We start from the raw sequence: 70,855 nt of genomic DNA, 5'->3' as shown, positions 1-70,855 counted from the left end.
TTTCAAAATCTTGAAGGTGTGAGCATTATCAACAATCGCCAAACTGTGGAAAGAGCCTAAGTGTCCATTGGCTGATGAGTGGATAAAGATGTGGTGTCTGTACACAAGGGGATATAACTCAGCCATGAGAAAGAATGAAATCTTGCCGTTTGCAACGACATGGATGGAGCTAGAGTATATTATGCCAAGCAAAGTAAGACAAATGCTATATGATTTCACTCATATGTGGAATTTAGGAAAAAAAACGGATGAACATAGGGTAAGGAGAAAAAAGAGAGAGAAGAGCAAACCATAAGAGACTTTTTAAAAAAATATTTTATTTTTTTATTCATGAGAGATACACAGAGAGAGGCAGAGGGAGAAGCAGGCTCCCTGCAGGGAGCCCGGGATGTGGGACTTGATCCCAGGACCCCAGGATCACACCCTGAGCCGAAGGCAGCTCAACCACTGAGCCACCCAGGCGTCCCTCATAAGAGACTTTTAATGATAGAGAACAAACTGAGGTTGCTGGAGGGAGGGGGGAGGCTGGGCTAGATGCACGATGAGTATTAAGGAAGACACTTGTTATGTTGAGCACTGGGTGTTATATGTAAGTGATGAACCCCCAAATTCTATGCCTGAAGCCACTATTACACTATAGGTTAGCTAACTAGAATTTAAATAAAAATTGGCAAGAAGAAAAGAAAAAGAGAAAAAATAAATCTTGAAGGTGTGAGAGCACGCAGGGGTGGGAGGGAGTGGCCGTCCGGGGTCCGTCGTCGGCTGAAGGCACAGGATGCCGCGGCGCCTCGCCCCTCCCCGGAGCAGCACAGCCTAACTCAGACTCTGGCCTTCTTTCCTCATCTGTAAAATGGGCTCAGAGCGATTGCCTTTCTCCTGCACCTGTCACTCTATAAGCCGAGTCCCTGGAGGGGTTGCTGCTGTGGGTCTCTTCATGCTCAGCTACTGTGGCGGTGGGCCTGGGTGCATGGGGGGGGGGCCCTGGACAGGAGACAGGAGCTGAGAAATGGGGCATGGAGGTGCTTGGATGGGCAGGGCGGTGAGGACGGGGTCACCCATTTCAAGGGCAAGGTCGGCTCAGCTTATTTGAGGATCCTCCCTGAGGGAATTTGGGCTGGCCTGGGGGCCCCGAGTTTCCAGGGGACACAGCATGCCCCTCCCAGACCTGTATGGAAGCCCAGTCCTCACTGGCCATGCGACCCCCGGCAAGCTGCAGCTTCCCGTTCTAGAAGCTGGCAAGAATGTTCCTGCCTCCTCGCCAGCGTGGTGGGAAGGTAAATGGGATGACGTGGACGCACACACACGCGCATGGGGTGGACCCTAACCGCCTGCCTCCTCCCTCTCCCCTCCCACCCTCTGTCTTGCCCTGGACAGCCAGGCTGCGCGCGGGGGCATTTCCCGAGGCCCGACTTGCTGGCCCCCCTTGGGAGACAGTCCCTAAGGCGGGTACTTGGTGGAAGCTGCCCCTCTTCTCGCCGTGCTGGACCGGCAGGCGTTGTTTGTTGCCCCGAAACGGGGTGCTGCGTCTGCACGGAGCCCCGTCTAGCACCTGCCAGCCCGCGGGAGCCTGCCGGGAGGGGTCAGGGCCTCTGCTCTGCTGCCCGGGGCCCCGTGACCGTGACCGGGGCAAGGCTGGCCTAGCCAGGCGGGTGGTCTGGTCGTACCCGGGTTGCTCTGGGTCCCAAGAGCCACACCCTCTGTGGAGGTGACCTGCCCGGCCCGGAGGCCGCGGAGGGGCCTGTGTGGCAGCTCCCCTGGGCTGCGGCTGGAGTGGCTCAGAGCTGGCGTCCCCTGGACCGTCCCAGGCCCTGGCAACTCCGCCAGCGGGGCCTTTCCACCTCCCAGGCTTCTGTTTGATCCATGACGTGCCACTAACAAGTCCAATGTGGGGGTTTCTGACACACAGCCGTGCTTTTCTGCTTCTCCTCCCTGTGGAACAAATGTGAAGAGGCATCATGGGCTAATATGAATGAGGTCTGGGTCCCTGCCCTGTCCCTCCCTAAATGGCTGTGTGACTGCTGAGGAGTCACCGTCTTTCCCAAACCTTAGGTGCCTCACTGGCAAGTCAGGGATGATACTGTCTGCTGAGGGTGGAAGCCTCTCGCTGCCCCTGGCGCAGAGCTAATCCTGGGGGCACGCCAGCCCCCTCTCTGACCGGCTGATAGGCCTGCCCGTTTGTGTTCTTGTCCTGCTCCTGGAAGGGAGGAGGTCAGAAGTAGGAGAGGAAGGGGCACTGGGGTGGCTCAGTGGTTGAGCTTCTGCCTTGGGCTCAGGGGGTGATCCCAGGGTCCTGGGATCGAGTCCCCGCATTGGGGTCCTTGCAGGGAGCCTACTTCTCCCTTTGCCTGGGTCTCTGACTCTCTCTGTATGTCTCTCATGAACAAATAAAACATCTTAAAACAAAAAAAAAAGAGGTCGGAGAGGAAGCTGGGGCCAGGGACAGTCAGGGGAACCCTGTGGCCAGAGATGTGACTGCACCTGTGAGGCCCCAGGCGAGCACATGGACGGGGAGGAAGAAGTCAGGACTGTCTGGAAAATGAGTCCAGTGCAGAGTGAAGTGAGCACTGGAGCAGGACTGGTGGGAGACTGGTCTTCTGGGGCTGGCTCCCCTCCTTCTTGCTCTCTGGCCTTGGAGAAGGGACGGTCACTTAGGTGGTACGCCCTTGTCTGGGAAGTGGTGGCACTTTTAAGGGCTGCCCGCAGGGTGGCAGTGGGGCAAGGGGAGCTGTGAGAAGGTGATGTGTGAGCTTGCAATGCCCAGCGGCCTCTCACATGCAGGGTCTGAGGCCTTCTTAGCTTGGGGTCTCTCAGAGCCAGGTGGGGACTGACAGGACGAGAGCAAGGGTCTGGGCTGAGCAGGTTTGCAGGGCTAAAACCCAGCCCACTTTCTTGGCCATGCTGTACATCCTGCTCCGGGGCTGTGTCTGTTCAGAGGTAGGGGCACCTTTTGCTAAATTACCCTATGACATGTCTGCTCGCCACGCTGTGCACTGGGGGGCCGTGTCTTCCCAGAGGGTTTTCCCCACAGGCACAGAGGCAGATGTGTTAGCAGTGGCGGGAGGCCCGATCCTCCTCTCCCCCCAGCTGCCGGGCCATGGTTTTCTGTGTCCTGCTCTGTCCATCATCTCTTCTTCTGTCATACAGGCTTGCAGGGGACAGCAAATAAGGGATGCGTGGCCGTCACCTTTCAGTGAATGTAAACCTTACAAAAGCATTCTCTTTTCTGATGATAAAACTACAGTGGGTCCTTGAACAATGCAGGGGTTAGGAGGCTGACCCGTTGCATAGCTGGAAATCCACATAGAGCTTTCGACTCCTCAAAAACGTAAATGCTAATAGCCCATCGTTGACTGGAAACCTCACCGATAATATAAAGAATTGGTTACTGTGTGTTTCATAATATGCTATATATATTACACAATGAATTCTTTTTTTTTTTTTAATTTTATTTATTTATGATAGGCACACAGTGAGAGAGAGAGAGAGGCAGAGACACAGGCAGATGGAGAAGCAGGCTCCATGCACCGGGAGCCCGACGTGGGATTCGATCCTGGGTCTCCAGGATCATGCCCTGGGCCAAAGGCAGGCGCTAAACCGCTGCGCCACCCAGGGATCCCTACACAATGAATTCTTAAAGTAAGCAAGGGAAAAGAAAATGCTACTGAGAAAATCATAAGGAAAAAACATTTACGGTACAGCACTGCCTATAATTGGACCCACACAGTTCAAACCTGTGTTGTGTCAACTACAATACATATGTATTGTAGAAAATTATGAAAACACAAGGAAGCATAAAGAAGGAAGTGAAAATCAGGCATGGTCCTGTAACCCAGAGGCACTCCAAAATGTTAAAGAGTGGTTTCTTCTCATTTTTTCCTCTACATATTTGAATATTGGAATCATATTGCATATGGTTTTGTGTTCTGCTTTTTTTAAAGTTAATATTTCATCTCAAACGTTTTCTCATATACCTAAGTATTCTTCTCCATCATGTTTTAGTGATGGCATGGTATCCTGTCATAAGAACGTGTAGAAATTGAATCAGCTGGACCAGATGGGTTCCGTGGTACACATTTTGTTATATTTTTTAAAGGTTTTATTTATTTATTTATTTAGAGAACGGGGGGAGGGGGGGCAAGGAGGAGAGAGAGAGAGCGTGCATCTCTAGCAGACTCTGAGCTGAGCAAGGAGCCCAAATGACTTGGGGCTTGATCTCATGACCCTGAGATCGTGACCTGAGCTGAAATCAAGATTTGGATGCTTAACTGACTGAGCTACTCAGGCACCCCTCAATTGTATACTGTTTTATTTTATTTACAAATTAAAAAAAAATGTTCTTGGTTTATTCATGAGAGACACAGAGAGAAGCAGAGACATAGGCAGAGAGAGAGCAGGCTCCCTGCCAGGAGCCCGATGCGGGACTTGATTCTAAGACTCTGGGATCATGACCTGAGCCAAAGGCAGACGCTCAACCACTAAGCCACCCATGCATCCCTCAGTTGTATACCCTTTTAAGCAGCAGTGTTGGCTGTACAACTTTGTACTTGTCTGATTATTTATTTTAGGATAACTTCCAATAAGTGGAGTTATAGGGCTCAAAGGTATGTAGGCAACCTATAAGTTGGCCCTCAATCAATCCCACTCCTGACATTCCTATGATAACTTCCTTGCCTTGAGTGTGGCCTCAGATTAGTGACTTGCTTCTAATGAATAGAATACAGTGAAAGGGAGGGGATGTCGCTTTCCCAGATTCACGTACAGAAAGACTGTGATCCGTCTTGCCCATGCTCCTTGCTTATTTGCTTTGAGCAAAGCAAGGAGCTGCCCTGTGGTGAGTCCCACGTGGCAAGGAACTGAAGGCCGGACAGCCAGTGAGGAACTGAGACCCTTGGCCCCATGTCTGGTGAGGAAACAGATCCTTCCCACAACCATGCAAGTGAGCTTGGAAAGAGGATTCTCCTGCAGCTGAGCTTTCAGATGAGATTGGGCCTTGGCTGATGCCTTCAATGCCGCCTTGTTGGAGACCCCGGGTCACAGGCATCTACCCAAGCTGTGGCTGGACTCCTGACCCACAGGAGCTGTGAGATGATGTTTGCTGTTTGAGGCTGCTAAGTCTTGGGATGATTGGTTGCAGAGCAGTACGAAGGGCATGCACATCCCTTTTGATGTGTATTTCCATTGTGCCTTCCAGGAAGTTTACTTCAATTCCCACCCTCCACCCCATCAGATAGGAGTATGAACAGATTAATTACCAGGGCCACCGATTGTATTGTTGTTCTGAATAGTCTCTGTCTCTAGAAAAGCCAGTCCAGGGAGTGTGGACAGGTTCCTGATGGGCAGCCTTCTCTCAGGGAATTATGCCAGTGCATGTGCCCTGATATCTCACAGATTCTGGTAGGCTTGGTGAAGGTAAGGAGGTCAAGTGGGGCACCTTTTCCCTCTAATGGACTTCCAGGGCATCTGTGCACATCCCACCAAACCATTTATTTGTCTCCATGGTGCATAGCTTTTATTTTAATTGCAAGAGAACACAGTTTGGTTCTTCAGGTTGAATTGATGTGTCCACATTTTGAATTCCTTTCAGAGCACGGTGTATTTCTCACAGGCTCAATAATTTTGAAGTTTAATGGACATTGAGGAAATTCTATGACCTTCCAGAAACAAACTGTTCCCTTTGGTGATAGAACCAGAACGAACCCGAGCTGTGTGCTTCTTTCCCTTCCTCGCTCCCCTTCCTCGTGCTGTGACATCCCATGGGGACACAGGCAGTCCCCCGCTCCCACCCCCATGCCTCCGGGAAGGGGAGACCACTGGGGGCCAGACCACTCTGAAGGGAACAAATGGCTGTTTCCAGGCCCAGTCCCTTCCTCGGAGGAACCCAGTGTCCTCTCATTGGCCTGGCTGCGGGGAGGATTAATGGTGCTCTGCAAGGCTCTAATGGATCCATAATCGGTTTGCTTCATTAGGGTCTGCTGCCTGCGGAAGTTAATTGTGCACTTAAAGATGCGATAAATGTAGCTGTGCTGTGGGGCTCAGAAATCGGGAGATCTCTTGTGTAGACATCCAGGCTGTCCTAAGAGTCTGACCCATCATTATAAGCCAGAAACTTGGCCATGGGAAGCAAATTAATATTACGTTCTTCATTCATCAGCTTGTCTGAAGACCTGAAGGAAATGGCTCTTAATCTTTTCTGGGTCATGGATCCCACTGAAAATTTAAGAACTGCACATATTTCCACTTGCACACAGTTTTTTATTGGGAGGGGGAAGGGTCAGTATTAGAGGATGTTCATGGATTGACCCCACCCCCGCCCCCATGGGGACATCTTTAAGGTGATCCTTTTGTTTATTTACTCAGTTATTGACTCCCTAATTTATTTAATATATTTTTTTTATTGAGCACCTACTATGTGCCAGGGAGCTTATTTTTCTTTTGCCAAGTTTTGAGCTAGCCCTAAAGCAAAAATAAATGAGAAACATCTTTTGAGGATGCAGCAAGTGTTGTAACTGTACTTTTTTTTTTAATTGGAGTTTAATTTGCCAACATATAGCATAACACCCAGTGCTCATCCCATCAAGTGCCCCCCTCAGTGCCCGTCACCCAGTCACCCCATCCCCCTGCCCACCTCTCCTTCCACTACCCCTTGTTTCTTTCCTAGCTGTAACTGTACTTTTGGAGGTGTTTGTGTCCTCTTCCTCTCTAGGTGAAGTCAGGGAGTGAAGGTTGGGGGTAGATGTTAGTGAACATTTTTACCCCTTCAAACTGTTGTACCTTGGCTGCGTGAGAGGAGCCATTAATAGGGGCACGAGTTCACTCTGAGATCAAGAGACATGGAAACATTACGGGGCATGTTAAGTATCTTCCTTCTATTATGAAGCGATATATACTTATTTCAATCTAAATTCTATGTCTCCAAATTCCATCATCCCACAAGAATGTTATAATAGCTCCCTGGTACTGCCCTGGCAGTAAGGGTCACCTGCTTTCTCCACTTGGACGAAAGGATTAAAAAAGAACAAGTTCTATAATGATTCTTCCAGCTTTAAGCTTTTCAGAATAAAGAATCATGTTCTGACTGCTATGAACTTGCTCTTATAAAATCTCGGTCTGTCATGTCCCAGGAGTCTGCCCATCATCACCTTCCATCACCACTATGAGACCTCAAGGCAGATCTTAGTGAAAATGATGGCTGTGGAGCTGGAGGTGAATGTCCACTAAGGAGAGATGGATAAAAGCAAATACATTGGGGACTTCCATCTCTGGTCTAAAAAGAGCAACCCACAACCAGTAAATTCTACCAAATATTTAAGGAAAAATTTATACCGATTCTAAACAAACTCTCTCAGGAAATTGAAGAGGAGGGCATAATTTTCAACTCTTCCTCTGATGCTAGTATTACCCTCATACCAAACCAAAGACATTTCAAGAAAAGAAAACCACAGACCAATATTCCTCATACTTAACAAAATCTGTTAACAATTTTTTTGTTGAATTAATTCCAACAATGTATTAAAAACATAGTATACCATGACTTAAAGTGGTTTATCCCAGAAGTGCAAGGTTTTTAAAAATCGAAAATCTACAATTATAATTCATTCTTTTTGCTTTTTAAAAAAGATATATCCATTGTTTTAGAGATGGGGGAGGGGTCGCAGGAAAGGGTGGGAGAGAATCCCAAGCAGACTCCCCACTGAGGACAGAGCCCCATGTGGAGCTTGATCTCATGACCCTGAGGTCATGACCTGAGCTGAAATCAAGAGCTGGATGCTCACCTGACTGAGTCATCCAGGCACCCCTGCAATTCATCCTATTGATAGGTTAAATATAACATGGTCATCTCAACGAATTAAGAAAAAACATAATCCGAGATCCTTTGTTCTTGATTAAAACTCAGAAATCTAGGAAAAGAAGGGAAGGGAATTTCCTCACCTGATAAAGTCACCTATAGTAAATCCACAGCTGACATCATATTTAATGGTGAAAGAGAAAATGTTGCCTTCTAATTTCTAGAACAAATTAAGGATGTCCACTCTCACCATTTCCATTTGGCACTGCAGCCAGGTAAGTAGGTGGTTGTAGCCAGTGCAATAAGGCAAGAAAAAAAATAAATGGCATCCTGATTGGAAGGAAAGCTAAACTGTTTTCATTCTTACACAGCATCTTTGTGCCTGTGGAACATCTTGTGGAGTGTACAAAAATAACTACTAGAACTAACAGTTGTATTTAGTAAGATTACAGGATATAAGATCAACACATGGAAATCTTTTATTTTTATATACTAGAAATAAACAAATGGAAATTGAACTCTAAAAGTTTCTGTTTACAATAGGATAAAAATACAAGACATTTAGGGGCTGTATTAGTTTCTTATTGCTGGTATAACAAATTATCATAAACTAGCTTAATGCTTTAACACAAACAAGACAAATTTGTTGTCTTATAGTGGTAGAGCTTAGAAGTTCAAACTTTGTCTCAGTGGGATAAAATTGGGGTATCAGTGGGGCTGTGTTGCTTCTGGAGGCTCTGGAGAAGATTCCATTTCCTTGTCTTTCCATATAGAGGTGGTTCAATTCCTTGGCTCATGGTCTATTGTACACTGACCTCTGCTCCCATCTTCACATCCGTCTTCTTTTTTTTTTTTTTAATTTTTATTTATTTACGATAGTCACACACACAGAGAGAGAGAGAGAGAGAGAGAGAGAGAGAGAGAGAGAGGAAGAGACATAGGCAGAGGGAGAAGCAGGCTCCATGCACTGGGAGCCCGACGTGGGATTCTATCCCGGGTCTCCAGGATCGTGCCCTGAGCCAAAGGCAGGCGCTAAACCACTGCGCCACCCAGGGATCCCAAATCCGTCTTACTTCTTATAAGGATACCTGTGATTACATTGGACCCGTGTGTATAATACAGGATATCTCTTATCTCCACATCTTTAACTAAGATCATAATTGGAGAATCCCATTTACCATGTAAGGTAAGACACAGATTTCAGAGATTAGGACATGGGCATCTTTGGTGACCATTATTTTGCTGTCCACAATCTATTCTTTGGCCCCCAAAGATTCACATTACAACTTCTGGGCTCCGAGCTCTGTTTTCAGTCATTCTTCCTTTTTCTTTTTTTTTTTTTTTTCTTAGCTAGGTATTTGTGGGTTTATTTTTATTTTTTTTTTGAGGTGTTTTTTTTTATTTTTTATTTTATTTTTTATTTTTTTATTGGTGTTCAATTTACTAACATACAGAATAACATTCTTCCTTTTTCATGAAGGACAGCATGTGTTTGAAGCTGGGGACAGGTTTCCCCCATTATACCATTATTTTTTATTTTTTAAAATTATTTATATTTATTCATGAGAGGCACACAGAGAGAGATAGATACAGAGGCAGAGGGAGAAGCAGGCTCCCTGTGGACAGCTCGATGCAGAACTCGATCCCAGGACCCCGGGATCATGCCCTGAGCTGACGGCAGATGCCCAACTGTTGAGCCACCCAAGGGGCCCTCCCCATTATACCATTATAAAGTTTGTGTTACATCACTTTATTTTTATGAAAGACCACACGAGTACCTGTTTTGCTAACCAAAAGAAATCTGAAGAGAACGTTCCTTCTTATGAAATGGCAATCGCTTCTTTGCTTTGCTTTCAGCTTATGAGAGGTGTCATAGGAACACCCACTTTCAGATAGTGGGGGAGACCTGGAGTGGAGTATATTCGCATCCCCAGGAGAGCCACATCCAGTTTTTAGCTCTACCTTCCCTTCTACTTCCCAAGGCAGTTGTTACCGCCTGATTAGGAGCCTTTTGAGGGTTCTGGGGTATAAAATGGGTTTTTCTTGCCTTTTTCTCTGATGGGCTTAGGACTCAGATCTTTTGGATCTGCTAAGTTACTTACTATTCATCCACTTGCTTTCTGGCTTCTAAAATTTTGTGACTGTTTTTTCCCTTGCAAGAGTGAGAACAAGTAAATATGTGTATTTCATTTGCTGCCTCATCTCTGATATTTCTCTACTCCCTTCTGAGCAATTATCCCTCGAGTGTCTGAAAAGAGCTCTCAACTGTGAATAGTCAGAGGCAGGAGGACAGGGAGGAGGTAGGAAGGAGGGAAGGGGAAGGGAATGGAGATGCAGGGTTAGTGGGTGGTAGAGAGTCTTGCAAACCTTGGGAGAGAGACAGGCAGTGTAGATGAACCCACTAGTCCATGTGGTGAGGAGACCTCAGGGTCCCCCATATTCTAATGTGGCTCTTGCAGGGAGCAGTGAGCACAGCTGGGCTGGGCTGAGAGGTCTTCACCTCTGACCAGAGTCTCTTTCCTCATAGATCCCCTGCTACTCTAGGTCTCCAGCACTGGAGAGACCCCAGAAGAGGGAGTTAGTCCTTCTGCTTCCCCTACAACGGAGTCTGCTCTGGAGGAGACAGTCCTGGCTCCTTCAGCTACCACTTGGACGGTCCTCTTGCCATCATGTTGCTGCCTCAACCCAACCACATTCAGGATGGGCGATTCCAGGGCAGCCTTGGGCTGTTCTCACTGCTTGTGCGGCCACAGCAGATATGCCACAGCAGATGCAGCCTCCTCATTCCACCTGATGTACTGTGTGTGCCCAGGTGGGCCCACCATGCACCGACTCTGGCCTCAAAGCTTTTCCAGGGACCAGGAACCAATCATTACATTTTGCAGCTGACCTGACTCCCAGTCTTAGCCCCCTTATGATGGCCTGCCTCCAACATAGAGGATGGAAAATATCCATGCCTGCCTGCCCAGCTTCCCTTGCTGCTAGCATTGGCATATTGGCCACTCTCCTCTTGCTTTGGATGTGCCATTGGTCCCTGGACCTACAAGAGCAGGAGGCTAAGAAGCCATGATGGTTGAACCACTGAACCGATGTTGGGGGCCACTTTCCTTCAGATTTCTTGCTAGTGTGAGAAAGTAAATCCTTGTTTCTTTAAGCCACTAATAGTCCGATTTCCTGTTACTTGCAGCTAGACCGTTCCTAACAGTTAGACTACCTATTAGTTGTGGGTCTTAGCTAGCAATCCCTGGATGATCCCCTTTCCCCAGATGAAACCCACTTGTTCCTCTAGGCTCCCGGGAATGCTCCCATCAGCACGGTTGCTGTGTCAACCTGCTCTGATAGCCCCCAGGACCCTAGGCCTGCCCTAGTGGGAACAGCATAGATGTCTTTGATCCGTGTCCCCAGGAATGACCTCTTTGCGGGGGTGTTAGCCAACCAGTCGTTCAAGGACAAGCAGGGTGTTGCACTTGCCCACCATCATCCATGGTCATAGTCAGGCTCCAGGAACAAAAAGAAGGATCTTGTGGGACACAAATGAACCCCCCAGCTGGGAGGATGATGTAGGCCACAGTGGGTCAGAGGTGGGAGGTCTGCATGATTATGGGGAGGCAGGGTTTTGGCATTCCTGCTTGTAGCTCACAGGGAGGCTGGGTCTCTCATCAGTCTAAGATCCAAGGGGCAGGAATATAAGTCTGCACCATATTTCTTGGAAATCACAGACTCCTCTGTGCTTCCAGGGGTGACTGAGTGGCAACCTTAGAGAGGCCAGGGGGCTCAGGCCCCATGTTGCATGTGCCCAGCACCCCCCCCCCCCGCATGTGCCTAGCCTCCAGTGGGGCAGCCTCCCAGGCAGGGATCCCCCAGGTGAGGCTGCTGGCAGAGTATGCCCCTGGAGGAGGTGACATGTGATGAGTGGGGGTGTTTACGATGCCCTGGGCCCTCTGAGCTGTGGGGAAGCTGCGCTGGAGCATTGCTTAGTGACAACCTGTCTGGGAGCCTGTCCCTGTGTGGGCGGTGGAGTATTGTCCTCTGTGGGGAAGACCCCAGCCCTGGTGTCTCTTTGTGCTTCAGCAGAGAAGGTAGGCTGGGACTTGTTTGGGCAGAGGGTCTGAAAGAGCCAGCTGCGCATTCAGGGCACACACTTTCCGCCTTCCTTCAAGGAACAGCTTCGGTGTCTTAATTTCTCCCATTAGGCAGGTAGTGGGGGTGCAGGCAGGGGGCCTCAAAGATGAAATGCTGCATGTGGAATGATAGGCGGGGGAGGACTATTAGAAAGAAATAGCACACTCGTGTGCTGTTTAATAGGTAGAACCAACAGGCCCTGCACACTGGGCGTGGTAATGTGCAGGGCGATGGGGAGGAGGAGATGCTGTCTGTATTTCTGTCTGTGCAGCTGGGGGATGGTGGTGACCTTCACTTAGCTGGGGACACCTGAGGAGGAGCAGGTTTGAGGCCGGAAAGGCAAGATTTATTCTGGACATGTTGGATTAGACATCTATCTCTATCCCTCTATCCTCCTGGGGTCACAGCTTGGAAAACAAATCACGGAGCCGGGCTGGCTTCCGGAGGTCTTCTCCGGGGCCCTGATTTCATCTTTGGAAAAAGCGAGGCCAGGAGGGAGAAAAGACTTGCTGTCTGAGCACCGGCCAGCTGGATGTGCCTGTTACCTCCACCTCCGGCCACCCTCAGATCAATGACAAATGGCAACAAATAGCCTTTCGAGGTGTCAGGTGTTTCCTTACTTTGTTCCTTCGAGTATTGTTCTGGGTGCAGCATCCGGCGGCACCTGTCTTTCTGTGCCGGGACCTTTGTTATCAGAGTGGAAACTGCTGCCCTGACACCCCAAGGAGACAGGATCCTTAGAGGAACCTTGATAACAGCCAATCGAGTGCTTCGATCATCGGCTCGAAATACGTGCTTTTGAACTAGTGGGTGTCCTTGGAAAACAGTGTCTTGTGGTCACCAGCTAGGGAAACTCTGGGCTTCACGTGATGGACAAGGCTCTGCCCGGCAGGACTCTTCGGGGTCATTCGTAGGTGCCAAGCTGGTTCCCACGAGGGGGCTCCCGTGTGCCAGGCTTCCTGAGGGCACTGGACTGACAAACGTCTCTGTGGGACTCCCCTCTGGTCTCCCAGACCTGCTGTCCTGGGGTGGTGGTTCAGGGAACCATGGCCAGAGCTGGGCTGCCTCTGGGGGACCTCCGTAAGCCCCTCAGCTTTTTATCAGACAGACTGAGCCTGGAGAGAGAAAGGGATCGCGGGGCACAGCTAGCAGGGGACTCTGGCCCCTGGCCCCTGGCTGCGATCCCTTCTCTTCTGCGGCCTTTCTGCTTCCTGCCCAGTGACGCGGAGCTCTGATTTCCTGGGTCCCCACAAGGGCCTACTGTTTTTTTCTAATAGAGCCTTCTAGAAGGGGTTTGGGAGGGTGGCTGTGAGTTGGTTGCCCCCATCAGTGGCCAGCATCTCGTGGGGACCTGTGTGAACATGCCCTTCCCTCCCGCCGGCGTCAGAGAGAGCCGTGTCTGAGCACGGAGTTGGACTCTGGGCAAGAAGCAATAATAGCTCTGACACTTGGTGACATGGGAATATGTCTGTCTGGGTGGTGACGGCGGTAATAGGAGCTCTGTGGGCCCAGAGACAGGCCCAGCCTCCCAGGGGGCTCTGCGGACAGCACGTGGAGGGGGGCCCAGGCTGTGGGCACGGTGGGCTCCGTGGGCTCCGGCGCCTGTGCTTGGCTGAGGTACAGGGAAGGGCCGGCAAGGAGGTCCCGGGGGTCAGGAAACCCAGTTCACACCGTAGTTTCACTGTGTGACCCTTCCGGAAGGTTCTTCACGTCACTGTGCACAAAACAGGTGCATCCTTAACTCATCCTGTGGATATCTATCGGGGGTCTACTCCATACCAAGCCTCGGTGGGCTCCTGGCTGGGGGAGAAGGATGATGCCTTAGCTTGTGTTCTCGGCATGCAGGACCTGAGGTGGGGGCCTGGCTGCCGGGAAGCTCACTGGGAGCTGACCCCAGGAAGCAGGAAGGAGGGGCAGGAGGAAAAGCAAACACAAAGAGCCTGGAGGACACTGCTACAGGCCATGATGCCTGAATGGGCTGGGGCCTCCAGCCATAAGGGGGACCACCCGTGGGAAAGAGGCAGGCAGGCCCAGTCTACCCACTGGTTCATCCCCCACTGCCTGAGCTTTGAGCTGGGGATTAAGCCCTGTACTCCCAGCTGTGTGTGTTGGCCCAGGCAGGCTCCCATGTGCTCGGAGATGGGCACAGAGCAGGTGTAAGGCTGGTGCTCTTGGGGCCGAGTGAGGGTGAGCTCACCTGACACCTGTCCCCAAGGCACAGCGGAGTCAGAGGTGGGTCCAGAGTACCATGCGGAGGGCAACAGGGGTGTCCAGGAGATGATAAGGTTGGATGGTTTCAGGCAGGGGGACAAGAGAAGAGAGTGAACCTGGGCCCTCCCATCCCGTGGTCTTGCTCCATGTGACTTTCTCTGCAGGTTGTTCATTGTCATCTAACAACTGTCATCCCAGCATTCTACTTCTGAAGAAAGAGGTCTAAGGGGGTCACTTTTGGGAAATGTGATCATAGGCCAGGGACGGGGGTGGGGTACTAGATCCCTGCCACCTCCCTTCCTGAGCAGGGAGCCTGTTACATTACTAGAACATTCCTAAGAAGGGCCTGAGTAATGATTTACTCACTGCCCTCAGATTCAGGAAGTCTTATCTGGTTTTTTCAGAAACCACAAGTGAGAAAATCAAGCTGGATTTCTTTTTTCCCCATAGAAACTGAATTAGTAATGCAATTTTTAAAAACGTGGTCATGAAAATGCGAATCTACACCTCAAAGTGAACCCTGCCAAGCCTGCTGAGATAGCTCTTCAAATATTGGGGGTGCCCAGGTGAGTGGGAGGATTTTCTCCCTATTTGGTGCATCTGGATTGTGAGTTTGTGGGCTGCTCCCCGTCTTCGGGGAGCTGTATTGCAGAGTGTATGTCCTCAGAATCAGCAAATTCCCCGTGTCCCGGTGGCCAGCCAAACATCCCTGACCAGGAGTTCCCGTCAGAGCGGCACTAATTCGCAGCCTGTCACGCAGGTCTGCTTCCTGGCTGGAGAAGTTCAGGCCGCCTCCTCAGCAGTGTTTGGTGTCACAATAGTTCAAGTGGAAATGTGTGTCCTTTCTGCCGTGGATGGGCAAACTTCTGGGGCTGCCGGCCAGGATGGGTGGGCTGGGGCCAGAGGGCCCCCTGTTCCTGCAGCTGAAGGATGGGTATCACAGGACATGCAAGAATCAGCTGGAGTTGATGGCTGGACTGGCTGGCCTTGGAGAGAATGTTACCTGCAGGTAGGACCCAGTCCCAAGAAAAGGACGGCCTCTAGCCATAATCATGACCGTATAAAAAAAATCTTCATGGCGGTATAGCACCTAGTCCCAGGGCAGGGACAGCCCCCAAGCCATGACCTTGAAGATGACCATGACCAGTGCCTATGACCATAGAAAACATCTTCATCTGAAGGGCAATACCTGGTGCCAGGGCAGGGACAGCCCAAGCCATGACTGTGAACATGAGCGTATTATAGAATCTGATATGGGCTCTGGGACCTGTGGGGTGTACAGGTGAAGCTTCTGGTCCTGAGATCTTTGGCAAGGATGAAGAGCTCCTCCCAGGGGCAAGCCTGAGAAACCACAGCTGGGCACCATGGTGTTGGATGCCTGTGTTTGCTGACTGCTCTCCTGCTGGGAGGCATCCGTGTCTGAGGGGATCTGGGGGTGTCCTATGGGAGCAGAGCAGGGCCAGTGAGGCTGCTGCAAGGAAAGAAGAGTGTCTCAGGGATGCGGACTGATGCAGTGGGAACAAAACTTGGGGAATCAACAGAGATGGTAATATAGGATTTTAAAGAAATTTTGCATTGACATGTTGAGTCATTTCCTCCTTTACCTCTCCATGAAAATTTCAGTAAAATGTGTGAGACTCGACAATGCTTTTGAATTTTTTAAAAAAGATTTTATTTATTTGATAGAGAGAGAGAGAGAGCACAAGCAGGGGGAGCAGCAGGCAGAGGGAGGAGGGAGAAGCAGGCTCCCAGTCGAGCTCCCAGGGAGCCCAATGTGAGGCTCGATCCCAGGACCCTAAGATCATGACCTGAGCTGAAGGCAGACGCTTAGCAAGTGAGCCACCCAGGTGCCCCTTGACAACGCTTTTGAGGTTGGGCTTCTCAAACTTCTTGGTCTGGTGAGCAGTGGGCCTCCTTTTCATCCACCTCAGTGTGCCCTCCGTCCTTTCCCAGAGAGCTCAGGTCTGAGCCCCTTCATCAAAGCTTATGCCAGAACAGTGCCTCTCGTGCAGATGTCCCTGCCCCTCCTGTCTGCTAACTGGAGATAAAGAAGGGAACCAGGGCATTTAAGAAATGGGGTTACAGTCACGATGGTGTTGCTCCGGGGAGATGGGTTCTAATCCAGGGTACTCTCCATTGGTGGCAGAGGCAGACATCGGCCAGGGAGGCAGCAAGAAGAGAGTGGCGTGGAAATTGTTGCCTGGTGTCCTTCCCAGAAAGTGACTTATGCGGAATTTCTCTGCGGAATCAGCCCATTTACTTAGCTTGGCAAAGTAGACTGGGGCTGTGGCCATTTCTGGGGCAGCTGCAATCCGGCAGCTTTTTGTAATTATCCGTTAGTAATTATCTGCTAAGACTTTGGTAAACAGCAGCCTGTTTAGCCACCCTTGAAGGATTAAATCAGTACGTTTATTGCTCCATCCATTCACTATTAACCTCCTAAGAGGCTTTTCCACCCTGGGCTCAGGGTTTTCATCTGATGAACTCCAGTGAGAACATTCGAGTTGGAAGGCAGTGGGAGTGGGGTGGAGCTCACCAGGATGGCTGCTGGAGGGTCAGCCCGTTGACTCCCACTCCCCATCAGTGCCTCTGTGGTGGGCATCCTCTTGTGACTGGCATCCCCGACAATGCACATGCTCTTCAGGAAGGTAGAAGCTTATCTTAGGGATTGTGGCTTAAGAAGCAAAGGGCCTGGCCTGGCAGGGCCTGGAGACTCCTAGAGAGAGACCTGGGCAGATGGGCAGGCTGGGCCTTTCCTGGGAGGGATGGGTGGATGTGGCTGGCACACTTTGGGGTCACGGTCTGTACGGTCAGGGTAGAGGACTTCATCTCTCTTGGAGTGTGCAGTGAGCTCAACTGACTGGATGAAGGTTAGATTAAGATGAAGAACACATTTTCAGTGAGGATCTGCCCTGACTTACCCATTGGACTAAGGTTGCCTTTTCCTTTCTGGACATTTCAGGGATAGCCCCAAGCCGTGACTATGAAGACAAACCCACTGCAGAATTGATGGCCCCCCAACTGATGGGTGAAGCCTCTGACCCATGGTTCTTGGCAGGGATGGAATATTCCTCCCAGGGGCAAGCTTGAGAAACCATAGTAGCTAGTCATGACACCTTTGGCTACAAGGTGTTTGCTGGCCATTGTCCTGCTGGCTGGCATCTGTCAGCCGATGAGATTTGGAGTGGATGATGATGGGAGTGTTCTGGGCTCTGAGCCACCCCAAGGGGAAGGGTGGGACCGTGTTCTTAGGGGGCAGAGGGTGCTACACAGTTGGGGCACAGGCCAGCTCCCAGGGCTTACTGTCAGGAGTGCTGTGTCTAGCTCTTGCCTCTGAGGGCTTCACGCATTGGCAGGCGTGAGGCACTGCGCTGGCACATGGTGGGCAGACAACAGGTGTCTGGGGGGCCCAGGCAGGGGTCGCCAAGGGTCTTACTCCTCAGTGCCTCCTGTGTGCTAGGTACTGTGCAGAGCAGAGATGCATGATGGTAAGGAAACCTAGACTCGGCCCTTGCTCTCATGCAGATGCTGGTCTGGAGCAGAGAACTGTAATAGCTCTTCAAATACGACCAGGTCCAGCAAGGCCTCCAGGGCAGTGCCTCACACAGCCAGGCCTCCGGGCTCAGGCTGCTGGATCTAATAGGAGATCGGATGTTCAGGTCTAATTCTCTAGCTTGTTCTTTAGACTCAGAAGCCATTATGCATGAGGAAAAATGAGAGGAAATGAGTGAATAGGATCGATGTAAATCCATTTTGGAAGAGGCCATTCTAATGGTTCATTTTGGAAATCCTTTTGGAGCTGGCTTTCCCCATCTTCTTTTCAACAATCAAGAAAGCCTTGGTGTCAGGCTTTGAGGAGATGTTTACAAAACCCCAAACTCGATCACAGGGCCTGTGAGCAGATTTAAAAAAAAAATATTTTATTAATTTATTCATGAGAGGCACAGAGAGAGAGAGGCAGAGACATAGGCAGAGGGAGAAGTAGACTCCATGCAGAAGCCCGATGCAGGACCTGACCTAAGGACCCCAGGATCACGACCCGAGCCAAAGGCAGACTCTCAACCACTGGGGCACCTGGGTGACTCAAAAAGCAGATTTTTAACATGTGAATTAATTTACATCAGAGACTTAATAGCCAGAACAACAGAACGGTCCCCATCTTAGAATGAATGACCTTCACTGCTAAGTTTAGAAAATAATGGAGATTGTATCAGAAGATTGGGGTTGGACAGTTGCTTAACCTTCAGAGTGAGGTTTTTCAAAACTGGTTTATATCAAAAGGACTGGCAAAGGTTTAAAACGAAAATGACGCTCCCCCCAGATGGACCAGTCATGACACCTCTGGAGGCTGAGGGCCTCAAGCCAGGTGTGCTGCTAGGGTGTCCCATGGGGGAACTGGAGGGTGTGTGGAAAGATGTCAATGCCATGAAGGAGCCACTGACAGAAACAAGACCAGGGCCTACTGCTTGCTGACTCTAGTGGGTCGCCTTTGGGGTCCCTTGGGTCTGCAGGCAGCTCTTCCCAGCACTTCCCAGCAGGCCTTCGGTTGAAACATGCTTGTCCGTCATGCTGTCAGACCCGTCTTAGACCTCTCACCTGTCCCCGTGAGGACCTGCCACTGGGTCAGAGCCTGTGCTGAGCTTTAGGGGAGTGTTGGCAGCCAAGCTTACAACGGACCCAGCAGCAGGGAGAGAGGCTGGTGGGAATCAGTGCATTGAATCTGTGGATGAAGAGCCGGGTGGAGCCGTCTACTCCCCTGAGCTGGGATGGCAGCCCAGAGCTATCTCCTGCAAGGGCTGAGGGATTTTTCCAGGTGTCCAATGTGAGGGTCTCCACAGGACAGGGCTCAAGGGAGGGCTCTGGGCAGGCGCTTACCCCATGGCCTGTGTGTAAAAGGCCCCACTGGTAACTGTAGGAAAGAGCCGAGGAAGCAGAGGACAGTAGAGGCCTGCAGAAAGCTGTGTAGGGGCCCACGGATGGAGACAGTCCTGTCATGGGTGTGGTGGGTGAGAGGAGCAGGCCGAGGGATAAACCAAGCTTCATGGAGGAGGTAACATCTGAATCGGGCTTTGGAGGTTGAATAGGAGCTCCTGGTGGGAGAAAAGCATGATAAGGAGAGAGAAGACCCCAAAGGCATAGGGCCCAAAGGGGCCAGTCAGGTTCAGGGATGCTACAGAGTGCAACATGCGTGGGCTGTGGGTTCAGTGCCCCCCTCAGTGGGGCTCCAGCGCTGCGCTCTCATCCTATGGCCACTTACCTAGTTGGTATGGTGGTTGGCCTACGATGGCGCCCAGAGAATCTTGCATCTGGTTATTTTTGCCTTCCACGCTGAGCAGGGCTGACCTGCATGGCCAGGAGAATACTGCTGAAGCAATGCTCTGTGGCTTCTGAGGCTGGGCCATAAATGCCTTCTGCAGCTTCTGCTTGGTCTCCTGGGTTTATACACCACTGGCGAGCCGGCCGCTATACTGTGAGGACACTCAGGCACATCTGAGTGTGGAGGCCTGTGTGTGTGTGTGTGTGTGGGGGGACGGGGACTGATGGCCCCATTAGCAGCCAGTGCCAACTTGCTGGCCGCATGGGCTGCCCACGTGGAAGCGGGTCCTCCAGTCCCTGTCAGGCCTTCAGGGGACAGGGTCCTCACTGCCATCCACCTGCAGTCCCCTGAGAAAACCCAAGACACAACTGCGTAGCCATGCTGCTCCTGTGTTCCTGACCGTAGAAACTGTGAGAAACAGGAAGCGATGATTGCTATTTTGAGCCACTAAGCTTCAAGATAATTTGTTAGGCAACAGAAGATACTAATACAGTTGATTACTGTGGTTCTTCTGAGCTTCTAAGACGGCTGCCCGTGATCCCAGCCGTCATGTCCTCATGTGATGCCCTCCCCTTGACTGTGGACCAGACACAGTGACTTTCTTCTTCTGAAAGAACAAGGTGCACCGGATGGGGTGTCACTTTGAGCTTACATTTCCTTTTAAAAGACTCTGGCTTCCCTTATGCTCACCTCTCTTGCTCTCTACCGGCTCTGAGGCAGGCCAGCCGCCACGTGGCGAGCTGCCCTATGGGGAGGCCCACGTAGCCAAGAACTGAGGGACGTCTCCAACCAACAGCCAGTGAGGAGCCCAGATAAGAGTCCAGCAACTTGTGAGGAGCAGACTCTCGCCAGCCACCATGTGGGTGAGTTGAACCTTGAAATGGCTGCAGCCCTGGCAGACGCCTTGGTTCCAGACTTGTGAGCAACCTCGAGCCTGACCACTCAGGTAGCTGCCCGCAAAGTCCTGCTGCGCAGAAACTGTGAGGTAGTTAATGTTTGGAGCTATTGAGTATGGGGGTCATTTGTTACGAAGCAGTGAGTAACTGACACCATCCTGATTAATGGCGTCGACCTCCCGTATCCTGTGCCCAGGGGAGCCATGTGGCTGTGGTCTACACTTGGGTCTCAGCCTGCCACCCTAACCTTGGTCAGAGAATAGGAGGGGGTGCAACTTAATGCCTGCCACTCTCTGCAACACCAAGTCAGCCTCCATCAGACCAGAGGAGGTGAATAAGCATGTGGGTAAGACACGGCTTCAAGGCCAGGCTCTGCTGCCTTGTAGCCATGTGGCTTTTAACAGAGATACAAGAACTCCCAGTTCCCAAGGAGCCCTCCTAGCAAAGAGGGGAGCCATGGAGTGATCAGACTGGCCAGGCAGCACCAGCCAGAGAGCCGATGTGCCGACTGAGCAAGAGGACCTTGGGTGGTGGCACATGGCTGGTGTTTGATGCAAGCTTGACCCTGTAGCTATCGAGATTCTCAGCCTCATTGTCTCCATGGTAGCCACTGTTTTCACGACATCCACCCGGCACCTCTGGGTGCCCAGACCTGGGAGGACCTCGAGAGGATGCCCACACTTCAGGGATGGGAGGCCTCAGTTGTACAATCCCCCCTGTTTTGCTGGGGGCTTCCTGGAGGAATGTTCCCCGGATCTAGTCATCCCCTGGTCCAGTGAGTCTGAGCCCAAGCTCTGCATGGCGTCCTGCCTGGAATTGCAATGGTTTGCTCAACTTTCTGGAAGTCTCCTGCTCCCCTCCTGCATGCTGAGGGTCCTGGTTTTCTTGGGTGTTTATTTCTTGCTCTATGAAGCGATGATTTAATTCTTGCCTGGGATATCATTCAGCCCAAGTTCGTGCTGAAGTGAAACATATTTCAGCACCCACCAATTTCCATATAGATAAAAAAAGAAAAAAAAAACAAGAAAGAAGGGAAACAACCTCCACCAGCATCTTCACAAACTATGCATTTGAAACCTGTTTCTCGAAGATGGATTGCTCCATCAGGCTGCTAAGAGGTTTTTCTTGACTTGTCAACAGTTTTATACCCCCACAAACATTCGTGGCTATAAATTATTCATTGCCCAGTTAGTGGTTAAAAAAAAAAACGGATGCCTGGGGCCGAGGTACATTCTTAATTCTCCCTCTGCTTTTCAGATCCAAGTTGTTTTTTTCCTTCCTGCTGCTGGAAAAGTAGAAATAACTGCAAGTCTCTGGACTTGGAGGTTCATGGCTACAGCCTAACGAGAGGGTCCTGCTGAGCCCAGTGTGAGCTCGGAGGGGAGGCCGGGGGTGGTCATCTGCAGGACACTGCGGTTATCAACATGCGGAGGTGGAAATAGGTGTGTTGGGGGCTTTCTTCTTCTTTTTTTTTTTTTTTCTGTTGGCAGGAACTCCAGTGTTTTCAAAAAAGCAGAGAGGAGATTTGATTCTCTTCTAGGCCCAGCCATTTCAGAGGCCGTGGCTCGAAAGGATCTGAGACTTCCTCTGCTCACAGGATTTTACCTTCCCTGGACCCCTCCCAGGGCGGAGGTCCTGCCAGGAGATAGCACGTCCCTTGTCTTTCTCCCTCATGTTCAGCACACCCTTGGACCTCCTCCCACCCCAACAGGCCTCCTTCTCCAGCGGGGATTGTCAAGTCTATCCCCAGTGGGATGGATAGAGGTGGTGGAGCGGAGCTAGGCTTCAGAGCTTGGGGCATTGGCCATGACAAAGCTGCCCAAACTGGGGTGGCTTAAGGCAACAGAAATCCCTTCTCTTACAGTCATGGAGGTGAGGAGTCAGAAATGAAGGTGTCAGCAGGGCCGTGCTCCCTCTGAGCACAAGTAGAACCTTCCTTGCCGCTCCCTAGCTCCTGGTGATGGAGTTTCTACTTCATTGGCATGTGGCAAAAACTCTATTTCCAAGTAAGGCCACATTCACAGAGAGTTGGGATTTCAAAATGTCTTTCTGAGGGATGTAACTCAGCCCACGACAGGGTCCGTGGAGGGGGGAGCCTCTAGTGATCAGCCCAGAGCAGAGATCAGAAGCGTCAGAAGGCCAAAGAGTGAGCATCCTACTGAGCGCTCCCCTGGCCTGACCACACTGTTCCAGACCCAATCGAGTGTCTGTTGCCCCAGGCCTGAGGACAGTGCCAAAGGCCCCTTCTCCGACCCTGCCTGTGGAGGTGCCAGGCTCTGGTGTGGGCCTGAAAACCTGTCCTTTCAAACATGGGCCTAGAGAGAAAATAGGATTGACAGTAGGACTGACCCACCTTGAATAGGAACTGATGCCCCTGGAGAGGAGATGCCTTGGCTCTTGTTCAGGGGTCTGGTTTGAGAGCACAGTGTCCACCTGCCACCAGTAGCAGGACATGTGGCCTCTTGCGTGTTCTCCTGCTCCACCTCGACCCCCAGTTCCCTTCCCCTTCCTCATGTTCTTCCCAGATGCCTGGGGCTTGGCCAGATGGCACCTCTGGGTGGGCTCTTGGGAAGGCTCTGGGTCTCCTGCTCTGTCTGGAAAGAACTGGCTGGTGGCAGCTCAACACTCTCATGCCTGCGCCTTGCTGAGTGAGGCGTGTCACGCGGCAAGTGACAATGGGGCTGGACACGGGGCTGTTTTCCCCCAGCCGTATTCCCTAATGTGGGGAAGAGGATTAATCATTTTCATTTCCAAATATGTTCTATGGGGATCCCTGGGTGGCGCAGTGGTTTAGCGCCTGCCTTTGGCCCAGGGCGCGATCTCAGAGACCCGGGATCGAATCCCACGTCGGGCTCCCGGTGCATGGAGCCTGCTTCTCCCTCTGCCTGTGTCTCTGCCTCTCTCTCTCTCTCTCACTGTGTGCCTATCATAAATAAAATAAAATAAAAATTAAAAAATAAATAAATAAATAAAATGTTAATTTAAAAAAAAAAACAAAAAAAAACAAAAAAAAAAAAAACAAATATGTTCTATGTGGAATGCTGAGGAAGAGAAGTGGCCGAGAGTTTTGGCTTTCAGAGAAGATTTCCAGATGCTGCGTTTGTAAACACCAGTGGACACTAGGTTTTGTCAAGGCCACCTAGCGCCCAGTTTCTGTCACCTTTCACCAGCCCAGCTCTGGGGACAGCAGACTAGAGACCAAAGGCCCAATGGTCCCCATGCATCTCATTGGACGTGGTTGTTACCTTGTGGGTTACTCACCTCTGCTTTGATTTAAGTTTGAGTCAGACTAAGCAGACTTTACCTGGAAGCGCTGAGCTCCTGAGACCAGGCCACCCCTAAGTGTGGCAGTGAGGCCATCTGGAGCCAGGCAGCTCGGTGGGAGCCCTTGGCCTGACAGTTGAGGAAGACGGGCTATCCGCCAAGCACTCCACATACAATATTTTACGTACTCCTTACAATAGCACTCCTTACAACGGCACAGGTGAGGTGACCTTGGCTCCAAGAGACTAAGTGGTCTACCTAGGTCACCCGGCGAGTTAGCAGCAGAGCCTCACAAACCCAAAGTTCCTGAATGGAAGGGCTTAACCAGGCAGATAGCTTCCCCTCTGATCATAGACCGGTGGCTGGTGGCTGAGCCCAAATGATCTTTGGGAAAATGAGGTTCCTTTCCAGGGTTGAGGATCTGAGCAGAAACCTTTGGATCGGAGTGCTGTCTCCTCCCTGGCTGTGTGGGGAGCTGCGTGCACAGTGCACCTAGGTGTAGGCCTTATTGACAGAGGAACCACAGACCCCAGGATGGGCAGCCCACCTTTGGGGCACCTGCTGGGAAATTACTCAGAGAAAGAATCCATAGCAGGGAATTGAGGGAACGCACTCTCCTGGGGAGCATCCGGTGAACATTCTCTTTTCATTCAAAGGCCAAAGAATCAAATAAAAGGAGGTCTTCTGAAATGAGGGTTTTTCAGGCAGTACGTGGGAGCATTTTGCAGAAATCCAGACTGTTGTAAAGAGACACAAGAGTAGCAAGATGTCCAAAAAAAAAAAAAGTATATTAATTAATTCCATCATCTTTTCTACCATCCGGGTCACTTAGTTTCATTTTTATTGTATTATGTTTCTTAAGATGGGATTCTTGAAGTAATATGGAAATGACTATGTAGGTCATTTACTTTCTGTATCTTTTTAAATTTTATTTTATTAAAAAGTGTTTTAAATTCACGTATAATGAAGATACACTGTTATACTGGTTTCAGGTGTATAATATGATGATTTGACAATTCTGTACATTTCTCGGCACTCATCGCACTAAGTGTACTCTCTATCTTTTTCTCTATTGATAATTTTGTTGAGATGTGCAATTCACCTATCATGTAGTACATTTGTCCGAAGTGTACAACTCACTGGTTTTTAGTGTATTCACCAAGTTGCGCATCCACCACAGTGTTCAATTTGGGAACATTATCCTCCAAAAGAGTACAGCGTGGGCAGAGCCCCACCACCCCGGGAGGGCAGTGGTCTCAGCAGGGCCCTCTTTGTCTGGTCCTGATCATTTTGTTAAGTTGTCTGCTACATTTGGTAATGGACCCAGCCCGTTTCCACTAATCGCTGATTGCTCAATTGTTTTCAAAAATGCCCTGGTGCATAAATTGTTCCCCAGTCTGACCCAATTACATTCAGGCGCCTTTTGAGTTTGTTTGGAGCCCAGGAGGATTCATCTCGACTGTCTCCTTCCCTTGGTTCTCTCTGGTGAACTGGCTAGCTTTTGGTTTAGGGGGTTGCTCTTAATTAAGAGGAGCTGTTGTTTTCATGAGTGCCCTTGGGCTTAAACTTCCCCACATTCTGTTTTTCGTACAGTCGTTTCCTTCTTTCAGGGGTGCTTGGGAGCTTTTTCTCACACACTGCCTTCTCCCCTGGGCACACTCCCTGAGCTCTAGCCCAGCTCTGGGGACAGCTCTGGGCGCTTCCCATCTTCTCAGCTTGCCTCTCCCATGGAAACTGCCTTAGGAGCCAGCTGGCAGGAGGGGAGCTGGGGCCTGCCCCTCCTGGGGGTGGCTGGGAGGTAGCCCCACCTCTCCACCACACTCACCAGAAATTTATTCAAAAAGAATAAATTTATTTATTTTAAAGATTTTATTTATTTGTTCATGAAGAGAGACAGAGAGAAGCATAGGCAGAGGGAGAAGCAGGCTCCCTGTGCACACAGGCACCCTGAATTTAGCTTTTTAAACTTGGAATTGGAGGGCATGAGGAGTGCTAGTGGCCTGTCCCTCCGGAGATAGAGAGGAACACACCCTGCTTCTTGGCCACACCCACCCAGGGGAAGCTTCTGTCCAGCTAAGCCAGAGACAGGAGGGAGAGAAACGTGCTAGTGGCTGAAATGCCACAGACTCTTGCTGTTCCTATTGCATTTTAGTAGATTTTCTTGAATAGATGTTTCTTCATTTGTCATTTGCTCTTAGGACAGTTCCCAGAGACTCTAAATGTTTGTTTGGTTTTAGCAGTTTTGCCAGCTTTGCTTGTTTCACTAGGGGATGGTCCATGGAGTTATTCACGCTTCATCCCAGAAGTGGAAACTATTGTTTTATTTTAATAGCGAAGGCAAATTTATATTAAAGAATTTAGCTCCAAGTAGTGCTTTGATGAGATGGGATGAGTTTCAACAAGTCATATTCTAATTTTCTGTTGTATTTATTACTTATTTTCTAAACTCAATAGGAAGACTATTTTAGTCTTCAAATATATTATTGTCTGTCATCTATCTATTATCTATCATCTATCTACCTATCATCCATCTATCTATCTTCTATCTACTATCTGTCTATCATCTAACTGTCTATGTATTTTTGGTATTCAGACTTTCATCATTCCAGTGTAGCTTTGGTGGGATTTTGTGGCTTGGAAAATGGCTTGTATAATTTCTGCCTTTTGTAACTTAAACGGTTTATTTTTTTGGACAAGTAAGCATGTGATAAATTTTTATATCCATCACCAACTTGAGAAAAAGGTACATTCTCTGTGGGGCACAAAACTCAATGTCTATTTACTTAATGTTGTTAATCATGTTGTTCCACCCTCTAGGTGTGTAATAGGCAATACTCTAACAGATGGAGATGGGGTAGAAGGAGCAGAGCAATTGCAAGGTAAACACATAAAGCAATCTTGGCTAGCTCATGGTGATTTTGTGGGCATCTTCCCGGATGCTTATCCAGGTAGAACAGGGCACAGATTCATACGACTTTTGGATTAGAAGGGCCTTTGGAGATTTTCCAGCTCTACGTCCTGGTTTTACCAACAAGGACAATGACTTGCCCAGGGTCACACAGATGGCAAACTCTGATGCTGGGAATAGGATCCAGGTTCTTGGATTCTGGCAAGGGCATGGAGTCTCTGGTTTTGCCCTGCTTCTGGCATGTTGTGTCCTGTTTCAGCCTTCATTGTCACTGAGATAACTGGTGCCTTGAGACTGGGTAGAGGGCGCCTGGGTGGCTCAGTAGTTAAGCATCTGCCTTTGGCTCAGGGCATGATGCTGGGGTCCTGGAATTGAGTCCCTCATCGGGCTCTCCACAGGGAGCCTGCTTCTCCCTCTGCCTATGTCTCTGCCTCTCTCTGTGTCTCTCATGAATAAATAAATAAAATATTTTTTAAAAAGGCCTTCTATATTTATTTGTAGGTACTTTATAATTTGCAGAGCATACTTTAAATGCCTCACTTAATTTAATCTTCAGAGTTGAGTGATGTGCTGATACACCTAAGTCCTGTGGGTGAAGAAATCAGGGCAGTCCATGTCAGCCGGGGTCTGCTGCCCCCCAAGTGGTAAGTCTGGGAAATTATTATTTTAGAAATCTCACTGCACCTGCTGTTCATAGGTTATAATTGACTGGGAGTGCGCTTGAAGCATGCCTCTGGGTATCTCCTGGGAGACTCCTAGTTCATTCACTGCCTTTCTGCTCCTTCCTGCACAGGGACATCAGGGAGCCATGTCTCAGCTGTACCCTCTCCCTCGATGCTGCCGTGGAGCCACCTCTCTTATTCTCATCTGGGAGTTCTGGACCACCTAAATTGGCTGCGCAGTGATCAGAGGCTCTTGACTGTCTCTTTTCAAGTAAATGGCCTCAAACAATAGTTGCTATGTAGGGCTGCATTGATTATCTATTACTGTGTAACAAATTACTCCTGAATCTAGTGGTTGAAAATAGCAATATGCACTTACTAACTCAGTGTCCGAGGGCCGGGGATTTGGGAGTGGCTGAGCTGGGTGCTTCTGGCTTGAGGTCTCTCATCAGGGTGCAGTCAGATGCCAGGCGGGACTGCTGTCATTTGGTTTGGGGCTGGGGGATTGACTTCCAAGGTGGCTCTATACACGTGGTGGAAGGGCTAGCGCCAGCTGTGACTGGAAGGCCTCATGTCCTTCCACGTGGACCTCTCCCCAGGGCTGCTTGAGCGTCCTCACAACATGGCGGCCAGCTTCCCTCAGAGCTGGTGACCCAGGAGAGAGCAGTGAGAAGCTCCGTGTATCTTATGACCTGGACGTGGAAGGTGCACTAGCCACTAGCTCCCCACTGGTTCCATCTCCTCGGCATCTCTGTGTCCTGGGGAGGCGAAGGGCTGTGCAGGAGGTGAGAATCACTGGGGGCCGTCTGGAGGAGGCTGCCTGCCACAGGGTGTGTGAAACCCAGACCCCGTGCTAACTGCTTTATATATGTCTCTCCTCTCCACAGCTCTGAGGCAAGGCTCCTTCACCCTACTCACAGGAAGGAAACAGAGATGAAGTAATTTGCGTCTTGACCCTCCACGTAGATTTGAACTCCACCCCAAAGCTTGTGCATTAGGCCCTTGCCCTGTTCTGACTCTCGGTGTCTTCTATGCCTTCTGTCTTCCAGACAGTACTGTGTTCTGCTCAGCTGCTCTGTGAGAGATTCAGAAGCTCCACGTGGGGACGGCTGGGCTCTTGGACTGGAACACAGGACCAAGGCAGCGGTGAAGAGTGGTCTTCGTTTGAGCTCAGGCTGGTTTAATGGAAAGATGATGTCTAGAATCTGGGAGGTGAGAGTCACTGGTCTGGGCAGGCTGCAGGACTGGGGGTGACACTGCAAAAAAAAAGTCTGCAGATGCCAGAACCTATTTAGGAGGAACAATCCTGGGGCAAGTGGAAAGCTGAGGAAGTGGCAATGCTTAACCTAGTAAAAACAAGTAGACTTTGAGGTGGAAGATGGGGCTGTGGTGACGTCTACACACTTCTGTAGGAGCCCCTGGTGTGGGCCCCAGGGATGACTGCCAAATCTCCAGGCTGATTTCACCAAGAACCTGACTTCACCTCTTGCAGCCTATGCCCCTGAAAGCCATCAGAGGAGCTCATTTTCATGTGCAGATGTCACACATCACCCACCTGCTCAGCTCCCTTGGGCTTGGCACCAACACTGTGATGGTGAACTTGGCCATCAAGGCCTGGCCTCATCTCACACTGCGGGCTTTGCTCTCCGTGCCCTCCCCAGACTGGCCATTCTTTTCCTTCTGCAAACAGTCCCTGCTCACCCACACAGATGGACACATGTGCATACAGAAACACGCTCACACACAGGAACGTGTCCACACCCACCCACGTACATGGACACACATGCACAAAACATAGAGACACGCACAGGACCATGCCCCCACACACATGCACATACAAACACACTTGGACACATGCATACACAGACACACACACAGATACACTCATCCATAGGAACACACTGTCCATACCCCATGTGTATACACATGGAACACAATCACACAAAAACATGCTCACACACCTATATCCACAAGCTCATTCACATACACACAAACACATTCACATATGAGAACATGTTGTCCATGCTCACACTCACATAGACACACACACACTTATTCAGAGACACATGCTCACACACATTTACACATAGTCATACTATTCACATACACACTCACATGCACATCTGATCACATGAATGCACACCTACTGACACTCACTCATGCTTGTTCACATGCACACACACAAACATGCACACATACACATTCATCCACATGGACTTCTTCTACTCACTCTTGCACACACACCTGCTCACTCACACACACATTCATACTCACACACACATGCTCACCCCCCACCTGTGCTCACACAGCCCCCACTCACACACACAGGCCCTACCTTTTTCTGAGTAACACCTGCTCAGTCCTCAGCCTGAGCCATGGTCTCTGGGGAGCCTTCCCGACTCTCCAGATGAAGTCAGACCTTCCTGTTTGGGTGCTCTCATAGCTGTTGTCGTTTGCACCTATCTGTTTGGTAGCTGTGCCCCCACTAGACAGTGGGCTCCAGCTGGATCTCCCACCCCTGCATTGAGGGCAGTGGGCACACCGTGAATTGTAGAAAGAAGTAGCAGGTGCTCTGTTCCGCAGGCGGCCCTGGTGGAGGCTGATGTGGAGGGGAGAGCAGATGACCATTTGAGTCTAAGTCCCAACAGTCTCTGCATCCAAGGAGACAAGAAGATTGTGGTAAGTGCAAAGTCCCGTCTCAGGAATGAACTTGTGAATTAATCTTCATTTGCAGCCCTCAGAATCGCTCCTCTGAAATTCCTCATACCCAGCACTGCTCCCGGGGAAACCAGGAGTGCCTTTCTTTCCTTCTGTCTGGTATTTTCCTTACATTAGCACTGTTTTGTCCACCATGTGCCAGGCACCGTCTCTCCCTGATTCTGACTTGTGCCCTGGTGTCACCATTGCTTAATCTCTGTGGGCCTCAGTTTCTTAAATCTCTGAAATGGGCTAATAAGCCCATCTTTAAGGAGAAGTACATGAAGTATCACATCTGGAAGCTCTGTGCACAGATGTGCAAGCCCTGCGCCTCTACTGTGTCCTGTCCTTGGCTCTCCTGCCCTCCCTCCTGCGGCTGAGGACGTGTGAGGCTTTCAGACACCCCTCTCCACCTGTTATTTCCCAACAAGAGCTCCACCTGGCACATCCTTAGGACCTAGGCCCCACCCTGACAGACTCACTGTGAAACCAGGAGAGGCTGGCCCGTAAGGAGGAGGTGAGGGCCTGGGACTGGCAGTCTGAGTCCCAGAGGAGGGGTTGAATTCCTACTGGTCCCAGCCCACATGTTAGATGTTGACTCATGGGATTTTCTCAAAATAAGAGTGTTTGCCCCGAAGGGATGGCTGCCCCAGCCTCAGGAGCTTGGTTCTCGGAGGTGGGTCCTCGCTGCTCTTGCTCCCCTAAATGCTCGCCCTCTGGGGCTGACTCCAGGGGCTCTGGCATGTTATTGATAAGGCTGCCTTTCTCGATGCTTCCTCTGTGACCCTGCCGCCCTGCTGGAGGATGCCTGGTGGAAAGTTACCCCCTTAGCAGGCAGGTGGAATGGGGCTGTGTGGCTTTTGAGGGTGATTGCACACCCATTATGTTGGGGAAACAAGCCAGGAAGGGCTGAAGGGGTGGAGGGACCTCTGGAGAGGGCACCACTGCTTGTCTGTCTCTTAGTGTTAGGACCTGTCACTCCCCCAAAGTGGGCCTGGCTCAGACTGCATTGCCCTGGGCTTGGACGGCTGCAGCAGCCTGCTGTTCCGTCTCCTGCCCAGTCCCTCCTGGCTCCGTAGGCAGCCCCTTCCTTGCCTGGGAACTGTCATCCAGAGCTCCCTGTTAACTTCCAGGGAAGCCTGAGCTCCTGGCCTGCATCTCAGAGTCTGGGTTCTTGCCTCATCTGTCTCGTGTCCTTTTGCCCACCTTTCCTTCCTGCCCACTGATGGGAGAGTCTCTAGATTTAGGCTGGTACCCAGGGGAGTAAGCATGGGGTGGCTTGAACCTCAGTGACAAGAAAGGGCAGGGCTGACCACAGGGGCTCCCGCCAGGAGATGAGTCTACCCTGCTGAGGCACACATTGTCTTTCCCATGTGGGTTTCTTCTCATTGACCCTGTGCGGTTTTACTCTGGGAGGAGATTGCACCTAATGGAATAAGATTCCAGCTCTGCTGCTCATGGCTCTGAGCCTTTAGGCAAGTTCCTGAACCCTGTGAACCTCAAGTTCCTCATTTGTAGATTGGAAGTGATAGCAATACCCATCTTATAGTAGTAAGGATTGAATTGGATCATCATTAGAAGCACTTGGCCCATGGCCTGTTCACGTCAGTGTCCAACGAATGATAGCTGTTATTATTTGGAGGATTTTTGAGCCTATTAATCACTGGCCCCTTGTTGGCGTCTGATCCCTAAGGAGGAGCTCCAGGAAGGCTTGTTGCCGAACATTAGGCATCTGCTCAGGGAAGGAGAGGCTTGGGTTTTCCTTGAGAGGCTGAGCCGAGGGAAGCTGCCCAGGCATCTGTTCAGGAAAGGAGAGGTTTGGGGTCTCCCTTGAGAGGCTGAGCCCAGGGAAGCTGCCCAGCAGCCCCAGGGGTGGGGTCACAGAGGAGGAGCTACCAAACCCCTGAGATCACAGAGGGCAGGACACAGGTTTGGGTCTGGAGTCTGGATGGGGAGGGAGAAGGTGACAGTGCAGGGGAGGAGGGTGGCTTATTTTCCTTTGTCCTCAGTCCTCTGAGTTCTTGATCATCCCAGAGGACCAGCCCCACTGCTTCTGTCCCCAGGACTACCTCTGGGCACTAATTCAGGCTGAGAACCAACAATCTGTTGTAAACAGAGATGGGAACATGTTTGGTCCCATGGGATAGGGTGGTGAGGAAGGGACAGATGCAGACTCCACCAGGTCCCCAGTGCTCGGAGCCCCTGCTCTCCAGAAGGGGGCCTGGGCCAGATCCGTGTTACTCAGTATGTGGCCCGAGGACCCCGCTGGGTGAGGGCTGTTAATGATCTAGTAAGTATGGAAATTTAGAGCAGACACTGAGACACATGACAGCCATTTGAACGAGTAATGATCTGTTGAATATAATAAAATATATAATATAATAATGAAATATAATAGTTGGCTTGCATCTTGTATCTTTTTTTCCGTATCATTGTTCTAGGAATTTATTTATTTAAAAAATATTGTATTTATTTATTTGAGAGAGAGAGAGAGTCAGAAAGCACAAGTAGGGGGAGCGGCAGAGGGAGAGGGAGAAGCAGACTGTTCCCCGAGCAGAAAGCCCAACATGGGGCTCAATCCCAGGACCCCGAGATCATGACCTGAGCCGATGGCAGACATTTCACCGACTGAGCCACCTGGGTGCCCTAGAACTTTATTTTTATTGTATTTTACAGAAGTATCCATCTGTGATGGGTTGGAAATTGAGACACAAAACCTTCATTAGTTCATCACCACAGGTGGTTTAAGTGCTGGGACCAGGTGGTCCCTAGAATTCTCCTTGTGCTGAGATGCCAGGACCCTTTGAGGAGGGGATGTGCTGTGGCCTGCAGTGACCTTGGGCCCCGAGCCCTGGGAATAATTGCCGTGGCAAATACACAGGGCAAGCTCGCTGAGCCCTGAGCCTGGCTCTGAGCCTGGCGCTGCCTGCTCACCTTGCCTGGGAAGTAGACCCTTTGTTGTACCCACAGGATCCTGTTTTTATTTAAAATTTTGATACTTTAGTCATCATATTTTTTTTTGTTTCGCACTCATTTGGATTATTTAGAATATTACATTAAAATATTATTTTTCTTGATCAGAGTTTTTGGTGCCCTTTACATTTGCACCCCAGGCCTATACCCTGACTAGAACCCAGGGGCTCTGGGGTCACCCACCACTGATAACCAGAGAAAACCAATAAAGATGTTCAGAGGCCCTTGAAGAGCTGTTTATGGGCCCAAGGAGAGCTTATTGTCTGGGGGTAAGCCCTGGGCAGTTAGAAGAGGAAGTTAATGATGAAAAGTCTCTGGGTGAATAGTAGTATTCCCCTCTGTCTTTCCACAGGCTCATGTTTTAAGAAGCCCATCGGAATTGATAAAATCTTAAAAACTGGCTGGGTCTTGCTGAGAAATCAGGTATGTCATGGATGGAATGTTCCATTAAGTCACCTACTAGAAACCATCATGCTCCCCTCCCCTTCACATTCTCCTGTCAAGACTGGCGTTATGGGAGAGGCACCTGCTGGTGTTCACGCATGAACAAGGGATGCCCCCTCCAACACAGAAGGAAGTTCTGCAAAGTTCTCTCAGGAGTGGGGAGGGGTGTTCGCCCATTGATGGTTTTCTACTTGATATGGTTCCTCAGAGGCCTGATCATAAGGTGACCTCACAGACAGCAGTGCTTTTGGAAAAGGAGAATGTTAAACACCCCAATAATGTTTTCTACACAGGCCACCATGATAAAGGGCCACAGCCAGGGGCTTGAACGACAGATACTTGTTTCTCACAGTTCTGGAGGCTGGATGTCCAAACTCAGAGTGCAGCACGGCTGCCTCCTGGCAGATGCTCTCTTCCTGGCTTCTAACTCTGTCTTCACATGGAGGAGAGAGAGCTCTGGTGTCCCTTCTTATGAGGATACCAGTCCCATCAGCAGGGTCCCACTCTCATGACCTCATAAACCCTAATTATCTCCTCCAGACTTCACCTTCAAATATCATCCCATGGGGGTTAGGGCTTCAATATACAGATTTGAGGGGGCACATTAAGTTCACGGCAACCTTTAATCTTCTACCTTAGAAGGGAGGGTTTGCCCCTGTAGATTTTTTTTGTTTATATTTTAGCTTATGAGGCTGGTGCTGGAATTGAGGCCAGTCATTTGGGATAGCTCCTTAGTGGTTCCCTTGGCCAGTGTTTCAGTTTTGGGGCAAACTAGGCTCAAATAATTAAGCTCAGGACCCAACTGACAGTGGTCTCTTCACCACAGTTCCTCCTGCCAAACCTGCACCCCAATTCTTGGCAGGTAGCTGGGTGGGCATGACCCACAGCAGGGGGTACCCAACAGCTAAGCTACAGGAGGAACCAGAGGTCCCACTACCCCACAGTCTCTTGCCTCTGTAAGCTGAGTTGTGGCTCACATGTTTTATTTTCCAAGCATGATGGGACCTTAGCATTTGGATTTCTGGGGCTCTTGAGCTGGGCATGTTGACTTGTCTATGGACTTGGACTTCAACAGTGCACAGTGAAGCCACATTGTAACTTCTCCTGAACATGGATTTACTTGGAGAGTGGTTAATCATCAGCTGGGTCCAAGAATCTTTGCCCTGGTTGAGCTCCTTCTATTGTATTGTCTCCTAAACGTTCCCATTTATTCTTCAAGAAAATGTCCCTAGAACAACAAGACAAAAGTAAATAAATACTAGAAATTCATCGCTTCCTAATTATTTTATTACAGTTTTACAATTTTTAAAGATTATTTATTTATTTATTTATTTATTTATTTATTTATTTATAGACACAGAGAGAGAGAGGCAGAGACATAGGCAGAGAGAGAAGCAGGCTCCATGCAGGGAGCCTGATGTGGGACTCGATCCTGGGACTCCAGGATCACATCCTGAGCTGAAGGCAGACGCTTAACCACTGAGCCACCCAGGGATCCCCAGTTTTGCAATTACCCATGCTCTTGAGGTTATTAACATTTTTGTAACTCTGTGGGGAAATACTACATAGTGGTGTGCCACTATGCATCTCTTCTCAACTCAGTGTCCAGTGCTGCGACATCTGTAGCTACAAATGGATAATGATGGTAGTTTTTATACAAGAAGTTGGGCCTTCCCCTATGGCCCACCCCTCAGAGCTGAGAACCTGCTGTTACACATTTAACAGTGTCCCACTGGAAAGAGGAGTAAAAAAATGAGCTCAAGGTTTTTGGTCTCAGAAATGGGAAGAGTTGAGTTTCCATTTACCAAGTTCAGGAAAAATGCAGAAAAACAGTTCTGGGGTGGAAATCAGTGGTGTGGTTCTGAATATTTTACCTATGACATGAAAATCATACAAGTCTGGGGTTCAGGGAAAAGATTCTAGGTGAAGATAAATATTTGAGAGTCATCAGTGTTTGCTTGACAGCGCCGAGAGGGAAGATGAGGTCAAGGCAATGAGTTAGATAGGAGGAACACAGTTCCAGGACAATTGCTGGGGTCCTCCAATATTTATAGATCAGCATGAACACCAACCGCCAGCAGAGGAGACTAAGAATGGCCAAGGAAAGTTGTAAGAGAACCAGGAGGGTGCAATGCGTTTAAGAAGCCAAGTAAAGAAAGGACATCTAAAAGGAGGAAGTGATTAACTGTGTCAAATACAAATAATGACAGAATTGGTCATTACATTTGGCAACATAGAGCTATTGATGATCTTGGGAAAAGTCAAGGGGGTCGTGGACAAAAAGTCTGATTGGCATGGGTTCATGAGAGGATAGAAGGAAAAGAGGTAGGAACAGTAAGTAGAGATGACTCTTCAGAATGTTGAAAGAGAAGCAGAGACTGAAGTAGTTGCTGGAGGGGCATGTGAGTGCACGTGAGTGAAGATTCCCTTTTCTTAATTTAAGATGAGGTATATTTAGGCACACTTGTACAATGATGGGAATAATCTGGCACAGAGAGATAAATTGATGATACAAAGGAGAAGTGACAATTGCTAGAACAATGCCTTGGGTAGTTGAGAGAGGATGGAACTCAGAGCACAAGTGAAAAGATTGGCTTTAGGTGGGAGCATGGAACAGAAGGAAGGAAGGAAGGAAGGAAGGAAGGAAGGAAGGAAGAAGAAAGAGATAAAGAGAAAGAGAAAAGAAAAAAGAAAAAAAAGAAAATGTCCCTAGAATCACAAAAGCCCCTGGGATGCATAGTTGGGACAAACTTCCCCACATCTGAATGAGCAGGAAGTCTGCAAGCTTCCAGATGGAGTGACAGGGCTTCTGTTGGCCACAGCTGCCACCTGACTGACCCCCTTCCTTGTTCCCAGCTTAGGTTTGATTCGATTCTGGTGGGTGACTCATGGCTATGTCACACTCCAGGATGCATAGCTGGACATCAGTCCTTATGGTCCTGGGGGAGATTCATTCTGCAGCCGGGCCAGCCTCCCATGATGGGAGCCTCACCTGAGCATCACAGGTCAGAGCTGGGGCTATGTTTGTGGAACAAGTGCTCTGGTGACTCTCATCAGGGAGGTTTTTGGGAAACACCAGCTGGACTGCCCACCAGAGTCAATGGGGTCCTGCCTCTAGTCCCACCCCAGGCCAAGGGAATCAAAATCATGCAGACCTGGGCTGAGGAAAACTATTTTTCAAAACTGTGCCAGGTGATGAAAATAATAATAATAATAAAATAATAATGATAGTAGTAATAACCAGTTTGTTCCTTTTGTAAGGGATACATTTTAATTTTAAAGAGCTTAAATCACACAGAAACTACAAGAGAGAAAGAAGAAAAGTCATCCTAAGCTCTACCATCTAGGAGCAGCATTGTTAGCTTTATGCAGGCAATGTTTCTTTAAGCATCAGCACTGATGGAAGAAGGCTAGATGGACAGGCACACCTGGCCACACGTTCTGAGGCAGGTGGGCCCACGTTAGATCCCCACAGTCCAGGGGACTTTGCTCTCTGCAAGATCCATGGCACCTTCACTGGGCGCAGCCAGTGTAAACTCATACCTCACGGTGGCTGGAGTAGGTCCTGGCTGGGGAGTTCTTCCCAGAGGCCCAGAACCCACCATCTCTGTACCCATGTTAACCTTTCACACATTGCTGGCACCTCATAGCCCTCTGATCCAGCTGTCCTTTCTGACGGGAGTGGGGCACAGCGCCATTTTCTCCAAACCATCACCTTAAACAAATGGGAGCAATCAACCATTAACAATGTGAGACAACACGTTAATGTTGTGGCCCACCAAAACCAGGGGACTGTGGTTACTACTGACCCCAGCACCTCTGCACCAGAGCTTCCCAACAGAGGTTTATCGTGGTTGACCTCTCAGCCCATGGTGGAGCTGGGGTGGGGGCACATAGGCATCAAAGGCCCCAGGCCAGAAGCATCCAGCAAAGGAGCCTCAATGAACCATAGAATACTGCAGATATAGTAGTTTTTTCTACATAAACTGGAATATTAGTGTCCTCAGGCTGCTGTGACAAACTACCAAAAACTTGGTGACTTAAAAAAAATAGAAATTTATTTTCTCATAATTCTGGAAGCCAGAAGTCCAAAATGTAGGTGTCAGCAAGGTTGGGCTTAATCTGGAGGCTCTAGGGGAGGATCCTTCTTTGCCTCTTCCAGCTCCTGGTTGCTGCTGGCGTCCTTTGGCTTGTGGCCACATCGCTCCCATCACTGCCTCTGTCCTCACATGGCCTTCTCCTCTGTGTGTCTCCTCTTCTGTGTCTTAAAAGGACACTTGTCATTGGATTTCGGGCCTGCCCTAATGAATAATGATCTCATCTTGAGATGCTTGAATTGTATCTTTGAAGACCCGTTTTCCAAATAAGATCACATTGACAGGTTCTGGGAAATGGACTATCTTTTTGGGGTCACTATTCAACTCACCACAACTGTGCTGTGAAAAGCTGGAAGCATGTCCAACAACCCGGAAGATAGCAGCAAGACCCTGCTCGGCCTGGGAGGTGTAATGGTCTGGGTGTGTGTCCCACCACACTCATGAGTTGAAAGCCTAACCCCCCAAGTGATGGTATTAGGAGGTGGAGCTGTTGGGAGGTGATTATATCCTGAGGGAAGAACCCTCAAGAGTGATATTATTGCCCTTATAACAGAGACCCCACAGAGCTCCCTCAACCCGGTGTGGGGACACAGCAATGAGTCTGTGACCCAGAGGAGGGCCTTCACTTGACCATGTTGGTGCCCTGATCTCAGACTTCCAGGCTCCAGAACTGTGAGAAGTAAATTTCTGTCATTTACAAGCCACCTGGTCTATGGTGTTTTGTTACAGCAACCTGACCAGTCTAAGACAAGAAGTTTCTCCAACCAGGGCTCTACCTCAAACAAACTGCCTAAGCCTAGTATGGGCTTCAGAGAGCTCCCAGTTGCTGAACCCCTAGAGACACTAGGAGGGTGACATGCCTGGGCAGGGTGCGGATGCCCCGTGTCCCGTTCTCCATACCGTGTCCTATGCACCTCTTCCACCTGGATGTTCATCTGTGTCCTTTATCATATCCTTCACTATATAGCAAACTGGCAAGTGTGTTTCCCTGAGTTCTGCAAGTTGTTCTAGAAAATTACGGAGCCTGGGGAGGGCGTGGAGGGAACCCTGATGTAGAACTGGTAGGACAGAAGTACAGATGGCACCTGAGACTCACAATCAGCATCTGAGTGGGAGCAGTCTTGTGGGACTGAGCCCTTCCCTTGTGGCATCTGTGCCAACTCCAGTTAGTGTCAGAATTGAATCGAGTCATAGGACACCCAGCTGGCGTCGCAGAGAAGTGCTCTATGGGTGGGAAACCCACATCTGGTGTCAGAAGTGTCGTGAGTGTGGGGAGGAATGAGAAACACACGTGTTTTTTCCGATGCAGTTCCCCACGAGGCCACCAGGAAAGGGGCATGCATCCTGTGTCGACAAATATAGGAAGCCACCCCACTCAGCCCGAGGATGTCCGGTGTGGCTTGGAAACCTCCTCTCTGCAGCTTTGGGGGCTTCCCCGGCAGCAACTTTCAGGTGCACATCTGAGGAGTCCTGGGGAGGACATCTGTCTGGGAAGCTTAGTTGGGGGGGGGACATGCAAGCCTAACCCCTGCCTGGTCGGCCACCCAACACCACTTTCAAGGCACTTGCTAAATGCCTGGAGGTGCGTAAGGCTCAGGGATCCAGATGGGGACAGGCTAACTCTGCCTCCTGGAGACCCTGGTTGGGTGGGGGTTGGCTGGCCGGCTGGAGGGACAGCTCTGGGAGAGGGGTGCTGGTCCCAGCCCCTATCTGTTGAGTCAAGTGGATGATGGCTGGATAAGGAGGAAGGCTCACTCCACCGAGGAACAGGCCCTTGGGGGACCAGAGGAGCATGAACACCTGGCTAGTGGGGTGTGGGAGCAAAGCCATGTTGGGGGGACTTTGGTGGGCTGAGGAGGGAGCACAGGAGGCGCCCCGGGGCAGTAGAGGTGGGTGCAAGTTCTAGGCCAGGACGTGGGGCAGGAATGGAGCAGTGGGGCTGACAGCCGTCCCTGCCCTTCAACAGAGCAGGCTGCCCTGCTCCAAGCCCCGAACCTTCCATGCACCTGGGCAGAGTGCTGGCTTCCCTGCACTGGGCTGCACTGGGGGTGCTTCTGGCACTTTCTGGCCTGTGGCAGCTCCAGGCCTGGGCTGTGTCTGGCCCCCTGCCCCTGAAAGAGCAGGCCCACGTAGGCCCTCACGATGGGGAATGAGGAGACGCTAGTGCCTGGCAGTAGTTTCCCATTGCTGCTGCGACAGGTCACCACGGAGCCTTCGGGGGACCAGGGGAGAACCCATTTCCTTGCTTCCAGCTTTGGTAGAGGCGCCCATGTTCCTTGGCTCGGGGCCGGCACCACCAGACCTCTGCCCCGTTCCCACGGCTTCTCCCCAGGAGCCCCTCCTACCTCCCTTGTGTAAGGGCCCTGGTGATCACTCGGGGCCTACGGACAAGCCGTCACCTCTCCCTCTGTCTGGATCATGAATGCAGTCCCACCGGCCCAAGGCAACATGGTCACAGGTTCTGGAGACCAGGACGTGGACATCTCTGGGGCCAGCGTGCTGTCTACCTGAGGCCGTGGGAGCCGCGGCCCTAACCTAGTGCAATCCCGACCATTGCAGTGTCCGTTTTACAGATGAAGGACTGAGGCCCAGAGAGGTCAGGCAATTTGACGAAAGCCCCAGCTCCTGCACTTCGCGTGCTCCCTGGGCCTGAGATGAGGGGAGGGCACGAAGCCCAGGTCCTGGGAGGACTGGGGAGGCCGGACTTGGGCTGGAGTGGGGCCCTGGGCTGGGGCCTGGTGACAGTGCCCAGCACCCAGAGCTGCCCTCCCTGCCCCCGCAGCTGCCCGGCCGCACCCCTGTCCTGGGCGGGATGGGAGGCAGGGTCCGTGCTTGCAGCGTCTGGGCTCGGGTCCCAGCCTGGCTCGAGTAGCCACGGTCAGGCCACTGACCCCTCTGAGCTTCACTGTCTACACCCGCGAACCAGGAGTAACTCTTCTTTCTCAGAATCACTATGAAGCGTCGGCGCAATGACACCAGCCAAGGGCTTTAGCGCAGAGCCTGGGCACAGTCCGTGGAGCAGGACGCATGGCCACGACTGGGGGTGTCCCCTCACTGAGGTGAGCCGGCCGGTCTGGTCGGCCGCATGTGCGGGGAGGCCGCTGCTGACCCGAAGTGAGGGGGGCCCGGGGCTCCCGGCTCGCTGATGGGAGGCGCCCCTCGGGGTCTTGGTGTGGCCGAGGGGTTGGGTGGCCCTGGGCACGTCTCCTCCCCTCGCTGGGTTCCCACCTGTAAAATGGCAGAGTTGACCTGTGCGAGGTCTCCCAGCCCTGCTCTCTGGGGGGCCACGTGGGCAGAGGGGCGTCCTGGGGGAGCACGTCGGTTGGTGCTCAGGGCACCTGCTGGCTGGCACTTGGGCGTCGTGTTGGGTCAATACCCAGTAGTGGAACAGACCACGTGGTGTTTCTGGGTTTAGTGTTCCAGGACGGTGCATCCTGTTTCCACAGTGGCTGCGCCGGTTCGTGTTCCCAGTGGCCGGGCGCGGGGCTCCCCTCTCTCCACGCCCCTGTTACAGCCACGTCTCCTTCTTGATTGCCTTTCTCTCTCTAAGGTGATTTCAGGACAGAAACTGTCCTTATGCGAACTTTCCTATTCTTCTTTAAGCATACAGTTGTCCACCAATTGTAACATCGCCCCCAGCTTCCCTGACTGAGGGATGCAGCCCGAGATCTTTCTCGAAAGGATGGAAAAGTGCCGAGCATCCTCCTGAGGGAGTCTGAGCACACTGCCCGGCCTGGACCAGCGCTTCCCCATCGTGGCCGGAGAGGACCCCTGGCCCCCTGACCCCTGGCCCCCCGGCCCCCATCTGCCGGCCAGCCTCAGACGGCCCCAGCGGGGCAGCTGTCTCCACTCGTCCTTCCTGCTGTGGCTGCACTTTTATTTCCAAGCTCAGTGTCCATGGTAAACAGGAGACACCAGATTTTTTTCCGTCCTCCATTCCTACCCGTGTCAACCCACCAGACAGATGTTTTCCACTTGTCTTGCCTCCTCCCTGGCCAGGCAAGGTTTTGAATCAAGAAAGGGAAAATATAATTGCAGTGAGGAGTCAAACATCTTTGCCCTTGAAAGAGGAAAGTCATTCATGTGCTCAGTGGGAACTTTCTGAGTGTGGCCCTGGGATGCGGTGGGGTCACAGGCTCCCTCCCTCAAGGCACTCACAGTCTGGTGGAGGGGACGCGAGAGAGATCCTGGTTGGGGAGCAGCCCCCTGAGCAGCCCCCCAGGGTGGAAGGCCTGGGAAGGGGCCTTGGAGGGGAACTGAGAGCTCTCCAGGGGAAGGAGGGTGTACACTGCTGGGAAAGCATCTGCCAAGGGACAGCAATCGAGGAAGGGGGTGTGTTGGGGAGAGGGTGGGGCTGGCCTTTGGGTGCATGTGGCAGGGAGAGGCCAGATGGAGCTGGGTGCCAAGGAGGGCTCTAGGGCTGCATCCCAGAGGGACAGGGGGAGCTTCTGGAGAATCTGAGCAGGGTGCTATGCGGTCATACCTCGGAGGGCAAGCTGGAGGCAGCAGGTGCAGGCAATGGTCCAGGTGGGCCCAGCTAGGGAGGGGACAGGGCTTGAGAAATGCTCGGGAGATCAGAGCAATTCATCCTGAGGAGCCTCAGGCTTGAGGAATGAAGGAGGGGCTGAGTATGTCCCAGGTGTATGACCCCACTGGGCTCCAGGTTCAGGTCAGCTGGCTGGAGCAGGTCACGTTCTGGCCAGAAGGAGCAGGGTGCGAGGAAGGTATGAGGGTGAGGAACACACACACACACACACACACACACACACACACACACGGGGCGGGGGTTCGGGGGCGATAATAACAGACATTTACTGAGTGCTTACTCTGTGCGTAAGCACTTCACACATACTATCTTACTGACTTCTCCCCATTTTACAGATGAGAACACTGAGCTTGGGAGAGAGCACATAGGTCCCTGTAGACGTGGCTGGGGATGCCAGAGCTGAATCCTAAATCAGGCAACCTGAGTGCGGAACTGCTTTGCCACCTGAGGCTCAGACAGCAGACCCTCACCTTGGGTGACACTGTGTGGCTGTCCAGTGGGGTTGGCATTGGGTCTGAAAGCTCCCTGAGCATTCCCCAAGCTACTCACTGGACAAAGCTGCTCCTCTTAAGCCAGTGTGGATGCTTTTCAGATCCCTTCCTTCCTGTTGTTTAACGGGGCCCTGGGTGTGTAGAGCTGGACTATGTATCATCTTTGTTTATGACACTCTCTGAGCTCCCCACGGAAGACCCTCTTCCTCTTCCCTGCCTCCCTCCCTGTCCCTTCCTCCTTCCCTTCCTTCCTGTATGTTAATCTAATAAACACCCGTTAATCAACATCCAACAAGAAAGCTGGAACCCTGACAACAATTGCCATGTTGTGTTCCTCCATCCAGAACTTTCCTCCCCCAACCCAAGGGAACAGATTTCCATAAATCTTCTGTTTATCATCCCCCTGGTTTCATTTGATCACATCTAAATATAACCTCAAAAATATTTTTAATTTTGGTCATGTTTAGCTTTAAAAAGGGCATTATGCTGTATAATTTAAAAAAAATGTGAAGTTTTAGAACAGTTTTGGATTTACGGAAAAATTGAGAATGCAGAGAGTTTGTGTAATCCTTTTGGACTTTCTTTTTTTCTCCCAAAATTATATTGCTGTTTTGGAAAGCATTTTTGGCATTGTCTCATGAATGAGCCTTTACATACCTCACATACCAGCAATTCTTCTCCTAGGTCTTACCAGGATGTTCATGGCAGCACCATTGCTAGTATTAAAACGTTGGACACAGCCCACATCCTGGCAACAGAAATAGACAAGTAGATAAATGAATTATGGTGTATTTAGACATTGGGATATTATGGAGCAGTAAAACTGAATGACAGTGGGGACACAAATATGAATGAATCCTAGAATCTAATTTGAATGGATATTCAAGTAAAATAAAAGGAAATCTGAGATTTTTCCCTCCTTGGTGCATAGGGGACCCCAAAAAGTTGTCCAGCATTTAGGGGCAATTGTGGTCAAAGGCCACCACCTTTTGAGAACAGGATGGGCAGATGTCAACAGAAGAGGGCGAGACTCTGTCTGCAGGAGGACCACCTCCAAGGTTGGTTTGGAGCTTGAGGTGTGGCCAAGTTGAATCAAGGTGACCAGAACTGGAGGTACCTGTAGAGGGTTATAATGCACCACAGTTGAAGCTGGGGAGCCAGTGTGGGAGGGGCCTCCGCTAGGCCTGGAGAGGGAGAGAGAGAGAGAAGACAGCTCCCAGGGGAGTGGGATGGGGAGACACCCTGAAACTGGCTGAATAAGCATTGTGGTCACCAGAGAACGGCCCAGAGCGGGGCGGGGGAACTTCTCCAAATGCTGCCCCAGCTGAACAAACTGTCCCTTAGCCTCATCCAATTTCCATGCTCACTTAGCAACCCTCATATTTTTCTAAAATAATTTTTATTGTAAAACAGTGCATCCTTATAAAAGAAAAAATTTAAATGCATAAAATAGAGAGAAGGAACAAAAACCATCCATGCTTTCAGTGCTCACTTTGGACTACATTTAGGCGTATTTTATTTCAGCCTTTTCCATATACTAATAATTATATCATGCCCATTATTTTAACTCATGTCTTTTATCCAAGCACACTTTTGCAATGTAAACCTTTTGTGGTCATAATCTTTAATGAATGTATATAGTTCATTGAGTGGAATCTATCTATCTATTTATCTATCCACCTATGTATCTACCCATCCATCCATCTATCCACCCTATTGATCACTGATCTATCTACCCATCCATCCATCCATTTATCTGTCCCACCTTCACTTCATAGAATATATTCTATAGAAAATATATATTTTTTATTCCAATGGTTGTTCTCCAATGGCTGGTTATTTTGGCTGTTTCTAGGTTTTCACTATTATAAGTAATCTTGCCAGGAATATCTTGGGGCAAAAAGCTTTTTCAGTATTCAAATTATTTCCTTAGGAGACATTTCCAGAAGTGGAATTATTAGATCAAAGGGTTTGAATATATTTAAGCCTCATGATACTTGCTGCCAGATTGCTTTCCAATTGTATGGCAACAACTCACCCTCCTGCAGGCATCCTGTGATCAAGCGTATTTCACTGCACCTTCATGAGCATTGAGCATCTAATTTTTAAATAGCTCTGCTAATTTCTGATGACCAGTCTATGGAAATCAATGACATCCTAGAAAAGACAGGAGCTGTCCTAGAGGGCCAGGTCCTGGGAAAACTGTCCTCCAGTGTGTATTATGCTGCTGTCCTATTGACCACAAGTTTGCCATCATTTGACTCCAAGTGAGCCAGTCCCTTGGGCAAGACGACCAAATGGAGTTCTATGGTCAGCTGAGCTGAGGCCCAAACCCATGGATTTGAAGGTCAAAGGATCCAGTCAGGAGTCTCTCTGGCCCCTCGTAACCGCAACTGTTTCTGGAGAAATGAATGCCCTAGAAGGAAAGAAAAATATGAGGGTGCCAGTCATTGGTGCACCTTCTATTTCACTCCTATCAGTGCAAAATGAACAAACCTTTTCAAACATTATAAAGAGAAAGGGAAAGGATTTCATTCAAGCCCAAGGTAGGACAGCTGCCCGGGATACACAATCCTCACGAAGAAGAGAGTGCTCCGGGGAAGGAACATTTGGTGCAGGGTGATGTGTCTTTTACATAAAGAATGACAAATCATCATGAAGAAGTACATTCCAGAAAGTTACAGACCTTATCTTATGTTTTTAATATGTGCAAGACTGTATGACTTGAATATTTGGGAACCAAGGAGATTTTTTGTTATGTTTTTCTTATCTTTATGTCTGGAATGCTCCTTTTTGGTTATTTATTATTTTTTTTAAAGAAGCAGACATACAGTGTGTGCTCGGGGCAGAAATAGAGCCCGTGTTTTGAGATTTTGCCGAGTCATTTTGGACTTTGGCAAAATGTTGAAGGAGAGCTTTCCTGGGAGCCCAGAGAAAAGTTGAAAATTTCCCTTATCGCTCCTGTGTTCTCCTCACCAGTAGATCTGCAGTTTGTTCAGGCAGTTTTGTAGATGCCCTGAGCTCATAGTGGGAGCCCGGACCCCAGCCCCAGGAGACGAATCACAGCTGTAGTACGGCTGGCATAATAACATCATTCCCACTGGCCAATCAGTGGTCCCAGGCAGGTATACGATGCCATTTTGGTCAATAAAGTGTAGGTAGAAGTTGGCCAGAGTAGAAGTAGAGTAAAAGTTGGGACACCTTTGACTCGCATGACTCTTTAGCCCTTTGCCCTCTGCTCTTTTTGCTGCCTGGAATGCACATGGAATGCCCTCTTGTGACTGCGCTGACAAGCATGAGGACAAAAGCTACTACAGCAAGAATGCCTGAGCAGAAAGATAGATGAGCCTGTGTCCTTGAGGAGCTGGTCCACTCTTTAATCGCCTGTTCCAAGACTTACTTCCTGCTTTGCAGAAAAACAATCTTATGTGTATTTATGTCACTTTGACAGGCTCCTCAGTTACTTGCATCTGAATGCATTCCTACCAAGAGCTGACATTCTGTGGGAGCCAGGATTAATAATGCTAGCTGCTGCGACAATGTTCGGCGGCTAAACACCATTCAGTTTGTTTCTCACTTGTGTCACCATCTGATGTGGGTTAGGCAATGCTCCTCCAAGCTGTGACCCAGAGATCTAGGCTCCTTCCATCCCGTGACATTATCTTTTTCAACACACGCATGGTCTCCGTGGTTGCCATGGAAGGGGAGGGGGAATGCAGACAACCAAGTCCGTGATCTTATGGCCAACCCTGTAAACAGCACGGATTGCTTTTGCTGGCATCTCCTTGGTCAAGACCCTGTCATAGAGCCTCAATCTAACTGCAAAGCAGAGGCTGGGATGTCGTCTTTCTGTATGCTCAGGAGGAAGAAATGGGGTTAGTGAGCTAGCAGCCGGTCTCTACTCCACACTCGCTGAAAGGGAACCATCCCAGAGATGAACACGTTGGCATCACAGTTTGCCAAAGACCCATCTGGGAATGTGGGCTCTGGATCTGGAAAGCGAGACTGCTCTAATGTGCAGTGGCCGAGCTGTGTCTGAAGATTGGCAGTCTGTCATCGGCGTCCAGGGGCAACCTTGCCAAATGCCTGATTTCTGTTTTTGTTGCTTTGCTTTGGAAAAAAAAAGTGATATTGACATTTTTCAGAAGTGTGATTTATTTAGGTGTTTTTTAAAAAAGATTTTATTTATTTATTCATGAGAGACAGAGAGAGGCAGAGACACAGGCAGAGGGAGAAGCAGGCTCCCTGCAGGGATCCTAATGTGGGATGCAATTCCAGGACCCTGGGATCACTCCCTGAGCCAAAGGCAGATGCTTAAATGCTGAGCCACCCAGGTCATCCCAGAAGTGCGATTTAAAAAATACTAAGACTCCCTCCCTCCCTCCCTCCCTCCCTCCCTCCCTCCCTCCCTCCCTCCCTCCCTCCCTCCCTCCCTCCTTTCCTTCCTTCCTTCCTTCCTTCCTTCCTTCCTTCCTTCCTTCCTTCCTTCCCTTCCTTCCATTTGTATATCCTGAAGAGTTGGGTGACCTGTGGCTTGGTTTGGAATGGACTCATCGGGATCTAAATCAGTTTGGTCAGAATGTCTTCTCTTAGATGCTATTTTCACAAATTCTTGTTAACAGTCATGGGTACTGACTCTGTGCAAAACTCTGGGCCACCCTTGGGGCCCAGATACAACCAAACAGTGTTCTTGCCCTCAAGGAACCTGTCGTTTTGCCATCATACATGTCCACAATAAGAGGGGAAGGACAGGAGGCAGCCAAAATGGGTGTCATGGCTGAGACCCCAGGGTTTATTGCACCACATGTGGTCACACAGGGGAAACTCACCGGTCAGGGCCTTTAAGAAATCTTGGTGCCATCATTCATTCACTAATCAGGCAGTGTGTGCAAAATGCTAAGGACCGTATCTGAGATGTGACACACTCTTTCCATTCATTCATTCATCTAATTGGGAAGGAATCCCTGTTATGTTCCAGGCCCTGGGCTGATGCTGAGGATAGGTAGAGAAGGCTCTATAGGGTTGTAAATCTGGCAATCCAGTTCCGAAGCTCCCATCCAGCTGAGGAGCTGATCAGACAAGCAGACAATTATAGCACAGTGATGGGAGGTGTACTGTTCATTGTGGGAGCACACAGATGGGAGGTAGGGAGGGCTTCCTGGAGGAAGTGGCACCTAAGCAGAACCATGAAGGATGAATAGGCAGGAGCTGGCCACGCAGAGATGTTATATAATTCACAGGTCTCAAGGCAAAACGAAAATGCAGGGCCTCTTATTTAAAAAGCAAGGACCAGTGCCATTTCAAGGCGCTAAAATACAAAGCTTTCCCCATTTCTTCCACATTTACCTCTCTTGTCTTATCATAGGGTTTTTACTTGTATTTAATGATTTTCTACATAAAGAACAATTAAAAATTAAAATTATTGGCACACATTTGACCGGTCATCTTTATATTGTGCAATACCGGTTTTAAATGGAGATCTAAGAGCCTTTAGCTTGTAAGCGGAATCGCTGAAACGACATGTCCTATTTCAAAGGTCCTGCCCGCACATGAACTTCATTCTTACCAGAAAAGTGAGAACACTCAACTATTTTTGTTTTGCTTCTTGACGAAATCACATTCTGCCCACGTGCTGGGCCTTCGCCTTCCTGCTGAGCCAGGAAGGGCTGAGTCAGAGGGAACTATGGGGGGGCCGTCTCTCCCGGTCCTTCAGCACCTTCAATTTTGGCAGAAGTGATTGGCTAATGCAGGGACCTCATGTGACTAAGAGAGGGTGACGCAGTGCCCCGGTCCTTCTCGTTTCTCAGAATGCCCCGTGCGTGAGTATGTGTGTGCATGCGCGTGCTTGTGTGTGCACGTGCGTGTGTTCTGAAGAAGCTCTGATCAGAATGGTTGCAGATATGACGTGCGTACCCAGGGCTGCCTGTGAGTGCGGCTGAACTGCACACGTCCGCGGGGCCGCTGGAGTGGCACGCTTGCAGCATGGCAAGGAGCAGCACATGCACACGCACACACTGCATGCACCACCACCCTCCACCCCGCTGCTCACAGGCACCCGTTGTTGTCCCATCGCATCTCATCTCCAAACCACAGCTGGGAAGACGGAACTATGGCTTTAAGATAGTGACCGCAGAGCATTAAGCCAAGTGAGGAGCCCTCCTGGGCGTCGGGCCAGGTGGGCCAGGTGCGGTGCTACGGGAGCTGTGCCGGGTGAGTGTGAGAAGGCAGGGAGCGGTGGCAGACGTGCCCACTGCACATACCTCCTGCCCCGCACGCAGGCTCCGGCCCACGGCACTCACAAGATACAAGAGTTCAAAGATAAGGTTAAGAATTTCACGATGGCAGTCAGATGCATTAAGTACCTTGCCCTGGTGAGCACCGGGCCCTCCTGGGGCTGGAACCCGTGTGACAGCAGGGGTCACGAGCTCCCGGGGCTGCCCCAGGGACCCGGTGATGACAGCTTCCAGTAATAGAGAAGATACAGTGGGAGGGCTCCAAAGCCTGCCCAGGCTCTGTGTTTCCCTTCTGTGATGCATGGGGGGCTCCCTGTACCCCAACTTCTAGCCATTCTCTGTCCTCTTGCCCCTGCTCATCTCAGCTTCAGGGATCCCCGGAAATGAAGGCTTGCCTCTGGGCTAGCCCCATGTGACCACGCTGAGAGCTGGGAGCTCCACAGCAGGCAGGACCTCAAGAAGGCCTGGCAGACAGAGGGCTTGTGGAAAGCCTAACTGGAGTCGGGGTGGGGGGGTGTCTCTTCCTTGGACTGACTCCAAGGCATCCCAGAGCGAGGGACCCCAGCACAGCCCACCAAGTCCACGCCCAGCCTCCACTGGCCTCTTCTCCTCCGCGGGCCTTTACGTCGCCTCGACCCTGCAGAGAGCAGTATTTGGAAAGCGCCCATGTGCCAGCATCCCAACCTTGACCTACCAGTTTGGCCCATCATCCTTGACTAGGGTGCTGGTGTCTCCGTGCTCAGCCCCCTGCCCACCTCTCCAGCCTTGTCTCCGCCTGCCCCGGTGTCTCTCCAACCACCTGGCCAGGGTAAGGGCACTACAGAAGGGGCGCAGCGATGCAGGCTGCCAGGTGGCCCCGGGGGTGAGGAGTTGTGAACGGGCTGTGAGGAAGCACGATGGCTCAAGGACTCTGCTTCCAGTTCTGCTAAGTCAGCTGGAAGCTGGTAAGGCTGGAGCAGATCTGCTCAAGGAGATGCAAAGCAACAGGAAGTCTGGAGATAACACAGGATGGGGGAGGAAGTGGAGGACGCAAGCTCCCTCCTGGCCGGGTGCCCCCTCTCCCTGGCGCCGGAGCTGCCCGTGATCAGCTGCCTTCAAGTCTCCGTGGCGTGAGCCGAGCTGCCTCGAAGTGTCAGGAGGCCCCAAGCATTTCTGGCCACTTCCGGTCCAAGTGGCTCTATTTCTGGCAGTTTAATTTTAGATGCTCCGCTCCGGCGTGGGAAGGAAGACAGGAAGGGCACTTAGGTGGCTGGACCAGAGGGGAACTACAGCTGCACGACTTTTCAGACTGTGTCCCGTTAGCAACAGGCTGCTCGTGGCTGCTGAGCTGTGCCACCCACACCTACTTCCAGGTCGGAGGGCCGGGAGGGCGGGGGACCAGGCTGAGCCGAGGCCAGATACAGCTGGGAAGCTCTTCTACACCGAAGAAACCAGGGTGTGTTTGCAGAAGAACCAGCACATTCTGAGGAACTTGGGCCTCCTTGTAAGGATGGGGATGGGCTAGGAGTCGGCCAGGCCCCGGTCATGACCCCAGGATGATGTGAGGATTCGTGGACACAACAGCAGGTCTGGGCCAGCTCAGTGCCTGGCACCCGGCACGACATCCGTCAGTGATCGCCTGTCTCCTGCCCTGTCCCTCTCTTCCCTCATAGAGGCATCTCAGGGGGGAAGAGGCTGCCCAGGACCAGATAGCTTGCTTTGGGGACTCCGGCCAGCGTGGAAATCCACAGGCATGAGGGTGGAGGCCAGTAGGAAAGAATTTGGGTGGGGATGGTCTTTAAAAACTGGTCACCACAGGAGTGGTGACTGACGAGTCTCCTGATACTTAAGAAAGGGAAAGGGTAAGTTTCCAGATCTAAGACTGATGGATTATATTTTTGATTGAGCTCATCCCTGGCCCGAATTCTGGGACACGTTATAAAACAGAAAAGAAAGTGGAGATCACAAAGAAGTCTGGTTTGTTTGGTATTACAATATTTACTTGTCTGTTTACTTATAGGGCTGAGCAGAGGGCTGGTGCTCGATCCGCGTACTTGAAAATGAACTGTTAGCAAGCCAGGGTGATGTCATTTGCCCCTGGCCACGGGGTTCCTATGGGTGTCCCAGGAAAATGCCCTATGGGTAGGCTATTTGGAAATTTGGCAGGGCATTTCAGAGTCCCTCCTGAAATCTTCGTGAACCACAGAGGGGAAATGGGAACTGAATGTTGGCCAATTGAGGTAGGACTGAATTTGGTTGTTGGACTAGCTGTGAATCTGGTAGAGCTGTGAGATTGCCGATATTTGACCATTTTGACCTACAAACATGGCCAGGTCGCACGGTTCACCAGCTATTTATTGGACTAGGAAACTGCATAAATCCCTTCCAGCACAAGGGCTCTGTATTGCTAGGAGACTCTGCTTGCCCAGAGAAGCTGGAACTCCAGCCACTGCATGGAGGTGAAGACTACGATTCTGGGGTCAGAGGCTCTTGGCTCAAATTCTGGCCCCTACCACTCCTAGGGTTCATGAAGGAGCATGCACAGTGTGCCCAGCCTGGTGCCTGCCCAGGGCTGGCCCCTCTCTCTGCTGAGGGTCTTTGCACCATCACCTGCTCTCTGCTCTACCCCGGGGTGAGAGGCAAAGCAGGAATGAAGCCAGGAGGTGTAAGGTCAGAGCTGTAAGTGGCAGTGCATTGGGTTTGGGATCCAGGGGGAACAACAGGGGTAGGGGAACTTTGTGCAGTGGATAGAACCAAAGGATGGGGAGGCGCTAGGAAGATGCCATGAGCATTGAGACTAGCATTTGCCAAAATGTAGATAGCAACCGGGGCCGGAGACATAAGTAGGGCGCTCAAGGATCTAGTTTGTTAGTTATTGCTGCAAAACCAACTCTCAGCCCCCAACTCAGTGGCCTCCAACAGCAAGTCTTTGTTCTCAAGATCAAGGGTCTATGGGATGGACGCCGGACCTGGGGGTGGCTATTTCAGAAGTGGGTTGGATTTTTGTTCTCGTTTTAGGATGAAGAGAAGGAGCATGGCTAGGGCATGTTTTCCTCAAGGGGTGAATGGAAGCATGCCATGTTCCTTGAGGCCTGTCACTTCTACCTAAATCCCATTGGCCACGGCAAGGCCAGGTTGGATGAGGGAGGAGGGTGCACAAACCCTATGGAGGTGGATCACCAGACAAGAATCCATTTTGCCACCATGTTCATCTGTAGGAAAGAGTCAGCAGCCACTAACACGAGTACTCAGGTATGCTGGAGAGCTTCTCTTTATTTTCATTTTTAAATTTTTCTTAGAGAGAGAGTGCAAGTGCATGTGTATGTGTGTAGGGGCAGGGGCGGAGGAGGGAGGTGCAGAGGGAGAGAGAGAATCCTACGCAGCTTTCACACCCACTGTGGAGCCCAACGTGGGGTTTGAGCTCATGACCCTGACATCATGACTGGACCTGAAATCAAGAGTTGGATGCTTAACTGACTGAACCACCCAGATGCCCCTGGAGAGCTTCTCTTTATTATTTATTTAAAAAAAGACTTTACTTATTTATTTGATAGAGAGAGTACAAGCAGGAGAGCAGCAGAGGGAGAAGGAGAAGTAGACTCCCTGCTGGGCAGGGCGCCTGACATGGTGCTTGATCCCGGGACCCTGGGATCATGACCTGAGCTGAAGGCAGCTGCCTACTGACTCAGCCACCCAGGTGCCCCGAGAGCCTCTCTTTAAAAGGCTGGGGACACACTCGTTACACAGCTTCATCAAGCTGCTCTGTGACCCTGACAGATTCTAGTCATGAAAGCAGCCACTCCCATTATGCTCCTTCTATGGAAGCCAATTAGTGCCAATCCTCAAATCAGCCCTACCAGGTAGTGTTATTTAATTTTCTCTTTGAGGAAACCGAGTCTTTGAGATGTCAGTTGACCTGTCCTGGCCCTTAAGGCATTTCAAGGCAGAACCAGGACTCCAAGGCAGATCCGGGTGCCCCAAGGTCTGTATGCTTTACCTTGTGCCAGCCTTGAAGGCCTGAGACCAAGGCACAGGAGATTCCAGCTCACAATAGGCTGCAAAGAGGTGTTTAGGGGCAGAGAGGGTGCCCTGTGATCCCACTTCTAAAACGGAGTCCCATGCCTATCTGGCTGCTTTGAGGGACTGGCCAGAGTGACTTTCCTTTCATGAGACTGGGTGAAACTCATACTTAGTCGCCTTTATGGGGTATGTTAAAATGGCCAGGTCCAGACTAGCAGGGGGTAAATTTGGGTTCTTTATGGTGAAATGTATCATGCTGAAGACATCACATTGGTCCCCTAGGAGGTAGGAGACAATGAAGTCATCATTGCTCATAAAGCTCATCTGCCCTGAGCTCAGCTCTGCTGCTGGCTGCCCTGGCTATGGATGCTCAGTAAGGGGACAGATTCTTAATTCCATACCTATTAGTGTGGATGCCATGGGAAGGACGGCTCAGCCATTGATCCTGCTGGGACAGATGGCCCTGTGTTCCTGCCAGGGCTTCCCAGAGATCCCGATTCTGAGTTTTGGGGGCCTGGCATATAGGTCACCCCCAGAAATGACCTTGGAAAACCATATGTTGGGGCCCTGCAGCGGGAGCATTTGTATTCATGAGAAAATTGACGATCTCATACCTCTGGGCTATAAAAGGGCCTTGGTGCCAGGCTAATAAAACTCCGAAATCAATATTCCACGAGGTCCTAAGTGTTGCAGAATGAGGCGCTGTTTGCTTCAGGTTTGCCTCTGAAATTAGATAAATTAACGTAATGAATTCTCACAACTCATTTGCATACATCGCCAATTTGATTTTAGAGGGAAGCATCGGAGAAGATGGTGCTGTGGATGCGCGTGTTGGGTTTGACCTATTTTCTGAGCTCTTTGTGTCTGCAGCGTGTGCACATTCTCTTCAAATGAAGCCGTGGCACCGTGCTTTAGAATGAGTAGGAGGTCCTCCGCCGGCACAGAAATGAGCCGATGCCCCAGGGAAGATACTGGGTGGCGTGTGAACTTCAGGGACTGTGCTTCTGGTGGCCTCTGGCTCAGCCAGTGACATTGGGAAGGCGTCTCGACCTCCTAGAAAGTCCATCTGTGTGCTCGAGGCTGGAATTCTGGGGGGGGTGCTGCCCACAGCCTGCATGGGTGCTGGGAGGAGGCCGTGATGTGGCTGAGGGTCCTCTGTCTGTGCTCGCTCCCTTCTCTCTTCTGTGCAGCTCATACCAGCTCTCCAGGCCGGGAGAGGGGACCCCACGCCCCAGGCCATCTTCACAAGGAGCCTGAGCCGGCCACACGGTGTGGCGAGGAGCACTGCGATCCTCGGGCAGCATGCCACACACGCGGGGAAAGAGGTGCCCTCTGCAACGTGGAAAGAGCCAGACCTGGGACTGGTCCCAGGGCATGTCCCATCCCTGTCCCCAGATGGTCTTCAACACCCTTTGCTTTCACTGATGAGCCCTGGGAGTGCTGGCTCCTTCCTGGGCTCCTAGTGGAATCTCACCTGTGGGAGAGATGGATCCATTTCCCCCCATACTGGGCCGTGTGCAGGCCCCAGCTCTGGGAAGTAAGGCTCTCCCATTAAACGCGCTTGTTCCTTCTGATGTGTGGAGATGGAGTTCTAGAAGCCTGGAGTGTGAGTGTGAGAACCTGGCAGACGAGGAGGTGAAAGCTGTGTGAGAAGTCAAGGTTTCTCAACCCTGAGAAGGAAGCAGGTGAAATAGTAAACCTCCTGCCAGAAGCTTTGAAAACAGCATTGTTCATCTGCCAGCAGGCGTCTTGTGTGTCCCCTTGAGGACGGTCACACAGGCATCTCATTATTCCGGGGACATGGCCTCATGTCCTGCCTCCAAGTCTTTGGCCCGGAGAGCCCTCGCTGACTCCGCTGACCCGGAGCCTGGCTCCCCACAGCCTCTTGGGCCCGAGTGCGGCACTGTCGACAGTGCTGTCTCCATCAGCGCCATCACCTGCCCTTGTCTTGTTCTTACATTCTGGAACATCCTGGGTAGAAGTTTTAGCCAAATGCCAGTATAACGCCATGCACTAGGTCAGAGTGTTCTTGGGTGCCATTGAACAATGGGAATTGGCAAAAATGCGTCATGTTTGCCAGTGGCAAGAACCCCCAAGTCAAGTGGCAAATGCCCCTGATGCAGGACAGGCAGGAAGAAAGTTCTGCCCAAAGTCTAAGTGTCTTCTAGGCAAGGAGGCCTGGCGCGGCGGTGTGGGGTCTCGCGATGCCGGCAACAGCGAGGTGAGGATGAGGTGGTTCTCACCTCATAGGGCTAGAGCAAGCGTGCCGGCTCCAGTGGCAGTGTGGAGCGCGGTGGCCCGTGATCAAACTGTCATACCTGTCAGGTGCCGCCGTGGCACGGCCAGGCTCCCTCCACCTCATTTCAGGGTTTGCTCCTCATCCACGGCAGGGATGGGGCCCACCAGGGGCCTCCTCAGAGTCACCCTCAGGTCCCCCTGCCCTTCCCCACCCTTGGAAAGGGAGGAAAGTAAGGAAGAACAACGACCCCTGGGGTCACACTGCCACCACACCAGGCCTTGCAGACCTGCCACCCAAGATTAGCTCCACCCTTGGGCAGGGATTCCCTCTGTCCCAAGATCCCATCCTGCCCCAGGCACAGGATGTAAAGTCTCAGCATCTGAGTCTGGGTTCTGTGCATTAGAGTTCAGGTTTTGGGCGAATGATTCTCTGTCTCGAGACTCAGTTTCCTCCTCTGTAAAATGGGTGTAATCCTGCCTCCTTTGCTGGCTTGTGGGAGAGGCGGAGGACATGCACAGCAGGAAAGGGCTTTGTAAATGGGGGATGCTCTTGATGCATCTTGGTGACGATACATCCGGCTTTCAGGGGTGTGAAGACGTGGCCTTCCAAACAGTCTACATTGATTTTTCACAAGACCACTGAGGACCTGTCAGTAGGGATGCCATTGTACGAATGACAAGACTTCTATGAACCTCGAGGAGCAGGAGAAGCAAATGCCAAAGGTGGGTGCTCCTGGGTGAGTGTTTCAGCTTCAGTTAGTTTTTCCATTAGAGACACTCACAGCTGGGCTGGACCAGCCCTGAAGGTGTGCTGCTCCGTGGGGCTGCGGTAGAAGGCACAGAAGGACCAGACTGGGGAGGTGGGGGGCAGGGAGGAGGACATTTAGTGGGGGAGGCCTCCCGCCTAAGAGTGGCTACTGCCGCAGCTCTGTCCTGGAGGTAGTGGGGGGCCAGGCTGAGGGGGACCAAGGGGTCTGCATCTCTCTGACCGGACCCTGCTTCCCTAGGTTACCAGAATCCTCCAGGGGCTGACATCTGCCCCAGGGGACCCTTTGGTCAGTGTGTTGGATCAAGAACTCCCCCTGCCCCCCAGGCATTGGCTCGGTGGAATGTGACTGGGTGACACACCATCCTTCTCTGTTCTCCTGGGACTACGATCTAAGCTCAGGAAGAGCCCTGACCGCTAACCACAGCCTTAGCTAGGAGCTCCCTGCTGTACCTGATGCAGGTATGGGGTCCAGGGCTGCAGGTGTCAGATATCTGAGGGTCCAGGCTGCTGGCTTAGATGTGGAGAGTGGATGGGGCAAAGCCACTCCCCAGGGAGGGGGGGACTTGCAGGGAAGTGGTGAGCCCACCTGCTCTGAACCAGCAGCGTGCTCAGCACGAGCCAGGGAAGAAAGCTAGGCCTGCGTGCGGGTGTGCGAAACCTCCCAGGTTTTAACATTTTTAATTCCCGTGTATTCACATACAGTGTTACATTAGCTTCAGGTGTGCAGTATAGTGATTCAACCCTCCCGTGCAACACCCGGCGCTCATCAGGGTAGGTGTAATCAGTGTTCTCTTCATCCCCATCACTTATTTCCCCTGCCCTCCCCCCCCCCACCTCCCCTCTACAAACCACCTGTTTGTTCTCTATGGCTCAGTTTTTTGGTTTCTCTCTCTTTTCTTTCATTTGTTCATTTGTTTTGTTTCTTAAATTCCACATATGAGTGAAATCGTATGGTATTTGTCTTTCTCTGACTTATTTCGCTTAGCATTATACTCTCTAGATCCATCCATGTTGTTGCAAATGGCAGGATTTTATTCTTTTTTATGGCCGATTAATATTCCATTGTGTATATATGTATATTTGCAGCCTCTTCTTATCCATCCATCAGTCAATGGGCATTTGGGCTGCTTCCATATCTTGGCATGAATAATGCTGCTATAAACAGAGGTGTTCCCAAATCTTTCCAAATTAGTGTTTCAGGTCTCACATTTAGGTCCTTAATCCATTCGACTTTATTTATTTATTTATTTTTATTTATTTATTTTTTATTTTTATTTATTTATTTTTTTTAATTTATTTTTTATTGGTGTTCAATTTACTAACATACAGAATAACCCCCAGTGCCCGTCACTCCCACCCTCCGCCCTCCTCCCCTTCCACCACCCCTAGTTCGTTTCCCAGAGTTAGCAGTCTTTACGTTCTGTCTCCCTTTCTGATATTTCCCACACATTTCTTCCCCCTTCCCTTATATTCCCTTTCACTATTATTTATATTCCCCAAATGAATGAGAACATATAATGTTTGTCCTTCTCCGACTGGCTTACTTCACTCAGCCGACTTTATTTTTGTATATGATGTAAGAAAATGGTCCAGTCTCATTCTTCTGCATGTAGCTTTCCAGTTTTCCCAACACCATTTGCTGAAGAGACTGTCCTTTTCCCATTGCGTATTTTTGCCTTCTTTGTCAAAGATGAATTGACCATATAATTGTGGATTTATTTCTGGGATTTCTATTCTGTTCTATGGATGTGTGTATGTATTTTTGTGCCAGCACCATATTGTTTTGATGACTTGTAATATAGCTTAAAGCCTGGCATTGTGACGATGCCCCCAAATTTGTTCTTTTTTAAGATTGCTTTGGCTGTTTGGGGTCTTTTGCGATTCCACACAAATTTCGGGACTGTTTGTTGCAACTCTGTGAAAAATGCTGTGGGTATTTTGATAGGGATTGCATTCGATCTGTAGATTGTTTGGGTGGTTTAGACATTTTAACAATATTTGTTCTTCCAATCTATTAGCATGGAATGTCTTTCCATTTCTTTGTATCCTCTTCAATTTCTTTTATCAGTGTTTCCTAGTTTTCAGAGTGCAGGTCTTTCACCTCTTTGCTTAAGTTTATTGCTAGGTATCTTATTATTTTTGGTGCAATTATAAATGGGATTATTTTCTTAATTTCTCTTTCTGCTGCTTCATTATTAGTGTATAGAAATGCTACGGATTTCTGCACATTGATTTTGCATCCAACACCCTCACTGAATTCATTTATCAGTTCTAGCAATGTTTTGGTGAAGTCTTTAGGGTTTTCTATATATAGTATCATGACATCTACAAACAGTGAAAGTTTGACTTCTTCCTTACCAATTTGGATGCTTTTTACTTCTGTTTTTGTCTGATTGCTAAGGCTTCCAGTACTTGTGTTGAATAAAAGTGGTGAGAATGGACGACCTTGTCTTGCTCCTGAACTTAGAGGAAGACCTCTCAGCTTTTCCCCATTGAGGATATTAGCTGTGGGTTTTTCATATATGGTGTTTATTATGTTGACGTATGTTCCCTTTAAACCTATTTTGTTGAGGGTTTTTTTTTATCATAAATGGGTGTTATATTTTGTCAAATACTTTTTCTGCATCTATTGAAATGATTATATGGTTTTTATCCTTTTTTTTGTGGATCTGATGTATCACGTTGATTGGTTTGTGAGAAATATCCCAATTTTTAAAAAAAGATTTTATTTATTTATTCATGAGAGACACAGAGAGAGGCAGAGACATAGACAGAGAGAGAAGCAGGCTCCTCGCAAGGAGCCTGATGCAGGACTCAATCCCCAGACCAGGATCACGCCCTGAGCTGAAGGCAGATGCTCAACCACTGAGTCACCCAGGAGTCCCCAAATCTTCCAATTTTTAAGTGATAGAACCACTTCAGATTTCTGTAAGATGATGTGAAGAGCTAAGCAGTGCAATAGAGGACAGTTGGGTGCACGGAAGACAGAGAGACAGGAGGCCACCCCCCTCCCTTCCTTCCCCAGGGCTGGCTGGTACATGACCTACAGGCGGGGGACTCCCTGACCCTTCCTCCCAGCTGCTCCTCCCCAGGACATATCACATCTTCCCTTCCTCCCCTGCCATGTCTGCCTTCTTGTCCCTTACTCTGAGCGTCACACTGCTGTCCCTTTGGCCCCTCCCAGGTCTAGCTCTGGATCTTGCCTGGTTTTCCTCTCTGACCACCCCCCTGCAGGTCATGCACTACCATCCCCTCCCTCTCCTGACCTGCCCTCCAATCTGCTAGTCCCAGCAGCTCCCAACAGCCTTTACCACCATCAAAAACTGCTGGCTTCCAGGTGTGTCCCTCGGAGAACATGCTTGGGAGGAACAGCACCTCTTGCTCCCCCAGCCGTCCTTCTGTTCATGGCCTCATCCTGGAAGGACTGGGTGTGTCATTCTTCGTGCCGGCCACACCCCAGCTAGCCCAGAGTCTTGGTTGATGTCCTCCCTTCTCCCCCCATTTTCTATCTTTACTCTTCAAATTCACCCAGGAGCAGAGTGGAAGATGGCAGAGAGAGAACCTGTGGATCAGTCAGTCACCCCACAAGCAACCTCTCTCACATGCTTCTTTCCCATCAGCCCCTGGCCTGCTCCTCTGGGTTAGAACCAGCCTGAGCCTTGGACTGCGAGGCCGTGCAACTCCAGGGCTGCAGCAAGACCACAGTCAATTCCCATGGTGCCTTTGCACTAATGAGAGCCCAGTGCTCCTCGCTCAAGAAAGACATTTGGTAGTTAGTCCAACATTGCAATCTGAATTGCTGGGGGAAGAGCACTCCCTGGCACACAGCAACTCTGGTTGCACATATGTGTGTGTGGGCAAGTGCACACGAACCCGAACCTACCTTCCTGTCCAATTACACAGCTCCCAGGCACTGGAGCATTTGTATCTGTTTAGTCTGAAGGAGTGCAAATCAGGCCTCAGACAGCAACGGGGGAGGGGGGCAGGAGAGGCAACCTGGGGATGTCTACGCTCCAAGTGTCCACAATGAGTGCCTGTGAGTATGTACATGGCAGGGTAGGTTAATGTGGAAGGGATTTCCCGCTGACTCTACTCCTCAACCTTACAGACTGGCCAGGAAGTCTAGAACTCCATGGCCCCTTGTGCATTCTATGTGCTATGTCTACAAGCTGTGTGAAGCCCCTCTCAGTGAAGGTACCCATGTGCAGTGTGCAACCTGAACATCCACACAAGGCCTTCTTGGGTTAAAAGTATAGGTTTGGATAATAGTCCCCTGGGCTTGTATCTGGGCTCTGCTAATTGTTAGCTTGAGACCGAGCTTTGCATAAATTAACCACGCACCGTGTGTAGCTTTTACTATCAGGGAGCTACGAAAACGGGCAGATCCTGGCGACCGGGGGCCCTGGGTACCGTCAGTGTTACAGCCCTCAGCTAACAAGACAGGCCCGAGGGCCCGCAAATGTGGAGTTCAGGTCTGAAAGGGAGGGCAACCCTGAATCTTTTCAAAAGGTGTCCTGGGTAACTCCAGCAGACAATCCCTGAGCCCACTGCCCCCGGATGGGCCAAACTACCCAAGGTTCTCCAAACCTCTAGCTCTGCCATGACTTCTGCCCTTGTTCCTGCTGTCCCCTGCCTGGGCCGTGCAGACCTGGTGAGCTGACCTCGTCCCTCTGGGCTCCGTGTCAATACCCTGACCCCTGCATAGAAGGAATCTGGTGGTCCTCCCTTCTCTGAGTGGGCTGGCCCCGTGCTTGGTCTCTGACCTGGATGGTGGGCAGCCCGAGGGCCCTTGGGCTCGAGCAGACTCACCCCCGAACCTCAGCGAGGCGCTGGGCACACAGGCCACCAGCGGATATGGGTGAAGGACCATGGCATGTCACTGTGCCCCTACGTGTCCCCTGGGCTGTGAGCTCCTGAGGGGCAGACGCTGGCTTCTCTGGATCTTGGAATCTCCCAGTCTCTGCCAGGAGGCAGGGGCTGAGCGGTGGTGGGGAAACAGGCTCAGAAAGCCCATGTGGGAATTCGAGAAGCTGCTGAAAGAGCTATTGCCTCCTCAGCAAGAGGAGAGAGGGGAGGAGTGACACAGCTTCTGGGCTGCCCGACAGGATGTGCGTTAACTCCTCCAGAAACCACAGCACCAGGGGCTTTGGGGCTGAAATTCCTGCAGGACACCAGAGATTGTTCTATAAAAATACCCTTTTAAAAATAGCAGCTGGTTTGGTTTTGTTTCCTAAAGGCCGTGGAGTGCGGCTTCCTGATTTGGGAAGACAAGTGTCTGAGCAGCACAGGGAAGGCCAGGGTTTGGGCCCTGGAGGGTCAGCCTGGGAGTTCAGGGTGCCATCCGCACTCTCACGGGGGCCCTGGGGGCCGGACCTGGCGGCTGCACCCATGGGCAGTGACCCGTGACCCACAGAGGCTCTTCAGGTTTTATCCTCCCCCACTGCTTCCTCCCCCTCCCCTCCTCTCCTCCACTCCCCCCTCCCCTCTCCCTTCCTGCTCCACATATAGACCTGAGCTTAGAAGAGCTCCAGAGACTGGCACCCGGAGGTGTGAGTCCAGATCCATCACTTCCCAGCTCTGAGATCTTGGTCAAATAACCTCACCTCTCTGGCTCCTTTCCTTCTTCTACAAAATAGGAGTAACAAGAGTCCTAGCCTGATAAGGCCCTGGTCGGATGACAGAGGCAGCGGCCTGGAGTCACCTACTTCCCCATCAGGCCACCCCTCAGGACTGACTCATCAGAGGGTGACGAGGGGGAAGAATGGGAAGCCCCTGCTCTGGGTGGCTCGAGGGGCCACGCGGCACAGCAGGGGTCCCTCCGTGGCTGTGTCCTCCTGCCGTGGAGTAGGAGCGACGTGTTTCCCTTTTGGTTTTCTGTTTTCCCAAAAGTTGTGCCTTTTGCTGCACTGTGCTTGCGGTCAGAAAGACGAAAACAATAAATGCCATTTAGAAAGAAAATAGCATTTGCTGAGAACTTCTGCTTTCTGATCTCAGCTGGAACCCAAGGGCCCTGGGGGGAGGACTTCGTGTGGGCTTCAGGCTGCCACGCAGTAGGTGGGAGCCACCAGGGCCGGGACTCTGCAGGGACTTGAGCCGACCACCCTGGGCTGGGTGGCCTGCAGCAACCAGCGGCCATTCCAGCCCCAGCAGGGGCCTGTGGGGAAGATCCGGGTTGGGTGTGTTTGCTCCTGTGTCCCCCACTCCCTTCCTCCACGGTGACCACCTCCTGCCACTCTGCCTTCGGGGGCCCTGCTTCCCCCCTTCTCTGTCTTTTGGGGCTGTTGACAAAACTCCAACTCCTTGGTCAGGGGCTGGGATATTTCGACCCAAAGCTCTGTTCCTGTGGACATTTTGTCCTCGAGACATTTTGAATTCAAGGATTTTAATCAGAATTAGTCAACAGTGATGCGTTTCCCTCTAGAAAGTACCAGAATTCCACAGGGAACTCCATTAAGCCAATTTAATCCCTTTACCAGTTTTCTGTCCAGCACAGTTAAACCATTTCCGATGTTTCCGTCTCCATTTTGCTGAAATTATTTTCATAGAGATCAATTCTCTTGCATTTAGAATTTCGCAGCGGAGGTTTGCTCCATAAACCAGTTCCTTCTCCATCTCAGACTTTACTAATCGCAGCTGCCGCCGTGGCGCTGTGTGGAGTCCGTCAAGGTTGGTCTTCCTGGGTTATGGTCTAGTTTGCGTTTTTCGGAGTTAATCCATGAGGACACAGTGAGCAGTTTCAGGAGACAGGGAGCTAGTGGGGCAGGGCCCGTGGAGGAGGGGAGAGGGAAGGGACAGAGGGAGACACAGAGAGGGGGACTGAGGGGCCTCTGGGCAGAAACAGAGCTGATGCTCAACTGAGGCTCCTGGTGAAAGACCACAGCCCTCCCTCTGCCAGTCTGAAGGCCCTTCCAGGAGCATCCTGGCTGCTACTGATGCAGGTGTGCTGCCACCTGGCACACGGGCTGGAAGGTAAGATGGAGGGGCTGCCAGCTGCCACGTTCTGCTGCATGAACAGAGCCTAAGTAGGAGGGTCAAGGAGCACAGAAGAACGGTGGACCAGGAGACAGCCAGGAAGGGAAGTCCAAGGGCCTTGATCATTTCAGACCCTGGATCCAGCCATGCCTGACTGCAGCGCCCCAAGCTGCCCTGTTATATACTTCTCCAATTTTTTTTTCTTAAGGTAATTGATTTGGGGTTCTTTCACTTGCAACCAAACATATTCTCCTGAACACCCTCCAGCTCTGGGCTCACACGTCTGTGGTGTCTGTTCCCGCTCATGTGATTTGATGTTCCTCAAAGCCTTTCAGGAACCCCCTTGTCTCTCCCCCCCCACCCCGTGTCTTCTCCCTTGGCTTAGCGTTGACCTATCAGGAGTCTATGGACTACAGACATTCTTTTTCAGATGCCTCTTGAGTGCCCAGCATGATGCTGGGGACCAAGAATGGGGTGGAAGCATTGGGACAAACTCCTCAATCTCACTTCTCTGTTGCCTTCTCTGTGAAGCAGGTAAATCACAATTCTCGCCAGCAGCTCTGTGAACAGCAGACTGTCGAGGTACTAGGAGATGCTGGTAGTCACTCACTGCTTGAACCATGGTGGAAAGGGCCCCCCGGAGGCTGGGGCAGGAGCCTCAGGATGGCTCCCAAGGTCTCACGGCTCTTAGAGGCCAGGGAGTTAGTGACCTGTGACCCGCCCTCGTGAAGGGAAACCTCTGGACTGAGAGGCCGAGAGGGGTCAGGGGTCCCGAGGGACAGGCTGAGTGCCCAGCACGCACCTGCTGCAGCGAGCAAGGCCGCAGGTGGGCAGCCTGTGAGATGGGCGCCCCGGAGCCCTGGTCTGGCGCTGGGATATTCATTCCCATGCTGTGTCTGTATTGCTGATGCCTGCTGGAAGCCAGATCCTCAGAAATAGCTGGCACCCTCTTTTCTCGTGGCGCCTGTAACCACAGGTACATCAGTCTCTGCTGTTTACCGGAGTCCAGAGTGGGGCCTTCTGTGGCCTCTTGGACCCTGGTTCTGGCCACGATGTTTATTGGAAACACGGGGGGAGCCTCAGCACGGCTCCCTGGTGGTGGGGCCTCCTGTGCAGCATTACACATCTGTGGGGTGCTCCCCTACATTCTGGGGGTGTCTGCTCGGTGGTGGCATTCCTCTGTAGGCATGTGGAAATTTGATTGGGGGGGGCGGGGAAAGCTGTGACAGGTGTTTTTTGGAGCAGTGAACTCAATTCTCAAACATGATTTTGTATTTTGAGAGCTAACAAGCAAAACCAAACACCAACCTTTGTTTTCATAAAACAAAGAAAGGCAAAACTGAAAAAATTGTCTTGGTGGCAGGGAGTCCTCACAGGAGTGGGAGGGAGGCAGAAGCACGCCTGGGGTGGGGGTGGTCACCGTGGAAAGCTGTCTCCCTGCGCTGCTCCAGCCCGCCTCGCCTGGATTAGCCCTGACCTGATGCAGAATCAGCTGTCTTGTCCCACAACTTTAGGCATTTTGAAATGTGTCGGAGACGTCCTTCCTTGCCACATACAAAGAACATGTATCGTGTTACAGAGAACCGAGGTGATAAGGGTTGTGTGACCCCCATGTATTTTCCATCCAAAAATGCCAGGGAGTAGGGACACCTGGATGGCTCAGCAGTTGACTGCCTTCAGCCCAGGGCGTGATCCTGGGGTCCCGGGATCGAGTCCCACATCGGGCTCCCTGCATGGAGCCTGCTTCTCCCTTTGCCTGTGTCTCTGCCTCTCTCTCTCTCTCTCTCTCTCTCTCTGTCTCTCATGAATAAATAAATAAAATCTTAACAACAACAACAAAAGGCCAGGGAGGGGTGGGGCTTGAGCCTCTGCAGTAGAGCAGGGTGGTGGCTGTGAGGGGCAGAGGAATCCACCCCGGGTGTCCCCAGAAGGTCTGTCCTCCTTCTTTGAGTCCTGGCTGAGCCCTTGGACCTCAGGGGATCCTGTCGGAGAAGGCCAGGAGCCCTGGACTGTGGTCCCCAACACAGTCCATGGAGACCGTGAAAGACAGGAGACGGACCAGATGACCTGGTCTGAGCTGCAGAGGCGGTATCATAGCTGTGTGACCTTGGACAACTCACTTAACCTCGGTTCCCATCTCTATAAGCTGGGGCGGCCGCTCCTCCCCTGTTCCACTGGTTAGCATCAAGACAACCCCTGTCCTCCCTCCCCTGAAAGACTGTAGGCAGCGAACGGATCTGGACGACCCTCCCCGCTGATAACCAACATCTGTCGAGAGCGTCTGTGTGCCGGGCACCGCTCAGATGTTTTTACCTGTGCTTATTCAACAAGTCCTCCCCACGACCTCATGGGGCAGGTGCTATTCCTATTCTTTTTTTACAGATGAGGCGACCGAGGCAGAGTGAGCTGAGAGAGGAGGCGCCAGTGTTTGAATGTGGGTGGCCTGGCTTCTAGTCTGGGTGGCTGGGTGCCGGTCCACCCCACCTCCAATGACAGTCCTGCCAGTCGGTGGGTGGGTGACAGCAACACCCTGGTGGCCTCTGCCGAGTGCAAAGGGGAAAGGACACCACCTGATCTTCTGAAATCTAGGAGCTTTCTGTGGGCAAAGAACCATCCGTGTTTCTTTCTCCACCTGCATTTCCTCTTCGACTTTCTTCAAACTTCCTTGTTGGCTTCCTTTTTTTTTTTTTTTTTTTTAAGATTTTATTTATTTATTCATGAGAGACACACCACAGAGAAGCAGAGACACAGGCAGAGGGAGAAGCAGGCTCCCTGTGGGGAGCCCGATGTGGGACTCGATCCCAGGACCCCGGGATCACGACCTGAGCCAAAGGCAGACGCTCAACCGCTGAGCCACCCAGGCACCCCACATGTTGGCTTTCTGAGACAGCTCCCAGTTGGGGAAGGTGAGGCATAGAGGGGTGACTTGTCCAAGGTCATGTAGCACGCTGCTGGCAAGAGGAGCTGGAGCCTTCTGGCTGCAAGTTCAGGGCTTCGTGGCGCTGCCAAAGTAATTTTTAATATGACAAACGTAATGGGGAGGGAAACAGAGCTAGAGAAGGGGCTCCCTGTTTTTCTGTTTCGGACTGAGATCCTCCACTTGGGGAAATCTGCCTAGTGGGCAGCTGCCTCTTATGACGAGTACCAGACCAAGAGCACAAAGGTGGGGTCTGTCTGCAGGCTCAGGAACAGAGCTTAGCTAGGGACCAGAGAAGGGTGGTCAGGCCTCGCACTCCCTTCCCTCTGACAGGTGACAGACCTCGTGGAACCCTGCTTGGCCTGGGGGTGGCTGGGGATAGTCGAAGGGCACAGGGAGGCACACCAGTGCTGCTGAGCGCACTCCTGCCCACAGCTCGGTAGCTAGCACGTGGGCTTTGGGGCCCTGCTTCGTAACCCGGCTCAGCCACTCACTGGCTGGGAGACCTTGGGCAAGTCCCTTATCCACTCTGTGTCCTGGTTCCGTTTGGTGCAAAGTAGTGATTATAAGAGTAAACACCCCAGAGGGCCTTGTCGGGTTAAATGGGACGGGTGGATACGGCGTGTGTGCACTCGATAAACGTTAGCTGTTATCAGGATTCATATTATCATTAGCCGTAATGATGGCTGTCGGTTGCATATCTGGTTTGTTCCAGGCTTGTTCCTGGGGTCATGCACTTGAGAAATGTGACAGTCAAAAAAAGTTTGCAGAGTTTATGCAGGTGATTCCTGGCTTAGGCCAGGACCCTGACGGTAGGGTCAGAGTCAGAGTGAATCCTAGAACCACTACTTACCTTGGTGGGGACGACAGTGGGTCACCTCATCTCTCCGAGCCTTGGTTTTCTCATCTGTAGAATGGGAATCTGTTGGTTCAAAACGTTCTTCACTGGGAGTAACAGAATGCTCAGCTAACACTGGCATAGATGAAGAGGGGTTATTTTTTAAACTGCCCTCACCAGAAGTTTGGAGTAGATGGTCCAAGGTTATTGGCGTGGCTCCCAACAGCAGCCCACATTCTTCTTCTCCTTTTTTTTTTTTTTTTTTTTCCAACTCTTAGAATATTGGTTCTGTCCTCATGCTTGCTGCCTCATGGCCTCAAAATGATCGCTCCAACACCTGCCTCTGGTGCCTCTGGTTTGTGTTCTGGTCAGAAAGAAGAACAAAGTATTCTGTTTTCAGAAGGGGAGCCTGCCTTTGGCTGATGTCTTGTTGGCTAGAATTATGGTGAATGATCACCCCTCACTTCAGTGGGGCCTGGGAAATAAATTATTTTCACTCCCTAGACTCATCAGCAGAGGGGAGACAATTGTGGGTCCCTTTAGGCAGCAAATCCGCAGGGCCCAGCGTGGGGCCTTGGAGAGGATGTACGTGAAATGCTAATTCCAGTGCCTGACACAGATTAAGTGCCCAAGGAGGGAACACTTTATCCTTATTAGCTAAATTTGCTAAGGAATGAATTTTAAGAAGGGAAGGATTAATATCTTACAGTGCAAACCGGGCCTTCGTAAATGGATTTCCTTCTAGTTCTTCTCTTGGCTTCCATTGGCCTGCGTGGGGTTGCCCTTATGTCTCCCAATCTCAGACAAAGCTTCCACTGAAATCGCCTGCCAGGGGGCCATTCTGAGCCCCCCACCCCTCTTCCTGGGCCCTCCTCAGACTGGAGGCTTCGTGCTGCCTGGAGAGACTTGGCTTTGGGCACCCGTTACAAAACACCTGGAGAGTGTGTTTGGCCAGGGGGAGGCCGGACTGCCCTGCGACCTATCAGTGCAAACACGGGGTTAACCTGCGTGTTCTCACCCCATCCCGATGCAATTGGTGATTTCGGCCAGGAGGCCCTGAGAGGTTCCTCCCAGCCTCCTGACTTTTCCAGAAAGCTACCATCCTTTCCTGCATGGTTTCATTTTTAAGAGCGTTTTTAAAAAATGTGTTCATCCAGATAGAACTCCGAATTCATGATAAATTCATGATAAAACAGCGGGTGTTTATGGCAATAAGTGTTTTCTTTGGGCTCTTGGTTGTTTACTGCCTGGGGTGATTATGCATGCAGGGGGGTCAGAAAGGAAAGTCATTAATTTCACAGCCAACCACAGGTCTCCTCGCGTAGCGGGCACCTCACTTCCAACCTGTCTCAGCAGCTAAGGAACGTGAACCTCAAACCAGGGGTCATCCCCCCGGCAGATCTCCGTTGGTTCGGGAGCCAGTGCTTGGGGAGGGCAGGAAGGAAGGGTTGTTATCAGGAACTACCCCGAGGTCTAATCAAACTGACTTGCTGATTCCCAGGTGCCAGTGACCACTGGACAGCACTTTGGCAAGACGTGGGGTGGCAGCCGTTGATCTGTGAGTCTCCCCCTGAGCAGAGAGGCTGGCAGCTTGTGATTCACTCTGGGGCTGAAGGGGGTTGAGCCGAATAACAACCCCGTGGAAAGTGGGAATTAAACAGATCTTTCAGCCTTGGCTCCCCGGCTTCATGGACCTTGCTAACAAATCACAGGCCCCGGTGCCAGGCCATCAACACAGCTGCAGGAGATGGGACGGCCGGGTTTTGATGGCTGACTTGGTTGATGCTTGGACCGAGGGTATCATCAATCTTGATACTTTTGGAAAGCTGTATGGATTTTGCTGGGGGAGGAGACTAGCTATATTAGTGGGTTAGGAAGGCTTATAAATTAAAAGCATGTTGCTGGTAGTTCTTTCGAAGTTCTCTGTGGCATTTTACATCCACCCTTACATAAAAACATCTAACATTTATTGGAGTACGTCCCATGTGCCAGATAGTGTGGAGGTCTCCCATGGATGAGCCTCCTGTGTTAATCTTCACCATGACGCTCTGAGGGAGGAACAATTCTTTTTTTTCCCCCTTTTTTCTTTTTTAAAAAAGAATTTACTGGGACACTTGCGTGGCTCAGCGGTTGAGCGCCTGCCTTCGGCCCAGGGCATGATCCTGGAGTCTCGGGATGGAGTCCCATGTCGGGCTCCTTGCATGGAGCCTGCTTCTCCTTCTGCCTGTGTCTCTACCTCTCTCTCTGTGTCTCTCATGAATAAATAAAATCTTAAAAAAATAATAAAAAATAAAAAGAATTTACTTATTTATTTGAGAGAGAGCACCAAAGAGAAAGAGCATGAGTGGGGAGGTGGGGCAGAGGAAGAGGGAGAAACAGACTCCCCACTAAGCAGGGAGCTCTATCCCAGGACCCTGAGATCATGACCCAAGCTGAGCTCGGCAGACTGAGCTTCCCCAGCACCCCGGGAGGAACAATTCTTATCTTCAAATTGAGGATGAAGAGATTCAGGTACCAAGAATAGAAGTTGCTCATCTGGGGACGCATCTGTTGGACCTGGCCTGAGAATGTGTTTAGTGTTTGATGGCTGTTAATGACAGCTGGCAATCCTTAGAATTACCATTTCCATGTGTCTCCCGTGGTAGAGCTACTGCATTAGCAATAGTACTAATTAGCAAATAATAACAACTAGCAACTAATAATAATAATTGCTAATAATTATGGAGTTATAATTAACTAAAATAATATATCAATTAATGATAATAATAATTAGCAATGGCTAGTGTATCCCCTTGCACCTGTACTCTGTCTTAGTTGTTCTAAGGCAGTTCTGTTCTGTTCTTTCTTTTTTTTTTTCAAGTAGGTTCTAGGCCCAGCATGGAGCCTAATGTGGAACTTGAACTCATGGCCCTGAGATCCAGACCTGAGCTGAGATTAAAAGTCGGACTGAGCCACCCAGGCGCCCCCCTCAAGGTGAGCGTTCTTAGCAGTTGTGATGCACAGAACACCAGGGGTCATCTGGCCACGCACAGTGGCACTCTTTTGCTATCAGGAGGACAAAGGATCCAAGTCTAGAATAAGAGTTTACTTCCTACAACCACTTCTTAAGCCATCTTGGATTGGTCTCCCCCAGAAGCAGACCCTTGTAGTAAGTAGTTTATCTAGGAGGTGATCTCAGGGAACATCTGTAGGCAGATGAGAGGGGAAGGGTACAGCAGCTGATGGGTGGTGTACTATCAAGCCAGTTTTGAGCTGTGGGCATCTGGAGCTCATTCCCACCCGGGAACTGCGTGGCGGTGTGACCACAGCTCAGAGTCCCTTCGCAGAGGGCTGTGGCAGCTGGGCTACTTACCCTCCAACCTGTGTCACTTATGGCTTGAGGGCTACTTCTGGAGACTTTTTACACTGCAGTTCTTCTGGCCCATACAGCCCATGGGCTGAGCGTGGCTGCCCGTGCTCCTGTGGCAGGAAGAACCTTCAGGCAGAGTCATGGGTTTGCAGTACGCAGCCTTTGGTGTCTGGAGAAGAATGCCAAGGGGATGGGTGAGCATCTGCCCCCGGGGGCTCACTGCTCCCAAGCCGTCTGTTCTGATCTCGGACTCCAGGTTGCTGGAAAGCCCTCTCTTCAGATCCAAAATCGGTCTGGTGTAGTCTGAAAACGACCCCACAAGGGTAGTGAGTCCCAGTGCCTAGACCCTGTGAATGCTGCATTATTGGGGAAAAGGTTCTTTGTTGACGTGAGCGAATCAAAGACTTTGTGATGAGAGATTATCCAGGATTTTGGGGTGGATCCTAATTGTTATCCTGGGTGTCCTTGTGAGAGAGACGTGGGGATCTGAAGACGGAACAGGAGAAGGCAAGGTGATCACGGGGTGGAGATTGGAACAATGCCGTCGCAAGCCAAGGAAGGTTGCAGCCCCAGAAGCTGGAGGAGGCAGGGGAGAAATGCTCCCCCGGAGCCTCTGGAGGGATGCAACCCTGCCCAAACCTTGATTTCGGACCAAGGATACTATTTTGGCATTTTGGCCTCCAGAACAGTGAGAAAATAAATTTCTGTTGTTTTAAGCTACTGAGCTTGTGGTAGTTTATTCCAGAAGACCCAGGAAATTCATATAGCATGGCTTTGAGCTCTCCTGCTCTGCCAAGATTGCTCTTCCAATATCCGTAGAAGGACCCGTGCTCCCTGGGCCTTTTTTCCTGCAGGCGAAGCAGAACACCCCAGTGTCCTCTGCTGGTTCTTCCACCGGCACACTCTTCTTCATTCCTTTACTTGGGTAAAGAAAGAAGGCATAGCAACAGACAATAGCCAGCCAGCCCTGGACCTTCTCCCAGATTCTGGAAGCTGAACCCAAGAATTGATGCCAGACCCAACCAAGCCCGTGCTTGCCATGCCTCATCATATATGGTAGACTGTGCTTCTGTGTCCAACTTCGTGGCTGGCTCAGTTGGCAGCATTGTCTCTCTACCACTTCCCA

General features: G+C 50.8%; 3 long non-coding RNA genes across 5 annotated transcripts; 2 read left to right on the top strand and 1 right to left on the bottom strand.

Annotated features, from left to right (window-relative positions):
* Positions 1–15,421: 15,421 nt before the first annotated feature.
* LOC112672466 (uncharacterized) lies at positions 15,422–22,645 on the bottom strand. The gene is made up of 3 exons (XR_003144296.3): positions 19,377–22,645; positions 18,995–19,209; positions 15,422–18,011 (listed from the first exon to the last, which is right to left on the bottom strand). It is a non-coding gene; the product is annotated as an uncharacterized LOC112672466 (long non-coding RNA).
* Positions 22,646–27,678: 5,033 nt separating this feature from the next.
* LOC125753920 (uncharacterized) lies at positions 27,679–38,821 on the top strand. The gene is made up of 3 exons (XR_007406796.1): positions 27,679–32,153; positions 33,189–33,259; positions 38,687–38,821. It is a non-coding gene; the product is annotated as an uncharacterized LOC125753920 (long non-coding RNA).
* A 10,811-nt stretch (positions 38,822–49,632) lies between these two features.
* LOC118352689 (uncharacterized) lies at positions 49,633–58,094 on the top strand. Of its 3 annotated transcripts, none has more exons than XR_007406826.1 (3): positions 49,633–50,488; positions 51,645–55,607; positions 55,892–58,094. It is a non-coding gene; the product is annotated as an uncharacterized LOC118352689 (long non-coding RNA). The 3 variants fall into 3 exon arrangements; XR_007406827.1 differs by having other exon boundaries at positions 49,633–55,607; positions 55,892–56,112; positions 56,356–57,026; XR_007406825.1 differs by having other exon boundaries at positions 49,633–55,607.
* Positions 58,095–70,855: the final 12,761 nt, after the last annotated feature.

The sequence above is a fragment of the Canis lupus genome, chromosome 28 (genome assembly GCF_003254725.2).
Source record: "Canis lupus dingo isolate Sandy chromosome 28, ASM325472v2, whole genome shotgun sequence".
Classification (NCBI taxonomy): Eukaryota; Metazoa; Chordata; class Mammalia; order Carnivora; family Canidae; genus Canis; species Canis lupus.
Note: the sequence above shows the minus strand (reverse complement) of the source record. Positions and strands in the feature narration are given on the sequence as shown.